Source organism: Crocodylus siamensis, chromosome 4 (assembly GCF_052110815.1).
Source record: "Crocodylus siamensis isolate JL-2025a chromosome 4, ASM5211081v1, whole genome shotgun sequence".
In the NCBI taxonomy this organism is placed as follows: domain Eukaryota; kingdom Metazoa; phylum Chordata; order Crocodylia; family Crocodylidae; genus Crocodylus; species Crocodylus siamensis.
This window is the reverse complement of record NC_143398.1, coordinates 103,599,445-103,671,533: the sequence shown is the minus strand read 5'-3', so window position 1 is coordinate 103,671,533 and position 72,089 is coordinate 103,599,445. Positions and strand designations below refer to the sequence as shown.

The 72,089-nt window shown below is 45.0% G+C and overlaps 2 long non-coding RNA genes across 2 annotated transcripts; one reads left to right on the top strand and one right to left on the bottom strand.

Annotated features, from left to right (window-relative positions):
* Positions 1–39,739: 39,739 nt before the first annotated feature.
* LOC149866267 (uncharacterized) lies at positions 39,740–55,662 on the bottom strand. Its single transcript, XR_016441584.1, has 3 exons — positions 55,594–55,662; positions 40,548–40,603; positions 39,740–40,227 (listed from the first exon to the last, which is right to left on the bottom strand). It is a non-coding gene; the product is annotated as an uncharacterized LOC149866267 (long non-coding RNA).
* Positions 49,719–64,361, top strand: LOC149866266 (uncharacterized). The gene is made up of 3 exons (XR_016441585.1): positions 49,719–49,911; positions 62,330–62,426; positions 63,140–64,361. It is a non-coding gene; the product is annotated as an uncharacterized LOC149866266 (long non-coding RNA).
* The last annotated feature ends 7,728 nt before the right edge of the window (positions 64,362–72,089 follow it).

Here is a 72,089-nt window from a genome sequence, read left to right as displayed (position 1 = left end):
CCCCCCCCCCTTGTCCACTGCACACAAGGGGGTGGGAGGCAGAGAAAAACTTTATTGAGCAGCCAGTGCCCCCTCAGCTAGGCAGGCACAGGCCTCTCACATGGAGAAATGCAGTGATGCTGGTGGTGATGATGTCCTCAGCTGTGGGAGACAGGGATGTGTAGCATAGGCAGAAGTACCCCTCCAGGTAGTGGTAAATTTTATGGAGAAGCATGGGCTTTCCCACCTCACTGTCGAAGCTCAGGGTTTCAAGCCAGTTTCTCAGATGCACCTGGGGCACCATGGCTAACAACATCAGCAGGGCATAGTGGGTCAGGCACACCTCAGTCCACGTGAACAGTTCATTGCAGCACACTCATAACACTCTCACTAGGGGTATGCATGGGTCATAGGCATGCGTGACATGGGGGGGAAGCCTTGGGATGCCTCTTCAGAGAGGACCCTGTGGGGAGGGCAGGGGTGCTACCAGCTCCATGTCCCAGTCAGTTGGGAGCTCCTCAGCCTCCCAAGCATGGGTGCTGTGGGCCTGGCAGCAAAGGAAGAGATGGCCTGGCCTGCAGGAAGAGAAGTGGGTCTGGAGCAGCCACAGCAGGTGCTGCCAGGGGTCAGGCCTGGCCTGGGAATGGGGCAGGAAAGGCTGACTGCCCCTGTGGCAAGCACCCAGTGACCCACCTGCCCCTGCAGAGTGAGTTGGGATGGAGGCTCAGCCTGTGGCCACCTGTGCCAGGGCCTGCCTAGCGAACTTACTATGGTCCCTGATCACCTGCCTGCACCTGAACCCTGAACTGAGGCCAGGCAGCACACAGCTCCCTGGTACAGTACACATTATCTCAGAAATGTTGCAAACTATCATGGGAGCCTCTTTCTCCTGGCTCTTCAGGTCCAGCAGCTGCATGCAAGGGAGAGACACCAGCTACATGTGGGGATGCACCTTCAGGATCCGCACTAGCCTTGGCTAGGGCCATCCATATGCACAAGCTTCAGGAGCAGCAGACCCAGAACCAGACCCTGCTGCTGGGACTGGCTGGATACCTGTCGGAGGAGTGGCTGATGGACTCAAAGGCCTGGCACATAGAGAATATTATGTGTAAGCAGAAGAGGATTCACACAGGAGTTGGAGAAGGACCAGGACAGGCTCCTGGCCCTTGAGGAGAAGCATATTGCCCTCCTTAAGATGATGGTGGAGGACCTTGAGCAGCATGCAGCTGTGGTGACCAGGGCAGTGGAGGCCATGGTAGAGGACCACTGGGTGCTGGACACCATCCTGGCCCTGGTGGTCACCTTCATTTTGCCCACTGCCCTGTCCCCAGCCCTAGCTTCACCTGCCCCCTGGCAGTTGCCTGCCACCCAGCCACAAGCCCCACAGTGGGCTTGGCTGAGGTGCAGTGGTGCCTCCAGTAGCCAGGTGCTCAGCTACCTGTTGCATGGGTCTGGCCCAGGCACCAGTTGATATGTGCCTGGTGGGGGTTCACCTGTCCAGTGTAGGGCTGCAAAAGCCAGAGGAGAAGTGGGTAGGTGGGGTCCCCAATGAGGAGGGGTGGGGCCATAACCTCACCTGGCTGGAAATCTGGCATCCCTGGCATGAAGCAAGGCAATAGTCATCCGGGTATTCCTGGTGAGAGACAGCCATATGGTGGTGGCCTGCCACTCCAGGTGCAGGTGGAGCAGATCAAGGAGGTCCTGGAAAGTCACCCAGGTTATCCAAAAGGACTCCAGCCACTGTTCATCATCCCAGGTGCTCTGGATGACATGCAGCCACCAGTCCTGGCTGGTTGGGCAGGCCCACAGGTGGTAGGGCTGAAGACCCAGGAGCTTGTGGATGGAACTGGTGGCATCATCCACATGAGCATCATTGGCATCCCTCCTGCTAGGGTCCAGGTGGCAGCCCAGGGGCTGGATGGCATCAGTGGCGGGGAGAGGGGAGATAAGACTCAGTGGTGAGACTGGCCACATGACTATGTAGCAAAAGAGGGCAGGCAGGCCCAAGACTGAGCTGGGCCTGAATTATAAGGCTAAGGAATGTCTCCTACATATTGGATTAAAATATACTTCTTAAAAAAATGATGGGTTCATTTTGCTTTAAAGATTCCAAGCAAAGTTTAGTTCCTTCAACCCACTGATAAATAGTATAATGTTCAGTTGCCTTTTCTTTACTGTTCTCAGATTAAGATTGTATCTCATTTCAAGATGGGATTTGTTTGCCTTCACCTTCAAGCCATTTGCTCTTGCTAAGTCTTTATATGGAAGGTTGAACCCTAGTGCACACGCATATATTTCATGTATCCATCATGAATCATTCCATATACCAACCATTTTACCAATGCAGTATACAGAGGCATCATCACCTTTATACTGTGTCAGCAATCTAACTTCCTTGCTATTTATGACCCCAGTGGTCTTTATATCTTTATGTTACTGAGAGGTTTAACCAGCAAAGACTTTTGCATTCTTATCTAAATGTTTCATAAAAACAGTAAATATGGTTAGAACAATTAAGAGAAATGGCCCTACTCACTGATATTTCATGTTCATAATGCCATTTTGCAATCTGTTATTGAGCCAGTCCTTAACTCATCCAAGATGGACCCTATTAATGCAATATCATGAAAGCCTTCTTTAATTAGAATGTTGTGATAGTAAACCCAAGTGTACCATATTCATTTTTGCCTTGTATTAATATTACTGCATCAGGACTTGGCCTGGGACCTCCTGGGTTATTAAGTCCAGGACATGGCTGTGGCAAACAGTTTTATTATATAATGCCATTCAGAAACTAAATTTGGTCTAAAACCCCACACAGTGGGGTTGTATAAAACATGCCTTCCATGGAAACATGCCTTCCATGGAAACCATGGAAAATAATTATATTTTTGCATCTTTGCTGATAGTCTCAGATTAACTTCTTTATTACTTCAAGTGGATCCAATTTCAGGCAAATGGCATAGAGTTTCCTGAGTCACCCTTTCTTAGTACTGGAACTTTGCTGGCAATCCCGCCAATCTTTCCCCATCTTCCCAAGATTTGTTGAAAATTAACATTAGTCATTAAGAGAGTTCCTTAGTTAATTTATTTAAGACTCTTGGGCATATTTTTTTTTCAGTCTGTTGATTTGAAACTATTTAATTTTAGCAAATACGGCCTTAAATCCTCCTTTCTGACAGATGCTAAAATTTTATTCCATTGACAGGATTATGTGCGATACATATGGGATACATGTTCATTTTGCATTCTAAATACAAACCAAATATCTATTAAACATTGCTTTTTAACAAAGAACCCTTCTTGCTCAGTATAACTGTTTTTCATGTTTGTAAATCATGACTTACTGGGTATGCAGGAAGATATTCTGGAGCAATTTCAAGTTTTGCTACCACTTCCAAAACTGAATTAGTTTTGTTTTGATTTATAATGCTTTAAGATTTTAAAATTAGCCCTTTTAATTTTCAAATATATATATATGGTTGATGCCATATTATGTTTGCACAGTGTAAATGAAATCTGATTGTGATTGCTGCTAAGTTTTAGATCAGAAATGAACTCTTCTGAATTCATCAGAATGAGGTACAATATTTACTTGCCTATTCTTAAGCACAGGACTTTCCTTATTAAGAAATTAACATCTATTATTTTTATAATGTGTAAGGAAAGTATTACTGGCCACCTGGGATACCTAGCAAATGTCCATTAGGTTGAACTCATCCATGGTACCACAGTATTTCTTCCTACACATTATGGAAAGATATTTAAGGAGGAATTCATCATGTTCTCTACTAAGATTCATTGATTTGTAACAGTTGCTAACCAGTATGACATCTGTATAGATTCATTGATATTATGATTGGAAGGGACTTCAGCAGTTCATCGAGTCTAACCCCCTGCCCTGGGCAAGAAAGAGCACTGGGTCAGATGACCCTAGCCAGGTGTTTGTCCAGTCTCCTCTTAAAGACCCCTAAGGTAGGGGAGAGCAACCCTGACCATAAAAAAGTTCTTTCTGATGTCTAACCTGAATCTGCTCTCTGTCAGTTTGTGGTCCTTATTTCTAGTTACTTCAAGGGGTGCCCTGGTAAACAGAGCATCACCTATCCCTTGCTGTCCTCCCTTGATGAATTTGTAAATGGCCACAAGATCACTTCTCAGCTTTCTCTTGCGGAGGCTGAAGAGATTCAGGACCCTCAATCTCTCCTCATAGGGCCTTACCTGCAAGCCCCTAACCATACAAGTGGCCCTGCTGTAGACTCTCTCAAAGTTATCCACATCCCTCTTGAAGTACAGCACCCAAAACTGGACACAGTACTCCAGCTGCAGCCTCACTAGTGCCGCATAGAGGGGAAGTATCACTTCCCTGGACCTGTTTGTGATGCACCTGCTAATGCATGATAAATTGTGGTTAGCTTTTACTGATCACTTCATCACATTGACAACTCATGTTTATAATGGAGTCAACTATGACTCCGAGATCCCTTTCTGCTAGTGCTGCTTTAGTTTTACTAGTTAATACTTTGATCCATAAACATGCAAGATCCTATGCTTCTGAGTAATTTTTTAATACGTAATAGTGTCTTTGATGTAAAATATCACCCACACTACTTTTTCCCATTCTAGTCCTATAGAACAAGTTGTAACCATCAATTTTAACCTTCCAGTTAAAATAAAGAAAGACCAACTGTGTGAGAGAGAAGGAGTCACTGTGCTCCAAAGCACACGGGCTACACAAAGGCTCAGTGACCCCAGGTCCTCAGCCCCAAGGAGCCTGGCAGAAATCTCCCTTACCCAGGTGTGTCGGGAGGGGAGGGGAAGAGAACTTCCAGGCCGGTATAAAGAAGAGCCTGGGACAGGAAAGCAGGAGAAGCGCAGAACTGGAAGGAGAAGGAGGAGGAGGAGCGAGCCAACACATGCTGCAGGGAACTCTGAAAGTGATGTGGAGAGCTGGTAGGAGACTCTTGCAGAAAGTAAGCCCCAAAGAGGGGAATTAGAGCCCAGACTACTGACCTGGCAGGGCACAGAACGGTTTGTTTACAAGCCGGGAGCTGGCGGAGCCCGACAGAGAGAATTGTACTGTAATTGTACTCGGGAGCCAGGAGCAGCAGGGAGAGGAGGGATCCAGGCACATGTGTGTCCCAAACGCACATGTGCCCCCTTACCAGATCCGGAGCAGAGGCGAACATAGCAGCAGCAGCAGAGGAGAATGCAGCAGCAGCAGCTGAACCCCCTTAGGTAAGTGGGGCAGAGGGACCGACACAGCTGAGCCAGATCCAGAGGGGAAGCCCCCCGGATCCCTCTTAACTGAGCCGGTAGGGAGTTGCCCTCCTGAGCCGCGCGAACAGACCACACAGGTGTTTTTGTCAGCGTTCGCGCTGGCGGGCAAGCAGGAAGGGCCAGGAGGCAGACTCCTACTAGCGTGGGGCGAAGGCACTGCACTCAGCCAGAAACAGGCAGTAACTCCTAAAATGGTGTCAACACGGAGTGCTGCCAGGGCCCCTGTCCGGGGGGCACAGCCTTCCCGGGGCTTGTCTGAGGCCTCCACCCAGACAGAGCCCACAGAGGGGCTGGCGTCCCCCCACACACTGGCCGGTGAGAGTTGCCCAACAAGGCCTGGAGGGGCAGGGATTGGGGACCCCTACACCTGTCCTGCAGGCGCCCGCCTTAGGGCCCTGGAGGCACGGTGAGGGAGCTCCAGGAGGAGGTTAGCAGGCTGAGGGGAATCAGGGAGGCAGAGGAAGAGATTGAAAGCTATTTTCTTTCCCTGCAGGGTTATGCACCCAAGTAAGAAGCACCTCAGGAAGTGCCCTCCACTGCTGAGTGGCAGATGGTCACCTCCCAAACCAGGGCTGCTCGTAACACAGCAGTACCAGTTCCTCCAGTCCGGCTAGAGAACAAGTACGAGGCCCTGGCAACTCTGGAGGAGAAGGAAGGAGAGGAGGAAACCGGGGAGGAGGCAACTCCATGCTCTCCACGTCCTGAGCAGGCTGAAGGAGATAAGCAGGCCAGGATGAGAAAGTGTCATGTGATTGTCATAGGTGACTCCATCCTGAGAGGTACAGAGGGCCCCATCTGTCGCCAGGACCCCTCGACACACAAGGTCTACTGCCTACCTGGAACAAAGATTCAGGATGTGAAGGGGATGATCCAAAATGTGATCCAGCCCACCAATTACTACCCCATGGTCCTAGTCCATGGGGGTACTAATGATGCAGCCAGGAGACGCCCTGATCACCTGATGGAGGACTACCACGCTCTGGGGGGGCGTACTGAAGAAGACGGGCACACAGGTGGTTTTCTCTTCTATCCTACCAGTGAGTGGACATGGAAGATGACATGAAACGTGCATCGCGGAGACCAACTGGCGGCTTCGGGAATGGTGTCTTGAGGCGGGCTTTGGCTTTCTCAACCATGACCAGCACATCATGACAAGAGACATGCTCGGACGGGATGGGCTCCACCTTTCCCCTAAAAGTAAGCGTGTGTTTTCTTCTAGGTTGGCAGATGTCCTCCCGTGGGCTTTAAACTAGGCTCGTTGCAGGAAGGGGAAGACGAGGGTGAAGGAATTATTGGACTGCCAGACCAAGCAACACCCACAAGTACAGCCCAGCCTAGACCGACGAACAAAACATATACACAGGTAAGTGACAGGGGCCAGGGCAATGCTGTGATTAGGGGGCCAGTACACACATCCACAGGAGGCCTCAAATGCCTCTACACAAACAATCGTAGTATGGGAAGCAAGCAGGAGGAACTCACCCTCCTGCTAGCTGACATTAACCCGGACATAGCGGGGATCACTGAAATGTGGTGGGACTCAACTCACCTTGCTGGGGTCATTTGACCCCAGCACTTTTTCCTGCCATGGCAGGGGGTCGGACTAGATGATCTACTCAGGTTTCTTCTGACCCTAGAAACTATGAAACTATAATACCCCCAACAGGGGGGCACTATAGATTTGTTAGTTCTGTGTAGCATGTAAAAGTGGCAGAAGCCAAAAAGATGGTGTCACAGATAGACTTAATGCGCTAAAAAGGAATCATGGCAACCTCAACAACCAGCTCAGAGAGAGAGGGAGAGCCACCAAAGAGGGACTGACCTCACAAAGGCCAATTTGTTTTGATCTTGGCTACAAACGGCAGGAACAATAACACAGGCCAGGACAGCCTTCTTTGTTTTCTTTTTTTTCCTGTCTTTTGTTGTTTGTTTTGATTTAAACTGAGGACACATGGCAAGACCAACTGGCTGGTCAGAACACAGTGGAACGGGCAAGGGTGTAGGGGTGGTGGAGCCCTCAGGAACATAGGACCCTGCAGGACAACAGTGAAACTACTAATTGGACTACACGTACAGGTAATGAACCAACTCCTTTAACATCAAGTTGTGGCAGGCGAAAAGTAGGCCTGTAGATCACCAATTAGAATTAGTAACGCCCTAATCGATTGGCAGGCGGTGTCCTATAGGTCTGCAAGTGACCGCAGTACTTGACACCAACCACAACATATTTCTTCTTGTGCATGAACAACTCCAACTCCTCTTATTACCCAGGTTCCTGTCACTGGTGGATAGACAATTAAAAATGTGGTTCCTGTTGTGTTTGGATTTCTCATATATATGATACCTTGGGACTTATATTTGAATGTTTATGAAATATTCCCCTGTTAACTCTCCCTCATGATTAATTCAAAGTAATCCTGACTACCTTAGCTAACCTGTCATCCAGGAAATTGGTTTCCCTATTACAGAAATAGAGGCCATAAGAATCATACTATCCCCTTTCTTCTTAGAAGGTGCCATAGTAGTTCACAAAACCAAGACCTTCTTTGCTATATCACTTACTTAACCAATGTCCACCTTCATTGTTTTCTGCCTTCCTTCTCTCATTTGAGGGACAAGAAAGATTTCCAAGTTCATTGTTTCATAGTTTCATATTTTCATAGTTTCATAGTTAGTAGGGTCAGAAAGGACCTGAGCAGACATCGAGTCTGACCCCCTGCCATGGCAGGAAAGAGTACTGGGGGTCAAACAACCCCAGCAGGGTGTTCATCTAGCCTCCTCTTAAAGACCCCCAGGGTAGGAGCCAGCACCACTTCTCTTGGAAGTTGGTTCCAGATCCTAGCCGCCCTGACAGTGAAGTAGCGCCTCCTGATACCTAGCTTAAATCTACCCTCTGCCAGCTTGTGACCGTTATTCCTGGTCACTCCTGGTAGTGCACAGGGGAACAGGGACTCCCCCAATACCTGCTGGTCCCCTCTGACTAACTTGTAACAGGCCACTAGATTCCCCCCTCAGCCTTCTCTTGTGGAGGCTGAACAGGTTCAGGTCCCTTAGCCTCTCCTCGTACAGCCTGCCCTGCTGTCCCCTGATCATGTGAGTGGCCCTCCTCTGGACCCTCTCCATACTGTCCACATCCCTCCTGAAGTGCAGCACCCAGAACTGTTGTGATAGTCCTTTTCTTTACCTGTCTTCCAAGATTCCCAGAGACTTCCACAATCTACGGAATGGTTCCTAATAAGAAACGCTGTTGATGTCAGAGCAGATAACTGCCAAAGGACACTCTCTTATCCTCAGAATCACACTAGGTATTGCCTTTGATGTTCTTAGACTTTACTCCTGGCAAGTAACAACCTGTCTTGCCATTTTTCTGTAGCTTGGAGAATGCTCTGTACCCCATCATGTGAAGTCCTGAATGAAAACATTTATATCACCTTGAGCCAGTTGTGGTTATTGTCTTGGTGGTTTCTTAGCTTTGTCTGTTTTGTGCGAAGCAGTGGGTCTTAGTTCTGGTCCTTGCAGGTCCTTTTCTCTTTTTCTTCTTGAAAATTGATCCATTTACCCATCTCATTCAACACCTATTAATAATACAACACTTCTAGCTGTGAAGATAGCCTGGTAGGAACAAAATTACCAGTTGCCTTTGTTTTTCTTTTCTTCCTTTGCCATTTGTTGCCTCCCCCTATGGGCACGTCCACACGAGCTCACGTGCATCTTGCAGTGTCTCAAAGCCTGGACTGCTGGGGCTGGGTGAAGGTAGAGGCATCGGGGTGGGGCCAGGTGGGGGCACAATCAGGGAGCCCTGCTGCCCCATACTGTGTGGAAGGGCTCTGCTATTTGGCCCCAGAGCCTCCACAGCCCCATCAGTGGGTTGCAAGAACCAGCAGGGGATGGGCCAGACAGGGCAGCAAGACAGGAGTCTGGGGGAGCAAGTGGGGTTGGGGCATGTGGGCCCTGCAGTGGGGGTGTAGGCCCTGTAGGGGTCACATGAGTCCTGTTAGGGGGAATTTAACCCCTGATGAGGGTCTGTATCCCCTGTGGGGGGCAGTCTGTGAGCTGTTCAGGGGAGCTGCACCCTGTGGGAGGCAGGGGACCCACCCCTCCTGAACACCTTCCCCTCATAATCCCCCCACCATGCATCCACACCTACCCACACAGCCCATGGCTCCCCACATCCCTCCACAGCCACCCATACCTTGGACCCAGCTGGAAATGACTTATCTCCTGGCTAACTGGGGCTAGGAAGACATGGTTTGACAGTTCAAAGCAGGCCACCACACTGGGAACATCTGGGCAATACCTGCCGAGATGGCTGGGCAGAGGGCACACATGGCAGTAGTGCCACACAAAGGCAAACTCTGCAGCCACAGCCCACTGGCAGCTGGCCCAGAGGGGCAAATGCCTCTACTGGCTGTGCAGTCCTCATCCACATATGGCAGGTGTACAGCAGATCACAGCCAGGCAGCAGCCCCCACTGCCAGGTGGCTGCAGTGGGTAGAGAGTGCAGGGAACTCTCAGGGATGCTTCAGCAGTCCAGCTGGCACAAGAGGGAGTGTCCCCAGGTACCAACTGGCCAGGCCTCAGAAGCTCCTGAGAGTCAGTAGCCCTGAACTACTTGCCAGGGCAGCTTTTTGTATTGCTAGGGCCAGGACAGGGCAGCTTTTTATACTGCTGGGGACAGCACAAGTGCTGGCCCTGGGCTCTAGTTCCCCATGGCTGCAGATCCAGGAGGAGCCAGGCAGAGTTCTTTTGCCCCAAGTGGCAGAATTTGGCCCACATCAAAGTGCAAGTCTGGGCACATGTACTGAGGCAAAAAGCCCTGGCTCAAATTCACACCACTTCTTTTTGAGCTGCTGCAGGTGCACATGCTTGCATGTGTGGACATGCCCTATAGGGCCTATTGTGGTATCAACCATATATGAACATCCAAGGAATCATCTGTGTTCCTGATGCTTTACAAGATGTACAGGTGTTCCTTAAGATCTTTAATCCTCTTCTCTATCAGGGCTCCCAGGTTGTACTTCATGCAAAAGAAGTCACCTCTCTTATCAGGCAGAAAGCAGAACACAGCAGTTCATCAATTGCATTTCAAGATAATTGGGTATGCCTACATGAGATGCTGACTGTGCAGTAGCTGAAAAATACTGTGCAGTCACGTGTCACAGCAGAGACAGTGTTAATATTAGACTAGTATTAGGCAACAGCGCAGTATTAGGCTACTGTGCAGTAGCGTCACCTAAAAGACATTTGCCAATGCTACAGTGCAGTAAGTCTGTTTACTGCACATTTATTTAGTACTTGCTAATATAAGTACTAAATAAATGCACATCAATGACTATGCAGTAATGTCTTATTTAGACACAGCGCTTGATGATTCTCTGCTTATACTTAGCCCTCTGGCAAAAATGGACTATAAAGAAAAGCCATAAACCAAAGTAGAAACTCTCGTCTTAGCTCTTCATTGTTCATTGCTGAAATGTTCATTGTTACGTGGCTTTTAATTATAAGGCAGACACATCCCTAGATTAAGGATTATCTACTAGCTCTTTAAATCACAAGCCAAGCACTAGATCAAGGCCACATGCACTAAACCAAATTCACAAGAATCAGACCTGCTCACATCATTCACAAGAAACATGAAGACAATAACTCAGTCACAAGATCAGCACTCTCTTTTCACGTTAATGTACACTAGAAGTTCCAGTTAGCCAGTCCCTGTTTCCTACCATGATTCTCTTCAACTCATTAATAAACTTTGTAATGGAAGTAATTATCAATCCTTATGTTTTCTTGTTGTTTTGTTGGATTTTTTTATTTTGGCTTTGTTTTTCTTGGCCTTTCTATTTCTCAGACTTCTGTTTCTCTGCAGAGAGCAGCCATTTTGTTCTTAGAGTGGCTAACTTCTGTTCAGAAACATGCACAGGATTTTCTCATGGACACTTCCCTTCTGTTGTTCTTGCTTTCTTCCAAAATCTAAAACCAAAACATTAAAAACATCTCTATTTTGGCCTGGTCGTAAGGAAACATAACTCCCCCAGTGATACTAGAATCTCTTTGCAAAATAAAAACACTGAACCAGCTCGTGTCTATTAAGGGAGAAATAAAAATATACTATATCAATTCATTAACAAGCAGAGAAAGAGCCTAAGGTCAGTAATAAGAGAAGCATATTGCTTTTAAAATAACAAATAACCGTGCTAATTAGTTGAAAGTAATTTTTCCTCTACTTACCTAGAAAGACAGGAAAAACATTCAGTAACAAATAGCAGCCTGTATGTTACAACATATCCAACACCTAGTGGAGCAGACATACCAAACCAGCATGACCTCGCAGGTGTCTAGTTTTGGCTGAGTTCAATTCCAGTATTTTTGGGTTGACAGCATGACCTGCATGTATTGGGCAGAGTACTCCTCTTGTAATCCCATCCTATCCTTTTCTTACCCTGTTTACTCTCTCCCTCAAATGACTGTGACCTTCTGCCAGATTTTCTTGAAGATTATGCTAATCTTTATTGGCAAGAGCAACAGTAGCTGGAGCAAAAAAGTGAAAGAGAATGCCACATGAGAATGAACAGCATGCAGAGCGTGAGAAGGAGCATCAGCAATAGCTGGAACCAGAGCAGCTGCGTCAGCAGGCAGTCCCCGGAGCAGTAAGTGGAGATATATAAATTGAAGCTTCCCAAAATGAATTCTAAATTAATTTTCCAGTACTTGGAGGAAGGCACAAGGGCTAAATGTTTTGCTGGTGTAAATGGATGAAGCTCTATTGTTTTAAGTTTGCCTATTTAATACAGCAGAAAGTTCTGTTCATCAACTTCATTTCTTCCTAAACAAATGTGTGTATGCAGTTGTGTGGACAAGCAGAGATAGTCCTCCCACCTCCATGTGCCTCTTATTTGAGGATGTATACACACTTAAACATAAACGAGTGTTCCAGTGACAAATAGGTCGAAACAACCTTTTTGAAACACTTTGACCTGACACCAAATGTCTCCAGCCTGAAATCTGGCTGAAAGCAAGCCAAGTCAGTGTTAGATTCACACTGAACTGATTATTTTATAGGATGGGATTAATCTTCTGACTGGATGGAAGAGGTTAATGCCAACAGTTTTAAAGATGCAGCCAAGGCATTGTAACCGGTGCTTCTTGACAGTAGACCTCTAGAAATGCATCTCAAGCCATATAGAACACTTCTATATTACAACATCTGTAGCATGGTACAGGGCCAGATTTAAAATGGTTGTGTCACAACTATTTATCAAGATGGAATATGGTTTAAGTGAGTTGAGAAACAAGCATGTTGTAACCAAGCCCCACATTATGTTTGTTTACGTAGGGAAGAAGAATCTTAAATTAGTACCAGGTGTTTAGAACCAGACCTGCTGCATAGCGAATGCACCAAGGAATTAGCAATTATGGCGGAGCCACCGTGAGGCCTTAGTTAAAGGCTGTGTTCTGTTTTGCACTTATACCAAAAGTTCAGCCTGTTTGTTTTATCGTAAAAAAAATCATGTTTTTCCTTTGAGCTTGTCCATATGCACATTCCACTGTGGGTACGTACGTATGTTGCTCAGACACATGAGCTTAGCAATTCTTTGCCTTAGCAGTACCTTTGTGGTGAACATATACCCTGTTCCTTTTTGTTTTCTGCATTCATTGCCTCTTGGACTATAGGTACCTCCTGCTGCTCAGTTCCCCTCAGGTGTCTTCTGGCCACTGCCACTTTTGCAGCCTGCAGTTATTTTTGGTCTTTACAACTTTTTACTTTGTACCACTATGTAGCCCGAATATACTCGAGTGTGTACTCCCCTCTCCAGTAGTAGGGAAGTGTCAGTAAGGCACATGTGCTGGAGATAGAAACTGGCGACTGATCATAGGTTACACCTTTGCTCCTATAGAGTCATGCCAGGACAATGGTAACTTAACTAATCCAAATTTATTGGGTTACAGAATAAAGAAAGGTAAGTAGCGATATAAATACATATCTATATATACACAATTCTAGATACATAAATAGGGCTATACACAAGCAGTTAGTGACGGAAACAGGTAAGTGATGAAACAAACAACTCTTTAACACCCTTGACATCAACCTCAAGGCACTCAGGATGGGTCCCACAAACCCTGGGGGGTAGGGCAGGGGATAACAGAAAAGGAACCCCATCTAGGACCTGGGTGGGAGTCACACCATCATAGAACTCAGCATTAACCAACTAGTAATCGGAACACTCCAAAATATAAGGCACAGCTCACAAAATATAAGGCACAGTGATTCTGTGGGCCCACCCCTCAGCAGGCAGCACAGCACACCAGAAACCCCTCTCTCTATAGCATGGGTCCCAAACCCATTCTAGAAGGGAGTAGGGAAATATACACGTGCCATGATCTCAATAGGGGCCCCAGCAAAGAGGGGTCTGCGCTGAAGCCCTCCCTGAGAATCTGCCCTGGGTGTTCCCTCCCCTGTTAGAAACCCTTTCCCCAGCAACTCACGACTCCTGGGTTGGGCAGGTGATCAGTGTCCCCTCGGACAAGTTGCCCCCAGTGGCTGCAGCCTCCACCTGGGTCTTCTCATGCAATCCCCAGGCCAGACCTGCTGTGTTGCAGAGCCTGCACCCTGCTCTGGGCCATATGCTAATCAGGAAGAGGGCCCAAACTACCCCAAGCAGCTCCCAGGGCCTGGGCCCACTGTGGGCTCACCATGCAGCACTGCCTGCACTACTTACCATGCTCCTCTGTGGCATGGCTGGCAGGGCGTGGCCACCTGCCACTTCCATCCCATGATGGAGTCTTCAGGCTCTTCAGAACAACTGCAAGTGCCTCCTGGGTAGCTCTTCCCCAAACCTTCTTCAGCCCCGATCTCCTCTGTATCCCTCACTGCAGCTGTCCTGCTTCCTGAGGACACTGCTTCTTTTATTCCCTCCAGAGGCTCTGCCTCCAGGGTGCTGTTGGACCTGTAACATGCAGGCTTCAGTCAGGTAAGATTTGTCTGACCTCCACAGCCCTGTGGGCAGGACTCAGCATGTCAGGGCAGACTGGGATTGTGTGGGAAAGCTTGTTGCCACCACTGGGACCTCCATGCCACCCTAGTGATGCACCTCTGCCAGCCTCTCAACAGCAAGAGGCACAGCTCTGCACCGTAACCCTCACTGCTGCTGGGTGAGCAAAGGTGGCATGGAGCTCCTGGCGATGATACCAAACTTCTCCACCCTGCTTTGCCCTGCCATCCCCCTGGGCTGCAGAGGCCCCTGGTTTTTCTCCTTTAAAATTACAAAAAACAGGTTTTATCATGTTTTTCCATGGCAAATGGAAAACCCAGATCCCTGATCACCATAAGTACAGGAGAGGAAGAAGGAGGAGTCTATGAGATACCTGTTCAGGGAACCGTATCACTCATTCCCCTGATCTCAAGGTATGTTCCTGCCTTTGCTTATGTGGCAGCACTGGGTTTTGGTTCCCCAACCAGTGGATTAATTCAAGGAGAGATTATTGGTCAAGATCCTGGTTCTCAACCGCAGTCTTGAACCTGTCCCTCCCCCTTCATAACTCAGTTGTACGGAAGCAGAAGTAATGTTCATATAATGGAGTAGAGAGACTCTTACTTTACGTTCTTTTTGTCCCTAAATGACCTAGTAGTTCCTTAAGCCACCCCATACATTGGGACCTACTGAAATTGCAGTGAGACAGGGTTTTTCGCAGCACATAGAGCCAATTTCACAGGAATTTCAAGGCAGCCCCGCCCCTCGCTGCTGATTGGCAGAGAAGCCCTGCAGGGGAGGAGGGACAAGTGGGTGGCTGCCATCTCGATTGCTGGCTGCCCTTCATGTTGCCATGCTCCTTAGCACTGATTGGCAGACAGGTCCCAGCAGGGGAAGGAGGGATGAAGGGGCAGCCACCCTCTTGTCTGCTGCCCTTCGTGCTGGCCCACCAGCTGGCACCTTCCTCTTTCAGCAACAAGGACCTCTGACTCCCACTCCCACTGGGAAGCCAGCATGTTTTTTGTTGTTGCTGATGATGATTTTGCAGATCCTGTAGACAATCCCAGATTTCTCAGTTTTTGTGAAATCTGTGCAACTGTGAATTAAGTCTCTACCCATAGATAGAAGGGGCTGCTGTGCTTTCTTAGTAGGATGACCCAGGCTCTTCAGATCCCAGGAGAAGGAACCTACTCAAAGGTTTGCAGACTGCCTCATTCCACAGAAGCATGAGGCATCCTTGTTTTGCAGGATCCAAAGTCCCTGTTTCTTTCTTTAGTCCCCTGGCACCAGTAGTAGTGCACACTCAGCAATGTCACTTCTCCATTTAAGAGGCTTTCATGGCCCCAGTCAGAATACTCTGGCAAGCTCCAACTACCTTAGATCCCACCACCTGGAAGGCTGATAAATAATTTCAATAACCTTCCAATGGTGCAAAACTTTAATCTTGCCCAACACTGTCTCTGGTTATGACATATCTATTTCAGAATATGGACTGTAGCTTAACTAAATTGAGATAAGCATGTTGTAACTAGGCCCCACAATATGTTTGATTTTGTAGAGTAGATGAATCTTAAATTAGTACCAGGTGTTGGTAATAGACCTGCTGCATAGAGAACACAACAGGGAATTAGCAATTACGGCAGAGGCTTTGTGAGGCCTTAGTTAAAGGTTGTGTTCTGTTTTGCATTAATAGTAAGAGTTCAGTCTGCTTGTAGCAAAAACACAGGGCTAAATTGTACTTGCCCACTTAATATCTAATGAATAGCTGCTGGCAAAGTTTGGGCTTACATGACCAGGGTCAAGGAAGCATTCTGCTTCACTCATAGTTCTCCCATGCTTTCAGTGGGGAGCTAGTACAGAGCCTGTAAGCTCCAGAGACACATACTGCTTTGCCTTCCAGAATCTCTCAGTTCCCCATTTCATTTCAATGGGAAGTACATAGACACCCCCGGAGATGGATCCTCAGTTACTTAGGAGGCACATCACTCTCCATTCATTTCAATGACAAATTCTAACTTCTGTTAAGATAAAACTGGCTGGTTGGAATTCCATTTCCCAGAAATACATGGGGCATACAGATCTTAGCAGGGCCTCTTATCTGACCTGAACAGATAAGCAATATGGTACATTCTGTAACTATCTTATAGTTTTTAGCAAAGACTTTATATTATTTTTCCTTTTCTGTATAACTGCCACGTGGCACTCACACATGTATGTAACCTTGAAGTCGACTGTTAATCAAAGTGAATGCTTTGTACTTTTCTCCACTGGCATTAAGCTACACGTGTGCATTCTGTAAATTTCATTTCTTATCTAGAAGTGTCATTTCTGCAGAAATGAAACTTATGTAGAAAGTCTGCCTAGCAATAATTATGTAAAAGAAAATTATCCTATCTCTATATATGATAGTTAGTGTCATAGAGGCAGTCCAACAAACATCTATAAAAGAAGCAAAAAAGCAGGAAACAGCAGAGACGACAACTGGAAAACTCTGTGGGCCTGATCACCCCGCAGACTGGTTCTCAGCCTCCCCGCCTGGGTGTATCCCAGTGAAGATAAAGGCCTCAGAAATCCGACAACTGACAACGATTCACCGTGTTACAGTATTGCTTTGTATTTCCCATTCATGAGCCGTTAACCAGTTCTGGGACTTAAGGAGTCGGCAGCCGCACCTAACTTTGGACTAGCTCCACTGTTGGAACGCAAGGGCTGGCTCTGGAACCTCGTGAGCCAACGGACACCCTATAGAATATCCCATTCATGAGCTGTTGACCAGTTCTGGGACTACGGAGTCGGCAGCTGCTGGCTCTGGAACCCCGTGAACCAACAGACCCCTTTAGTATCCTGCATACTGTAACTGAAGAAACATCGGAGACTCCACTTCTCAACTGCCTCTCATTGTAGCTTAGACAGCATACCTACGCTCGCTATACTTGTATTTACTGCAACTTCGTTCCAACCGGCCTCCCCTCTTACTTGTAAGAGGGTGAGGCCAGGTAAGTGAATAAAATCTTTTTATTTTACTCTATATCTACTCCGTAATAACTTTTATTACTAACATTCCATCTCAATGAGCCGTTGACCAGTTCTGGGACTTAAGGAGTCGGCAGCCGCACCTAGCTTTGGACTAGCTCCACTGTTGGAACGCAAGGGCTAGCTCTGGAATCTCGTGAACCAACGGACACCCTATAGATTAAGAGACACTAACAACTTACTCTAAGTCGTCTACTTGTGCCAACTCGGCGAACCTCGATGGCGGCTAAGAGCTACCTCAATTCCGCCCCACAAGCCACGCGCTCGCACAACTCCGCAAAGCCCGCGGCTCCCCTAAGCGGTGCCGGAGCCGCTAGCCCAGCATTTCGCCACACATTCTGTACAAATTAATATAGAAGGGCATGAGGTACATATGCTGCCTCCAAAGGGTCAACAAGCTGGAAAGATGAGCTGGTTGAAGCTCATTCATTTGTGAGAAACATAAAAAGAAAGGCAATGATATATTTTTTAGAAACTGGAGTGTCTTTAAACTGGATTACTCCCATAATAAGACACTATACACAGGCTTGGAGGCTCCTGTTTTGAATCTACATTTGTTGTCAGTGCTTCAAGCATGTAAGAGAAGTGGGACTATGTCTTGCTTCCTGTAGCTAGCATACCTAGCACACCAGAGCCCAACTTGACTTATAAAAACTTTGCCATAAACAAATGAGATATTAATTCCAAACAGCTTCTGCAATCAGTACAGATCAATGAAAGACTTATTCAGGGTTAGAGGGAAAATGGGATAACACTAATGCTAATGAAACCTATTGTAAGGAAATACTTCCCAACCAATATAATTGGGATTAAAGATCTGAGCATAGTCTGGATTCTTGGTACTTCTGTTAGTTCAGTGAGGAGAGTATATTATGGCATTTTGGATGACATGCCAGTTGACACCATGCCAAGGATAGAAATTAGGGGCTTGAAGAAGAGACTGTATGATGTTTAGTCTTTGAAAACCATATCAAAGGTATAGCATATTAAAGTACGTAATTTACCCCTGGAACTATTGGGCTTTTGGGTTTACCAGCATCTACGGGTTCATTTAAAAGTTGATTTTCCTGTAGAGAAAGAGGAAGAGTTGGTAGAAATAAATCATTGTCAATATGCCACACATCCCCTGCTTTCATTACTATATCCTTCTTCTCTCTGGCACTCGTGCAATTCAGCTTTCTCTCTCACATCTGTCCTAAGTGTTTCTGCTAAAATCATATTCCTTTCCTCCCACATGTCAATGCTCTATTGGTTTCCTGACTCTTACTATGTCCAGATCAAGCTGTTCATCTTTACCTAGGTCTTTGTTATGTTCTGCCAATAATAAATCTAATTTATTTCCTTCAACTCCTTCCTCACATCCTCTTTTCTTTATCTGGGAGTTTGCAGTGTTTGAGGCCCAGAAAAGAAAGCTTAGGAATGAAATTTTCTTTAAACTAAGGCGTAGCCTATATACTGAATTGTATGGTTTTACCGAAAGCATGATTCTGTACCACTTGAATTAAACCAGAGCAATGTTGTGTGTTGACTCTGATTTATCTAGTCTGACTTTTATACTGGATTAATCTGAAAATGTACAGGTGCAAGATAAAGACATGTAACCAGGTTCTATGAGGAGAGGCTATGGGACCTGAAACTGTTCAGCCTCCAAAAGAGAAGGCTGAGGGGGGATCTTGTGGCCTGTTATAAACTAGTCAGGGGGGGACCAGCAGGCATTGGGGGAATCCCTGTTCCCCCGAGCACCGCCAGGAGTGACCAGGAATAACGGTCACAAGCTGGCAGAGGGTAGGTTTAGGCTAGATATCAGGAGGCGCTACTTCACAGTCAGGGAAGTGGTGCAGGCTCCTACCCTGGGGTTTTTAAGAGGAGGCTATATGAACACCTTGCTGGGGTCGTTTGACCCCAGTACTCTTTCCTGCCATGGCAGGGGGTCGGACTAGATGATCTACTCAGGTTCCTTCTGACCCTAGAAACTATGAAACTATTAAACCAATTTTAAACTGATATGAGTATACAGTAGTGGCCAGGAAAGATGTTCTCTTGCGTATGAAATTTGTTGAGGTTTCTAAACAGTTTCTTATTCTGCACTGAGGTGGAACTGAGCCTTTGACATTTTGTAAAAAACAAGGAAGGCCTACCCTGCAATAGGTTACCTAACTGGGATGTGGGAGATACAGGTTCATGTCCTTGGTCTGAATCAAACAAAGCAGAGACTTTACCTCAGTGGGTCATTCTCTCTCTCATATAAAACAGATGTCACATGGTCATTAAATTCTTCATTCTCCTTCTTAGCTTCCAGATGCCAACTGAACTATGTGGGGTAAGTGAAATGCTTTCAATATACAACAGTTGTAAAAATGAATGGCATCAGCATGGAAGAAAGATAACTGGTAGCTACATCAATTTGGTGCATTTATGAACACCCTAGCCAGAATCAATTTCTTTTCTTTCCTCAAGCAGAATCCTTGAAAAGAACAAAGTTAAGGGTTTTCAATCCCTGATGAAGTAACCCCCCCATCTGCCCCTCCAATTAATATCAACTTATATCAGGTACTTCTAGAACTCTGAGGGTGACTATTAGGGCTGTGTGAAGCTTCGGGTGCTGATTCAATTCAGAGGAAATTCTACCCGATTCGGTGGCTGATTCTCCAAATCTGAATCGGAGGAATTTAAGGGCCTGAATCGATTCAAAGCTCTCTAAATTTTTAAAAAAGATTTGGAGAGCTTTGATGATACGGGCAGTCCCCAGTGGCTGCAGCAGGGAACTACAGGCAACTCCAAGCTGGTAAGTACTAGGGGCAGGGAAGGGGACCATGGAGGGGACCCCTGCCAGCTTCCCCAACCCCCCAGCTTCCCTAGCCCCTCTCCCCATGGCTGCCTCCACTAGCTCCAACTTGGTACTTTAAAGAAAAGCCCTGGTGCTCATCGGGTGCTGCCAGGCAGGTGGGGAGTGATCCCCACTGCCCCCCACTGCCCCACATTGCATGGCGGGCTATGCATGAGCCCCCTGACCCCCTCACTCCCTCAGCCCCACCATGGGTGCCCCGCCCAGGCTAGCTCCGGCCCTTTAAGAACCCCCCAAGAATAGCCCCGGGACTCACCACTCCTGCAGTGGCCTTGGGGCGCTCATGCAGAACCACCATGTGGTACAGGGCAATGGGGGACAGTGGGGGTTGTCCCCTGCTGGCAGGAACAGTGAATCCAGGGGGGATTTTTTTGGTGGGGGGGTTCTCAAAGAGCCAGAACTGGCTGGGATGGGGCACCCATGGAGTGGCTGGGGAAGTGAGGGGGGATCAGGGGGCTTGTGCAGAGCTCTCCATCCAGCGTGGGCCAGTGGGGGACAGCAGAGATTGCCCCCTACCTGGCAGCACCTGCTGAGCCAAGGCTTTTTTTTAACAAGTGCTGGCAGCTGGGGGTAGGTGGAGTAGCCATTGCCAGGCTTGGAGAGCAGGAAAGGGATGGGCCTGGCCTGACTGATTCAAAGATTCAAAGATTTGGCAGCAGAAGAATCTCTGAATCAGATTCGACCAATTCGAATTGGGACAGTGATTTGAATCACCGAATTGAATCACTGTCCCCCAAATTGGCTGAATCCGAGTCTGAAGCAAATACTAGATGCTTCACACAGGCTTAGTGTCTACACATTCATAAATGTGCCATAATTATGGCGCATTATATTTAGTACCTGTAATAACAGGTACTAACTTAATGCACTTTAATTGGCTTTACTGCGCATTAGCGCAGATGAATGCTTTTTATCCGACATTAATGCACATTAGACTAAGTCTACTGTACATTAGCACAATTTTTGCCAGTTGCACTAACGTGCAGTAGAATTAATCTAATGTGCATTAAGCATCTGGTATAGATGCATGCCAATAGGTTCAGGGCTGTAGTAGGAATTAGGAGCTTTCCACTGCCTTCATTTTTACCTGGCCTGCTGTAACTTCCTCTCAGTTTTTTATAGCCAAAAGAGGCTCTCCTGGTTGGCAGAAATACCTGGCATACAGAGGCTCTTTTTTCCCTTCTACACACCCTCAAAATCTCCATTTTCAGAGGATTAGCACAGAATCTGACCCTGGCTCTGTGCCCCCTGAAAGTTCCTGGTCAGATCATTTTTGTTTATAATCAGTGTCAAAGGTGCGTAAAAAGGATTAAACAGATCAGAAAGTCAGGCCCCTTAAGTACTACCTGAGTGCCATATACTCAGTGCAACAATTAAAAGTGAATTTGTTAGTTGTCTTCTAGGAAAATCCAGAGTATATATTTTTGCATAGGCCGACAAGGTTCTTGGGTAAATCTGATATCTTTTATTATACCAACTTAAATAGTTGGAAAAATTCTTCTTTGCAAGCTTTCATGTACAAATACCCTTTGTCAGGCTGAGGAAGCATCTGTATTTGATCTTCACTCTTCCTGGATGGAATAATTAAAAAACCCAAAAGCCAATGTGCATGGAAGAAAGCCAGTCAATGAAAATGTAAACTGAGGTAGTCAACGGGTGAGAGACAGGTTGGGGGGCAGAGGGGGAAGGAAAGAATATAGCTATTAAATAGTAGAGAGGTCACCTGGGGAGTCAGATGCTAGACAGGTTATAATGTGTCATAAATCCAATGTTTATATTTAGTCCATGATTTTTTGTGTCCAGTATGAATGCACACCAAAAATCTATCAAAGACAAGAATACCCAATTACACTCTCACTCCAGGATAATCACTCCCTCTCTGATCTCTCAGTTCTCCATAACAGGACCATCACCATTCCTGTATCTTACAGCTGCACCTCCAGAAATGTAATATATCTCATCCAGTGCACCAAACACCCTGGTGGAAAATATGTAAGAGAAACCAAACAAAAACTGCATACCAGAATGAACGCACCCTGAAAATCCATCAAAGACAATAATATCCAATTACCTGTGGGTGCCCACTTTTCACAAGACAATCACTCCCTCTCCAATCTCTCATTTCTAATCCTCAAAGGGAATTTACAAAACACCTTTCACAGACGAGCCAATAACGTCACCTTGACTGCCACTGAAGATTGCCTACTGCAGCATAAGGGTGACCTGAAAACAGATATAAGATTGAGATACCAGAAAGAGAGAGAGGAAAACCTAAAACACTTTGATATATATCAGACAGTTTTATGTTTTATATTTTTTTATGGACTTATCTAAACTGTGAATCCCTGGGAAGCATATAGTTGTTTGGCCTTTCCAACACTACGTCCTAAAATTCCTCCTCTCTGGAAAAGATGGAGGGAAGGCTTTAAGAGCAATTCTGAATGGTGAAACTGGTAAAGTTCTCCTCCACCAAAAGCCCTTTTTGCTGGTATCCATGATGGAAGTGGGGATCTGGCCTAATAATCAATGGTCATGAAAATCTAGGCTTGTTTTTGATACATGTATATTTAGGGACCTACTTAAATAATGGCAAGACAAAGGATTTTTTTGTGGCCTGCTCAAGGTGTTCGGAACTCATTTTGTGAGCATTTCACTGTGGCCCCACCCCCTGGTGCTGATTGGCATAGAGGACCTGCGGGAAGGAAGAAAAAGGGGGTGGCCGCCATCTTGATCGCTGGCTGCCCTTCATGTCACGTTGCCCCTTGGTGCTGATCAGCAGAGAGACCATGGTGGATGGGGGAGGGATGAGGGGCAGCTGCCATCTTGTTTGTTGCGCTTCATGCTACCATGCCAGCTGGTGCCTTCCTCTCCCGGCAGCAAGGACTCTTGGCTCCCACTGGGGAGCCAGCATTTTATTTTTATGTTGTTGATTTTGTGGACAATCCTGGATTTCATGGTTTCTGATAAATCCGTGAAACCATGAATTAAGTAGGTCCCTACTTACGTTAAAAGGCTCTGGGGCAAGAACTGTGCTTTTTGTTCAGTCACTGGCACAACAAGGTTCTGATCCATGACTGGATCCGTGTACCACATGCAGCATAAATATTTGTTGTTGTAACCTTTTTATTGGTGTCTTTATCATAACAGAACAAAATAAAATTGTACTTCATGATGGTGGGGCTCACTTATTTAGGGGCATGGGCTGTTTTAAACTGAGTATAGGGGGAATGCCCATGCTGCATTAGGATAAAAACATTGGTGAAAAAATCTTTAAGCTCTCCTTCCGCAATGCACCTTACTAACTTGTATTGTGTATATTCTGGGCAAACACAAGGATCTGGTCCAATGTATCATTTTAGTTATTTTATATATTAACTACAGATAGGCTGCTTGGTAACTACACCTAATCTCTACTTCTTACTAATGGAAAATATTCTCTTTTATGCATCTGTGGGTATGTCTACACGTTCATTAATGCACTTTTGCTACTGCACATTAAGTTTAAGTTTAGTACCTCTGGGCACCTATACACAAGCACAGAGGCTGCTCTGACACACTGGAATTCCATTGTGGTGGAGCAGACTTGATTATTCGAGTCTGCTGGTGCATGGCAATTGCCACACTGTAGCAGCCTCCTGCATCTCATGTATCAGCATTCCCGCATTTAAAAATGATAGTGGGGGCACTTGAATAACAAGCTTTAGTTCAAGCATCCTTGCTTCCATTTTTAAGTGCACAGATGCTGATACACAAGATGCGGCGGTGCTTTAATTACAGCAGCTCTTGGAGTTGCTCTAATGAAACTGTCACACTCCCAGCATGTGTAAAAGTTCCCTCCAATATGAGGTACTACATAAAGGCACATTAGGCTGCCCTAATGCGCAGCAGCAAAAGTGAATCCCTTTTTATTGAAGTTTAATGTGTAGTAGACTAATCCAGTGCACTGTTTTGATGTGACACTTTATGTGCACTGTTTTTATGTGACACTTTAATGTGCAGTAGAATAGTCTACTGAGCATTAAAGAGCACATGTAGATACACTCATAAATACCCAAAATAATTTCAATATAGCCAGCAGCAATGTCTAAAACCAGCAGACTTTGCATTTTTCCTTGTCTCCTTCCATTCCCTCTTTAGCCTACAATGAAATGTGGTTTGAGGAAGTCAGAAACTCACTTTTCTCTTTTGTCTGCATAGAGATTGCAGGTCTGTGTATATGGCTGAGCAGATAATTCAGGAACCTTGGATCCAGGTTTGCTGTGTATGTTAATGTGAACTGAATTTTTTTTTTGTTTGCTGCCGAGTCATTTAAGATCTTCACAACACTGTGGTGATTCTTTACATTCTTGGTGACAAGAAAATGTACCTGCTAGAGAAGTTTTTTCTTATGGAATCCTGGCTCAAACTGAAGTTGACTCCTAGTCCAACATGCACAGTTGTGCTTAGAAAGTCATGGCACAGATTATCATGAGGTGGAAGGATGAAGGAATAAGCCCAGTTCACATACTGTTGAAGCTGGAAAAGGGAGCCAGGAGCTGCTTTGCGTATGTGGTTCTCCTCAAGTAAAGTAGATGATGGGAAAAGTCATCCTGAGACAGCTAGAATGTTTTCTGCACTGCAGTGCTTCCTCTGAGGATGAAGGAGAGAAGGCTAAGGGCAGGGATCTCTCCATGTTTCTTCTCCAACATACTGATAGTAGTTTAGGATTTTTCAAAGCTGCACATGTTGAGTGCTATCTGCCAATAAACACAGCTCAGTGGGTGAGAAATCTGTCTGCCTCTTGCTGAGAATTAAAAAGAAAAAGACACCAAATGAACAGTTACTTCACATGTAGGTCATGCCTCTTGCTGGGGTATTTGCCCCGACCCAATCCCATTCCAGCTTGTCTCTCTCACTCAAGCCTTCCTTGTCCTCCCCCTCTTCCACCACTGCTGCACTACTGGTGGTCTATTGCATGTGGGACAGATGTTTTCCCCATACTATTATAAGATTATTTTTCAAGTGGCTTCTTAGAGCAGATGTTTCAGTGTGTGCACCCTCCTTTCCTTGGCTGAAAGTGCTGTGCACAAGGAGCAGATTGCATTGCTGCTCTCCTTTTGATCTAAAGAGAGAAAGAAAAAAAATCCCACATGAACAATGCTGGTTTTCGTTTTAGGCTGCTTGGCAATGGTGCACCTGGGCGTGTGTGTCTCCTGCTTCTTTTCTCCCTCATTACTAGTGCTGCTTGCAGATGTTTTTTTCTGGGCCTTTCTTCTTCAGCCCATTTTTTTCCCTCAGTGACCCAATCCCTTACTCCCACTGCTTTTAAACTTCCTTTCATCTGAGTCTCTGGCATTGCTGCTTCCACATCATTCTCTGGCCACTGCCAGCACCTCATCTTCATTACCTTCATCCTCAGTTTAGCATCTCCCAGTCTGTTGGGATGGATCATTCTCATATGTTTGGGTACAAGGCCTGAGCCCTTTTTGCCTTTCATTTTTGAGATGATGGCTTTGCTTTGCTGTCCCTCACTGCTGCATCCATGTCTTTTTTGGAACAGTTACTTCACCTGAGCACTGCTGTATCTGCACTTTAATTTTGTTCTTCAGCTTGAGTTCATGGCATTGGCAAGACTCCACTTTCCACCTCAGCGTATAATAAAGGCTGTTACCACTAGCACCTTTATTTATCTATCAAGACAATACAATAAAATGGATGGATGTAAAGAATTAATAGAAACATCCAGTACCTAGACTTGAAGCCCATGCTATATACTGAATTCCCATTGGTGAGGCTTAATCAACTTGAATGTAGTTTTTAGAATTAATAAACGCTGCCTTTAATTGATTTAATCTACCCTTTTGAATGTATAAAATGTCAGCCTTTGAGAATGGTATTTGTTAGAAAAGCCCCTGCCTTCAGCTGACATGAATCCAACCATTTGGAAGAAAAATCATTGTTTCACATATTTGTCTTGCCAAATGATCATTGTAGAGTCTGAGGGCCAGATCCTAACCTGGTATAAATCTCTCTTATCTCAACTCATTTCACTAGAGCCAGAACAATGTACACCAGCTGAGAATCTGGCTCTGAATATATTTTCAGTAAAAGGGCCTATTGTTATTCTTGTTTGGATGTGACCAGTACTGTCTGTAGCCATTAATCTTTATATTACCCCTCATAGAAAAGTCCTGAAGAATTTAAAAACAATTGATCACATCTTATACTATATGAGATGTATAGGATTCCAAGCAGAAATATAACTCTCTGTTAAATGTTATAGGCTGTCTTAAAATTTGCATGGAAGATTTATTATTCTCTGTTGTTACATAATTTTTTAGAGTAATTTCTTTAGCACTCTGGTAATTTAAGATCTATTAAGTTATACAACCTTCCTATAAACAGTTTCAACCACAAATATAACGTCATTTTTGGCTATTATACTTTATTTTATGCTAAAACATTTGTCATAAAAAGCCCTAAACACATACAAAGTCAAGCACATTTTACCACAGTGGCAGTATTTCCCATAGCAAGTGTACATGGAACACCCTAAAATACTATTGCAAAGCTATATGCACAGAAGCATCTCCTTAAAAGGTGCAAGTTGCCAAAGTCTCCTTGAAATCAATGGAGTTATGCCTATGTAGAGTAGCTGCAGAATTTGTCCACGTTTTTTAATCGGTGCTCATTTTTCTTGACTTTAACATTTATATATAACAGTTAGAAAATGACTTTCATAATGTTCTGCATAGAAAAATAGGAATTGTCTTTTGGGAACAGGCCTCCAGTGGTTGTAGCCATATATTCTGCATCAGTCAGTGGGCAGCCCTGGATGTTTCAGAGGAACCTTAAAATGAACAAATTTATACTAACATGTCTGCAGGCAAAGTTCCCTAATTCCAGACAGCTGGTTAGTTTGTCCTGAAGCATAAAGAGAAGCATTAAGAAAAGCCTGGAAGCGGGGAAATGGAGGACCTTTGATAACATTCTTCAAATACCTGAAGGACAATTATAGAGGATGGAAAGTGCCTTTTCTCTGTTGCCATAGGAGACAGGACTAGGCACAATGGCCTCAAGCTGCAGTAGTGGACATTTAGGTTGAGATTAAGGGGAACTTTCTGACTATGAGGATGATCAAGCTTCAACACAAGCTACCTAGAGAAACTGTGGAATCTCCAACCCTGGAAATTTTCAAGAGCAGGTTGGATAGACACTTGCCTGGGATGCTTTAGTCAAGGATGATCCTCTTGTGAGCCAGGGGCTGGACTAGATTGACCTCATGGGCTAAGTACAGACTGTCAAAAAGTCTGAGGCTGAATCAATTCAATCTTTCCTGATTAGTCTCAGATAAGCAGATTGAACCAATAAGCAAGTGAACAGACATTCACCTTTGATTCTGGAAATGCATCCACATGCTTGCAGTGGCCCAGGCCAGAAGCCAGAGGGCACTAGAACATGTCTCCCTGCCTGGCTGAAGCAGATAGCTTGGGCCAAGGCTAACTTGCCCGCCCTACGGGGCGGGGGTGGGGAGGTGCAAATCATCCTGAGATGCTGGGAAACTGTTAGTTAACTTGAATCTGGAGGGGATCTAGGACAGAAATTTAATAAACCAATTTAACCTAAATCGATTAAGTTTGATAATACATCCAGGTTTATTGTAAACTGGTTTCAGCCATTTTGAATATGGTTTATGTGCACATAAGTTCTGCTGTATTACAGATTTGAACTAGTTTCTGATCACTTATACCAGTTTATATGTAACTTCTGTCCCTAGCCCATGAGGTCCCTTCTATCCCTACTTTCTTATGATGCTATGATCCTATAAAAGTTGATACTTTCATTCATTCCTGTCCTAGATAGTGCAATTATGGATATTTTTAGTAACATGAGCATCTATTTTTTTTAGGATCCTACAAAAAGCTCTTTAGTAGAAGGGGTTTTTTCACTTAATATAAATGCACACATCAAGTGCTCTGGCTTCATGTATATTCACAAAACTGTACTATGCCGTCAGGAACTTACAGAACTCCTGACACTAACTTCTTGTGTTGGACAGTGAGTATAGGGAGCCAAGGCTCTGTCCATCCCCTTCCTGTGCCAGAGGAGGTAATCATTAACTCCAGATTGTATTCTACCAGTTAGGTGCCTAAATCCACTTGTGCACCTAAGTGCAATTCTATTCCATTGTGCTTGAGTTCCTGAAAAACTCTTAATGAAAATGGTAGGTAAGTCTTCCTCCTCCTTGCTGCTTTTGTTTGACTCACTTTTAAGGGTAAGATGATGCTGTGCTACAAAAGCAGAAGCATTAAATAGATTTTCAGGGATGTGAACAAGGTGGAACAGAATCACAAGTAAGTAACTAAGACTACTTGGATGCCTAATAAGTGGAATAGAATCTGGCTGCAAAAGTCAGTCTCAGTAGCGTGTACAGGGCTGCTAGGGGAATCCACTCCGTTGTGTGAGAGCTTAGGCCAAAACCAGAATCTAGGCCATACTGGTTATCAGTTGTCTGGACTTGAATATATTATCAGCATTTTTTATGAATTTGGTATGCCTGCCCAGAATTTTTAATAGATGCTGTGTCCAACTGCTTAAGTATGCTTTGCAGAACTAGGAATCTGAGTATGGGTCATTTTCATGATAAACTAGAAAAAAACCCAAATGTGACCATGCTAAATTTGTTAAGTAGTCCCAACAGGGATGGGAGTAATTTTGATATAGCACACAGCAAGATAAGAAATAAGAATGTGCATTTTCCAAATACCAGGAGCTAACACACAGTAAGGGGAATGAGATGTGATAGCTACTGGTTGTAAAAGATGAATGGCACAGGCCCAAAACTAATGAGACTGAACTTTTAAAGATAGTTTTTACAGGGGCTGGATTAGTGTTGGAGCCTGCAATCAGAATATTTAGACAATGTGGGAAAGTAATAAAAGGGAAAATGGGTTATGAAAATATAATTTGACACAGAAGACAGCAGATGGTAACGTGAGGTAACACAGCATATTAGTTAAGCTGCAGTTAGAAATTGCTTTAAACAATGATCTGGCATTAAAATAGACTAGATCTTTGCTGTTTTTCAGTTGGATGCTCATGTATTGGTATAGGTCTTATCAATATATTTGGAAAGAAGTTACACGCTTTTTGACAATTCACTTAGAAATGCTTCATTATTAACAGTATAGGCAGAAAGATAATGCTAGTACAACTTGAAGTTTTGAACCTCTCATGGAGCCTCATCTAAGGCCTACTGTAGTCACTGGAAGGGCCCATTCAAGTCAAGTAATTTTGGATCAGGACTTTGGCCATCTAGCGTGTGATTGGCTTGTATGTTTCTGTCTAGCTGAGGTCCTGAACCCACAACTTGTAGCATGTGGAGAGTCAAGAGCACATCGGTGGAGCCCCATGGATTTCAAATCCACATACTTGAAGTAAGTCATAGACTATTTTAAACATTTTTGACCTTCAGCATAATGCAAATTACTTCTATTGCTACTGCTGTTTCTCTCTGAAGCAGAAGCATGGTATCTGTTACCAACAGCACTCAGGCACCTATGGTGCTAGTAAATAATGTTCTTGAAAAGTATGGAAAAGGAAGAGGGATCTTTGTTGTTATCTGTAATCTTATATGTTCCCATGGGGTTTTCTGGTTTTTCTTTTTTCTACAGTTGTCTTGCTAGTCAACGTTTAGTGTTTCCATACAAAACTGTAACTGATATGAACATATATGATTGTTCTGGTTCAGAATTTCAAACAGGCTTATTTATCTGCTTAATTCTCATGCTGAACCAGAGACTAGCTCTTACACAGTTTGATTTTGCCATTCTCCCTGACAGCATATAATACAGAGTAAGGCACTTCTCAGATATTAACAAGATGGGTTGACTCAGCGAGTATACTGCAGAGCCAGGAGAAAGTGGTGAAGTCAGTGTCTTAGGGCGCTTGTAAATGACACGTGTTTTCCCATTTTGGCCACTGCAACTGGGTTTGAGTTTGCACAATCGGGATTTCCCGCCACTTTAAAAGTCTTTTCAGTGCTTTTGACTAACCCTACTCAGACAAATTTTATTTCCTGGTGCCCCGATTTAACATGCCTGATTGTGTCACGCATGCACAGAGCATATCAAAGCATCTCGAAGACTTGTAATTGCTTTCTTTTGCCACCAGGTGGTGCTGTGCCTTTTTTCTTTAGCCAGTAGGTAGCCAGGTGATTGTATTTTATGTGTTTTCCTTAACTCTGCCCTTCCTCCCTCCCACTACACTTCTGACCGTGCTTTTTTCAAACAAGCCCTCCAACCAATGAAGAAGAGAAAGAAGAACAAAGAAAGAAGAGAGCAAAGAAGAACAAAATAAATAGGTAGATAGATAATAGATAGCGTGCAGTTTTTAAAGATATAGTTTTAATATAGACAATTATAGATACTTATAGTTAGAGATAGTTATACATTGTTTTAATATTTTAATACTAATTCTCTAATACTAATTCCTATGAAGTATGAACTTTCATTTCTACCCAGGAGAACTTTTACAATCTTTTCTCCAATGCCTGATGAAGGGTGTTTGTGCCTGAAAGCTTGCAATTAAAGAAAATTTATTTGCAAAAATCTTGTTGGTTTAATAAAAGATATCATTTCTACTATGGGTCCTGATTGACTTAATACTAATTCTTTTTTGCTGATACTAATACTTTTTATTTTATTAACCCTGTATATTATTAATTATTTATAATTTTCCCTTAATTTAGTTATTGCTTTTGTTAACTTACTTTAATTCAGTTATTATTTAGTCATTACTTATGATTTAATTTAATTAATTAAAGTACTAGTTAGTTATGTCTTTTTATTTTATTTTTGAAGATGAAAAGAAATGTACCCCTTTTTTGTTAATAAAAGGTTTTTTTTATTGTTTAGTCTATATATATTTGTGGTGAGTTTTAATTCATAGGCAGATTGACATGGCTAATCAGGGCTGGGTTGACAGAGCTGATGACCATGCCCTCCTCAGCCAGCGTGGGGTTGCTTTGCTTGGTTAGGGCCGTTTATGGAGTCATGGAATTACTGGAAAGAGTTGCAGGCTGGACTGTTATTGGAGGTTGAATGCTTGTTTTCCCCACCAACCCAATGTGGAGCCGTGCTGGTGATCCTGAGGAGGGGAGGGGAGGGGCAGGTCAAACAGCATGTTTTCTGCCTGCCCATCCATTCCTACCTACCTCTCTCCCCCTGCTTCCACACCAGCCAGCCAGGAGCAACTTATTTCTTCATTTGTTTTGCTCCTACTATCAGCACGTGCTTGTGTTCCATCCAGCACTGGCACCCTCCACCCGCTGCCACTGCACCCACCATGATGATCAGCGTGGAGTACAGCGGCACCCCCAGAATGGTAATTTTGTAACTTTACAGTGTGTGGTAGATAGCCCTTCCTTAACCCTTCAATATTTCAAACCTTCCTATTTCTGTTAATTCCTGTTCTCATTCCAGAACCCACTCCCCCCTCCCACTTCACCCACCACCATGGTGTTCAGCACTGCCCAGCACAGCAGCATCAGCAGAACAGTAATTTTCCAACTTTCTAGAGTTTGGTACCTACCTACCTACTGCTTAACCCTTCAATATTTCCAACCTTCCCATTTCTTATAATTCACATTCCCATTCCAGAACCATGATGATTAGTCAAGGTGGGCATTGCCTGCCAGACTGTCCCCCCAGACTATGAAGCATCTCTGGTGATATATAGGTAATAGATCTCCAAATGACCTAGGGCTAGGTGTGGGGGAGGGGTTCTGCAGGTGCGAGCCAATGTTTCAACTTTTGTTGATTAAAAACCCCATTCTTTTTTCTTACCCTCCCTGCAGAACACTATGGACATCAAAGATTGAACATTTTCAATATTGATAGTATTGAAGCCACTCCCCCACAAAGTATATAAAAGTTCCAAAGTTGAAATTGTGTCAGTTGTTTTTTCTTTCACATATTGCATTTCAGGGGTGGGTGGGGTTGGTTGGGAGAAGTGCTGGACATGCCCACCCTTCTCAGCATGGAGATCCTCTGCTGTCTTTGCAGAAGACAGGAGGTCACACAAATCATTCACTTTTAACAATCCTATTGTTTATGAAAAGATGGGGGATTTATGGAGTCATGGCATTACTGGAAAGATGGGAGATCCTGCAAATCTTTCTTTACCCACAATCCCAAACCCAGGAGCACCTTGCTGTAAGCAATAGTCATACTGTCATTCCTCACCCTCTTCTCCCAACCACCCAGAACCTGACAGACAAGAAGCAGCAAGGGGTAATACTTGGCCAGGCATGCATGCAGGGAGCTTAAATGAGGGCAACTCTTCTGTGTAATGGTTGGCTTTTGGTTTTTCCATCATCCACCTCCAAAACACCCTCCCAATAAATCAATCAATCAATCAGTCAAAAGACTGTCCCCTCCCAAATCAATCAATGAAACAGGGGCAAGTAAAAATCAGCATTTACTATTTATTTTTTCACAATAAATTGAAATGCTATCTAGTTTGTTTGGGAAATCACAATACAGCTGAAACAGTATAGACATTTTTGTTTTAATAAACAATGCCATTGGTAGTCAAGTGGTGAATAATAATAATAATGATTGCAATGGTGCAACAGGTATCAAGACTGTATTTGATGTAACCAGTGACTTATCTACAAAACCTACAAGAAAAGAAGAGTAATATGACCTCAGTAGTTGAGGGGTGTGTGTGTGTGTGTGTGTGTTAATGCTGGGTGACAATAGGCCCCAGACCCCTGTCCCAGCTAGAGATGAAGGGAGGGAATTTTGCGTCACAGAAGATGGGTGATATCTTGGCCCCAACCCAGGGGCAAAAGGCACTGACTGTCATTGGTAGTCAAGTGGCCCCAGTGATCCCAGAGTGAGGGGCTCAGGGCATGAGACCTATTGTGAGGCCTGGGGAGCCCAGAATCTCACAGGGCCAGGGCCCAGATGGGCTGAAGGCTGGCATCAGCCACAGCAGGAGACTGCTGGAGCCAGAGAGGGCCCAGAGTGCTCAACTTGCCCGAGGCAGGGCCAGGGCCTAAGAGAGGCCACAGTCATGAAGAACCACCACCAGAGAGGAAGGGGGATCAGGGGCCTGCAGCCCAGAATGAAGATGGCCAAGCCAGGGCTATCTGAAGAGGAGGAGGGGCCAGAAGAGAAGGTGGCAAAGGGAACGACCCAGAGAATCTTGCTGGCTTGCTAGCAGGACCAGGGCCCAGACAGTCCAGAGAGCAGCATTGCTGGGAAGCAGACATCTACATTGACAGGAATATAGACCTGTATAAGTGTTTAAATGTCTCATGGTTTTGTGGTTTTTGTGGTATGTCTCAAAAGTTACAAAGTGTAAGGGAGAGAGGGAGGTAATGTGTAAGCTTCTGAAGAAAGCCTCCCTGCACAATGGTAGTCAAGTTTGAAGCAGTGTGGGTGTGTATGTGTGTGTGTGTAGAGGCCCCATCCCAGGGGGAACCATGGACCAAGGGAGGAAATTTTGTACCAGCCATCATTTGATGAAACATAGATGGTAACCAGGAAGGGGGAGGGTGGGATGTGTGTGTGTGTGTGTGTGAGGCGGGGCTGGAGTCTGGGGCCCTGGTGAGCCCAGAGTGAGGGGTTCAGTGTGAAAGACCTATTGTGAGGCCAGGCTGTCAAATGACTGTCATTGGTAATCAAGTGGTGAAGTAGTGTGTGTGTCTGTATGTGTGTGTGTGTGTGTGTGTGTGTTAAGAATCTGTAATCTCTTAATCTCTTGAGAATTGTCCCTGTTCAATACAAAAACCATCTTTTACCCCAATACCAAACCTGTATTTCATGTAACCAGTGACTTATCTACAAAACAAGAAAAGTAATATGACCTCAGTTGATGTGTGTGTGTGTGCGCGTTTGCGTGTTTGTGTAAATGCCGGGTGACAACAGACCCCAGACCCCTGTCCCAGCTAAGGATGGAGGGAGGGAATTTTCCCCTGCCAGAAGCAGAGTCATAGTTTGGCCCTGGGGCAACAGGCAGCCAGGGAGGGAGGGAGCCCAGGCTGCAGCTAGAATTCTTCTATTATTCTATTATTTGAATTTTTACTCAATAATTACTACTAATTACTATATGTGTAGCATGTTTTATTTCATAGGCAGATTGACATGCATGGCCAATTGGGGCTGGGTGAGGTGGGTTGTCTGGCTGAGTGTAGGACCGCCCCCTCCTCAGCCAGTGTGGGGATGCTTTGCTTGGGGGTGTTTATGGAGTCAAGGCATCACTGGAAAGAGTTGCAGATTGGAGGTCAAATGCTTGTTATAACCCCACCTCCCCTCCCCTTCTCCCCCCATCCCAATGTACAGAGATCATGGGGAACATGAGGATGCTGCCAGCATTTTTTGCAAGAAAAAAGACTAACCCTTGAGGCAACAGGCAGACAGGGAATTTTCAGGAATAGGGAGGGGTGATAAGGCAGCTTTACCCGTTTTCAGACCTATTACTATATATATTAATACTACCATTAACATTTATTATTATTGCTATTAACTCATTATAAGTCTATATGATATAATTCCATACTTAAGTCTATCTATATTATAAAAGTCAAGTAAAAGTATAATGCATACTATACTACATAGAATAATTTAAATGGGCCAGCAGTGTGGGGATCCAGTCAGGAAGGCCAACCTCACCTTGTCATGCATCCATAGATGCATCTCAAGCAGGTCTAAGGAGGTGATCCTCCCCCTCTATGCGACACTGGTCAGGCCACAGCTGGAGTACTGCATCCAGTTCTGGGCGCCGCACTTCAAGAGGGATGTGGACAACATGGAGAGGGTCCAGAGGAGGGCCACTTGCATGATCAGGGGTGCAGCAGGGCAGGCCCTACGAGGAGAAGCTAAGGGACCTGAACCTGTGCAGCCTTCACAAGAGAAGGCTGAGGGGGGATCTAGTGGCCTGTTACAAGATAGTCAGAGGGGACCAGCAGGCATTGGGGGAGTCCCTGTTGCCCTGTGCACTACCAGGAGTGACCAGGAATAATGGTCACAAGCTAGCAGAGGGTAGATTTAGGCTAGATATCAGGAGGCGCTACTTCACAGTCAGGGAGGCTAGGATCTGGAACCAACGTCCAAGAGAAGTGGTGTTGGCTCCTACCCTGGGGGTCTTTAAGAGGAGGCTAGATGAACACCTTGCTGGGGTCGTTTGACCCCAGTACTCTTTCCTACCATGGCAGGGGGTCAGACTTGATGATCTGCTCAGGTCCCTTCCAACCCTACCAACTATGAAACTATGAAACTAAGTATAATGCATATTGTAATATATAAAATAGTTTTAATAATATAATGCATACTATAGTATATGTAGCAGGGCACTGGGGTGCCTGCTACTTTGAAAACAGAGATAAGGACCCAGATGCAGGTTGCTGGGACAACTGGTTAATGAGGGAAGTGGCCACATCTGCATCTGGTCAGCTGACTGGAAGGGGCAGGGCCTGGTTCCTATATAAATCACACGCCTGAAGCCAAAGGGGAGTCAGCTGCCAGCCACCAAAGGGGAAGGAGCTCTGCCTAAGTAAGTAAAGAGGAGAGGCTGGACTGCATGAGCAGCCTGATACTGGGGGAGAGACGGAGCACCCTTGGGGTTGGAGGAGGCCTCATAGAGGACCCATAGCAGCGTGGAAACCCCAGGGAGGGGCAGTGAGTGCCCAGGGAGGCGCAGTGCGAGATGGGGCAGTGGGAAGCCCCAGAGAGGGGCAGTGAGACTACAGGGAGGCGCAGTGCGAGACAGGGTTGCAAGGAGTTTGGGTGCCAGTGAGGGCACAGCGCGAGACCAAAGAATGTCTATTCCATCTGTGAGGCTTGGGTGCACCGAGACACCCATTACGGAACAGGGCCAAGGTACAGCAGAAAACCGTGTCCAAGAGGACGGATAGGCAACCTCCCTATTATACGATAACATCAAAGATGTGGCGGGCAAGGCTTGAGGGTGCTTTGAGGCAAACTTGGCATGGTAATGGGGTACTAGGGGAGATCACGGTCACCCCTAAGACCCCGCTCCATTACAGTATATAACATAATTTAGTTGCTGAGCGGAGAGAATTGTCAAAGAAGTGTCATCACGCTCTTCCTCTCCTCTTCTCTTCTTCCTTTTGTCATACCCACTGGGATCAGCCAGTGGCTAGTGGTGCTGGGGACTGGAATCTATTAAGAATCAGAGGGAGGCAGGATAGAAAGAGCATCAGAATTTGTTTCCCTCATGACTGTCAACAAACCCCTTTTACAAGAAAGTTGAACCAAAAAATTCCACCCAAAACAACTTGGGTAAGGACAACCCTACCACTCTGCCAGGCTCTATGGGCCCCCCAAAAGTGCTTAGCGGTCACACAAATGGCAGATCACAGGTGTCACTTACCAATGCATAAAAGTGACTTTGGAGCTCATTGTGCTGTCCTCCTTCAAGTTGCACATCTCAAAGCTGTGGCACTCAAACCTTCACTGCACTGCACTTCATCAGCCTGCAGTCATCTCGAACCATAGATACACACTGCTGTCCCCCCAGAGGCAAGTCTCATCATTGGGCTGAGTCCTTCTCTGCCTCTGGTGTGCTGTTGCCTCAGCCACCTCAAGCCTCCCTCGATGATAAGTGAACATGCACCCTGACTTCTGCTCCCCCAATTTATAGTGGGCAAGATCCCCCCTACAGCCTTGTTTTGGTGTAAATACCCCCTCCCCCGACAGTCTGGCACTGGGCTGCAAAAGAGTGGGAAAAGAAGGTGGGAAAGTTTGCAAAGTCTGCCTCAGCATTTTAAAATGCACAAAAAGAAAGCAGGGAAAGTTTGCTTGCATCAGCTGCTGTGGGTGCTTTTACAAGGTCTCTGGCTTGGCAGAGTGCTTGAGTGGAAGCATGGCTTGTGAGGGGTGACACACCAGGCGGACTGTATGGAACCCCAGGCAGGCAAGGTTTTCAGGGTATTTCATAGATTTCATAGACATTAGGGCTGGAAGGGACCTCAGAAGATCATCGAGTCCGGCCCCCTGCCCAAAGTGCGGGAAGTCAGCTGGGGTCATAGGATCCCAGCAAGATAAGCATCCAATTTGCTCGTGAAGGTGTTCAATGTAGGTGCTTGAATCACCTCCAATGGCAGGTTATTCCAGACCTTGGGAGCTGAGACAGTAAAGAAATTCTTCCTTATGTCCAGCCTGAAACAGTCTCACAGTAGTTTATGACGGTTCGACCTTGTCATCCCTTGGGGTGCTTTGGTGAACAAACATTCCCCCAGATACTGGTGGTCACCCCTGACAAACTTTATGGGTGGCCATCAGATCACCCCTGAGCCTGTGCTTTTCCAGGCTAAAGAGCCCCATGGCTCTCAGCCTGTCATCATAAGGTTTGTTTTCCTGACCTCTGATCATGCACATGGCTCTTCTCTGGACTCTCTCAAGCTTCTCCACATCCTTTTTGAATTGTGGAGCCCAAAACTGGATGCAGTACTGCAGTTGCAGCCTCACCAAGGCCGAGTACAAGGGGAGAATGACATCCCGGGATTTGCTCGAGAAGCATCTATGGATGCACGCCAGCACTTTGGTCGTTTTACTAGCCGCAGCATCGCATTGGAGGCTCATGTTCATCTTGTGGTCAATGATGACCCCCACGTCTCTTTCTTCCATAGTGCTAGCCAGAGTAGCACTGCTGAGCCTATAAGGATGCTGAAGGTTTTTCTTCCCAAGGTGGAGAAGCTTGCATTTTTCGGTGTTAAACACCATCAGATTCTTGTCCACCCATTTGCTGAGCCTGTCCAGGTCAGCCTGGATCACCCGCCTTTCACCTGGTGTGGATGCTTTGCCCCAAAGTTTGGTGCCATTGGCAAACTTGGCCAGTCCGCTTCTGACTCCAATGTCCACATCATTAATGAAGATGTTGAACAATATGGGTCCAAGGACAGAGCCTTGGGGGACCCCACTGGTCACAGGACACCATGATGAGTGACTTCCATCTATTACTACCCCTGGGTCTGACCACAGAGCCAATTTCCCAGCCAGAGGATCGTGGTGGACCCAAGGCCACAATTGGCCAGTTTTGCCAAGGGGTGATCATGGGATACCAGATCAAAGGCTTTTTTGAAGTCAAGATATATGACATCAATCTCTTCTCCCTTGTCCAGGTGATAGGTCACTTGGTCATAGAAGGAAATGAGATTGGTCAAGCAAGACCTACCCGCAACAAATACATGCTGGCTATCCCTTAGGATGTTGGCGTCGGCCAGTCCATTAAGGATGGCCTCTTTAATAAACTTTTCTAAGATCTTCCCCAGGATAGAAGTCAGGCTAATGGGCCTGTAGTTAGCTGGATCCACTTTCCTCCCTTTCTTGAAGATCGGCACCACACTGGCCTTCTTCCAGTCTTCGGGCACTACACCAGAGCACCAGGAGTTTTCAAAGATCCATGCCAGGGGCTGGGTTGTGATGCTCGCCAGCTCCTTGAGTACCCTGGGGTGTAGATTGTCAGGGCTGGCTGACTTAAAGGTATCCAGCTTCTCAAGGTGTTCCTTCACGAGGTCAGCATGTATGGAGGGCAGGGGATCTCCCCAACCCGGCCCTTCCTGTCTCGTAGTGGGCATGGGCGTCCCATGGGACTGATGCAAGACCAATGCAAAGTACCCATTTAATAGGTTGGGGGGGGGTTGCCGAAATCTGGCAGAAATCTGATTTTGCAAAAATCTGACAGTCTCTGGTTATGCAGAATACAAGTGTGCATGCATGGCTTGTCAGGGAGGGGGGAGACACCACACCTGTGTCCAGTTTTGGCCCCCCCCCCACTACAGAAAGGATGTTCACAAGTTGGGGAGAGTCTAGCAGAGGGCAAGAAAAATGGTTTTGGGGCCTGGGGGACATGACTTGTGAGGAGAGGCTGAGGGAACTGACCTGATTGTGTCTGCAGAAGAGAAGACTCAGGGAGGATTTAATCCCTGAGGGGGTTTTGCAAAGAGGATGGGGCTGGAGATGACATAACAAGGAGAAATGGGCTTCAGTTCCAGCAAGGGAGGTTTAGGTGAGATATTAGGAAAAAACTTTCTCACAAGAAGAGTGGTGAAACACTGGAACAGATTACCTAGAGCAGAAGTGAAATCTCCATCCATGGAGGTTTTTAAAACTCAGCTACACAAAACCTTGGATAGGATGATGTAGCTGGAGCTGGTCCTGCTTTGAGCAGGGGCTTGGACTAGATATGTAACCTTCTCAGGTCCCTTCTAAACCAAATTTTCAGATTCTATGTTCAGCTTCCCATTGTCAGGGTGAGACAAGCAAGGAGCTGCGATTCTGCTTTGCAGAATCTGAAACAGTCTCTAGTTATGCACAATGCAAGTGTTCATGCGTGGCTTGTCAGGTAGTGGGGGAGACACCACTTACACTTTATGGGAATGTTAGAATGCTTCCCTCCTGCAAACTGACTGTAACTTGACAGAGTGGCTGCTTGTCACCCTCCCCCCGCCCTCCTTGGCAGGGCCCAAAAAGAGTGCGTGCACTCATTTGATATGTAGCCAGATGCAGAAAACCAGGATAGATAACATGATTTTTTTTTTATTATAATGAACACAATATTGTCAGCATTCGGTTACTTGGTCTTCTTTGCCTTCACCCCACCATCACCTGAACTGGCCCTAGCTCCCTGAATGACAGTGGTGGCCACCTGGCCCTGGTGGCAGTGTTATGGCCCTCCCCTGACTCCAATGCATTTTGGGGAGCAGGCTCAGCTGTACTGGCTACCTCTTGGACAGAGGCAAGCTGAGGGGAGCTATTTTTGCCATTCTGTACCTGCTTTTTAAAGCTGAAATTCAGCTACGACCTGCTTTGACGGTCAGATTCCACCATTTCAAACATCAAATCATGACTTTGTGGCCATTTCTACCAACTTCACCACCTTGTCTTCTATTCACTGCAAGATGGCATCCTCTGACTGCATGGACGTGCAGAGTTCATTTCACCAGGACTTGTTGCATGACAGTTTGGCTTGTGCTGACACTACCAAAGCCTCCATCAAGGTTTCTCAGGACTATCGCTGCCTCCAGTGCATATCACTGCAGCACTCTACTGTTGTGTGAGCTGGTGTCTGAGGTTGGGAGGGCACATCCCTGGCTGCCATTGGGCATGGTAGCTGTTAAACAAATGAGCAAAACTTTTCCTTTTTCTTCCATCAGGAGGAGGAAACTACACACCACCAACTAAACCCTGCCCCACCCCCCACCACCATCCTGAAGTAGAGAAAATGCATGCAGGCACAGAAAGGGAACCTGTCATTTGTACTGCCCAAAACAATGGCATATGCCCCTCATCCCCCACCCCTGAAAGAGGATGGTAACCCACCTCCAGCAACACATAAATATAAATCCCCCACCAGACTCAAAAACGCAACCAGCATGAACCCAATCAGCGCAGTGCCTGGCAGTGGCAACAGGCACATTACAGGATACTCACAAGTCACTGGTCATACATCTTCCTGTGTCTCAGCAACACAAAATGACGACTGGGTTCTGGGAAGAGAAACCGCATTCGTCGCATCAGTTTCTCTCCATTCCTCCTCCTCCTCCAACTCATCTGTGCTACTCCCTGGAGTCAGAGGATGGTGGGGGCATTAGCATTAAGGTGAATTGCTTTTCTTCATCCACCGGGAGCATGGAGCAGTCTGCTTACTATTCCAACATGCTCACAGTTTTACTCTCAGTAGGAGCTGCCTCTGTTGGCATGCTATTCTCCTCCTCTGCCTCCTCCATAAGCCCGGTGCCAAAACACTGGATACCTGGAGTGTTGCCTGCATCCTTGGAGAGAATGATGACAGCTGGTCATAGAGAGGAGTAATTGTTTGCCCTGCCCCAAAGTGAGAGTTCGCATCTTTGGCATGGTAGAACACAGATCTCAGGGCCTTGATCTTCCACTAGAACTGCATCCAGTCACAATTGTGCCCATGCACCTGCATTGCTTTTGCAATGGAGACACAAACAGACTTATTCCTCCTATTTTCCAGTCTGCCTATGATGCTTTGCTCTGACCAAATGTCAATTAAGATTTGCAGCCCTTCCCAGGTCCAGTTGGGTCCATGCGTATTGGAGGTATCAGCCTCCTACTCCATGACCACCATTATCGCTGGCCTTCACTTTCTGAGGCATAGTGAAGCAGCTAATGGTCAACAGCAAGTGAATCATAAAAGGTCCCTTGTGAAATTTGGAGGTCTGCTTTATACAAATGCTCCCAAAGTTCAAATGATTGTGAAGCTATCACCTGTGTCTGACCAGAACACTGAAAACTGAAGAAGCACCCCTTTACCAACAAAAGACTTGTTTATGGGCTTGAGCATGGGCATAGGCAACACATAGGGAGGGCATGGGGGGGCACGTGCCCCCCCCCCCCCGAGATTGGCCACTGCTGAAGTTGCTGCAGGCATCTGCAGGCTGTGTTGCTGTTTCTCCAGTTATATTAGCAGACACTGCCTACACACTAAAGCCCTGGCTTTGGACGTAATGTTACAGACCTGCAGAAGCTGCTTTTCAACTACAATCTGAGCAGCTTCAGGATAGCTGCCAAATGCACCTTTGGCCGACTGAAAGGACATTGGAGGATGCTTACATGCCAACTCAAGCAGGAGTCAGAAAATATAATGGCCTTTGTAGTAGCATCCTGTGTGCTCCACAACATCTGTGAGACCCACAGAGAGGTTTTCAGTAGAGGTGCACCAATACATCAGTTTGATATCAGATCAGTACCGATATGAAAAAAATTGTCTGTATCAGATATTGGCCCTATGGGGCTGATAATTTAGCCAATAAATGCCCATGCTGCGTGCAGCCATAGTGCAGCATGCAGCAGAGCTGGTAGTGTGGAGAGCTGCCCCCAGCTGGTAAGTCAGATGAGTGAGGGGAAAAGGGGTGTGGGTGAGCAGATCAACACCCCTCATGGTGAGGGATGGGGCAAGGGCAGGCACTGCCCAGCCAGGGCAGGGGGGGTGTGTGGGACAGAGGCATGGCTTGTGTGGTGGAGGTGGCTCCTGCCCCCGAAGGTGTGGGGGGCATGTGCCCCCAGATCTGCATGGCTCATGGTGGGTAGCTGCTGTGGGGTGGAGCCAGAGCTAGTGCTGTGCAGGGCCCTTTTCACTGGGGGCTGGGCTCAGAACAGGATCAAGCCGTGCTGGGAGGAGAAGCAGCCACCCCAAATTTCACTGCACTCCGCTCCCAGCCCTGAGCTGCTGCCCGCTGCCTGCCACCTGGCACAGCCCTCAACTGAACACTCCACTTCCACCCAAGCACCAGGAAAAGCCACACAGAGTGGTGGCATGGGGCTGGGAGCAGAGCTGTGGTGAAATTTGGGGTGGCTTAAGCCTCCTCCCAGCACTGCCAGAGCCTGCTCCAAGTCCAGACCCCAACAAGAAAAGCCCTGCACAGTGCTGGCTTCAGCTTCACCCTGCACATGCTGCCCACCCTGCACCATCCAGATCCAGGGGCACATGTCCTCTCCTCCCTGCCCTCACAGGGTGCAAGCAGCAGTGGGAGCTGCCCCCACCCCAAGAACCATGCCCGTGTCCCACCCCCCCGTTGCCCTAGGCAGTGCCTGCCCCTGCCCCCTCCCTCATCATGGGGGGAATTGATCTACCCCCCAAACCTATTCCCTCTCCCCACCCTTCCACCACATTGGACTTACCAGCTGGAGGCAGCTGTATCAGATTTCAGATCGATATTAGCTGATATGCCTCCTTAAATATCAGCTATCAATATCAGACCCCAAAATCTCTATCGGTGAACCCCTAGTTTTCAGGGAGTCATGGGCTAAAGAACTGTGACAGGCAGTGGCCAGACAGAGATGTGGCCAGGCAGCACAGGGACCAAGGGATATCCGCAAGGAGAAGGAGAAGCTGGTTGAGCCGCACTTATGCAACACTCCCTGGCAGCACATATTGCTGACAGCAACTAGCAGTCCTGTTTCTTTTCAATACAATAAATTCTTTAACAATTTACAACTAAACATCTGTGTCTGCTGCAGGGGTGGGCGGGGTAGTGGATGGGGAGTGGGGTGGGGAGGCCATGCTCAATGGTGGGATTAGCAAGAGATTCCCAGCAGGGCAGGGGGCAGAGGGCAGGGGCAGGGACAGTGGAGGCTGGTTTACATGCACCTCCTGCTGTAATTCATCAGGAAGGACAATACTGAGGGGTAGATTGGTATTCAGCTACCACCGCTGAAATCTGTTGCACCCCTAATGCCGGTGCACCCTTGACCTGCGAGCCTGGGTCGGCACGACCGGCTTGGCGCGAGGAAGGGGATTTATAACTGGACAGGTGGGTGATAACGGTGAGCAGGAGTTAGAGGATTTAAACACCGCGTATTGGTTACACAGAAAGTTTATTTTACTTACGCTACTGATGTGATGCAGCGTAGGCAGAGGAGTTGATTTATTCAGTTACAGCATGCAGATATCATGTTACCCAGCATTTACAGGGTGGGTAAGAGAGTTGCTTCCGAGCGATTCACACAAGCCTTGGCAGTCTGCAGATTACCAAGAGCTCTTGATAAGAAAGATAACAACAGAGATAGAGAGATAGATGGGCCGGCAAGACGGAGATACGCCAGAAAGATACGTAGGCGGAGAGATAATATTTGTTCACGATCTGTTCTTCTTGAGTGTATACACAGTTCTCTGCTTTGGGCGGAAGTTCTTTCAAAGTTATACTTGCCAACGGTGGTCAATTACTATACGCCAGGCATGAGTAATTAATGAGTTGGCACTTGTGCTTTCTTTGTTTGCTTAGGTTTCAGAAAAAGGGGGGTTATTTTTACTTGGGTGGTACTGGTCCTATTTGGTCACAGGATCGTGCGCATAGTATATTATTTAATTTTACAACTTCACTAAAGTAGTTTCATTTTTATCTGGTCACCATGGGTACCGATATCTTTTTTTGACGGCACGGTACCAAGCTGCAATTTGTTCAAGGTTAGTGTCTCTCTCTCTCGTGTGGGAACTCAAGTGATTTGAAATGAGGCACAGACAGGGGTGTGTATATGTAGCACTGTTAATACAGAGGGATAAATTACAATTACAGAGTTTGTTGTGTTAGCTTCTGACCTTTTGCCATCTGACCTTTTGCCATCGGCATCTGAAATCAAAGACTTTGATCTTTGACAAAATCTGTGGGGAATAACACACGAGACTTAACTCGCTCAAAAGGGTATGGCGTGTAAACACAAATGCACTGCACCACAATAACCCAGGAAATTTTTCAGGCACAGGAAATTAATGAGGATCAAATGACGTGTTGTATACAAAAGCCCTTAGGTTTGCTGGAGATCAAACGTACCTTGCCTGGAGCACTGTTTTAAAGGAGGATTGTTAAACAATCGGATGAAATACTTGACTGAGGTTGAAGCAGTTAGTCAGCTAGCAAGAGCTGACAGAGTTTACAGAGGAACTAGAACATGGTTGTTTGATTTGGAGATCACGATTTAAGTAATACTTCTTAATTGCACAACAGTTAGAGTTTGACCCTGACTGAGCAAGTAGATTGCAGCACTTCCAGTTGCTAAGTCCATGTGTTCAAAGTCACCTAAAGGGATCTCTCCCTGATTGGTAACAAATGTTATAAAATAACACTTTTTGTCACTTCAGTGACATTGATTTAATGAGAAATGTAAATGGCATTGCAGAAGGCTGCCTTTCAGCAGGACAGCCAAAACTTGTTGGGCCAATTCTCTTCAGATCCTTCCTCATACATCTGACTGCTTGCACTACTTGCTTGGATCCATAATGAGTTTTTATGGAAATATTTGCAGCTGCTCTTAATTAAAACAAATACTGTGATTCCAGCCATCAACACAAGGCAAACAACTGCTGCCTATGAGATATAAGCACTCTTGCATATAAAAAATGCAGGAGCTCTATAGTTCTTGGCACTTCCTATATGGCTGAGCTCAAGTGCTGAAGGATGGGGTGGAGGGGTGGGACATAGTGACTCATCTGCTTGTTCTGTAGCATCTCTGAGCATCCTGTACATTTTCCTAAGGGAACAATTATTAACAATTATGCAGTAACCAGATGGGAAAAACACTAATCTAAGCCATACCGTGGATTAAACCTTTCCCTTCCCCCACCCCTTCATATACTCTTGACTTGTCTGGTTGGCTCTACTCAGACTCTGCCCAAACTGCATTGGAGAGTGTAAGGGTATGCTCGTTTGATTATATCATGGGGTGAGCATGAGGGGACAAAGAGGGTCAGAATAGAATAAGCAGTGGGAAGAGATCTGGCTTTGCCCTTTCAACTTGCCTGCCAGATTAGCTGGTTGTGGACCTGATCCAAAGCTCTGTGAAGTAAATGAAAATATTTCTATTTATTTCAGTAAGCTTCAGATCAGGCACCAAGAACACAGAATGAGTAAGCTGCTCCACAAAAAGGGGTGAAGTAATTTATTCTCCTCTCAGAAAAAGAGGGAAGCATAGGAAGAATTGTCACAGTCCTCTCTCTGCTCTGCTCCTGGACCAGTGCAGCTATGTGCTGCCCCATATTCAAGATAGACTGTAAAGTTGCAACTGGTCACTAATTAGTCATGATATACAGCCTTCTTGGTAAATAATGCCACAAGAAATTGCTTGTTCTTAAGTGAATAAATGCAATGCTAAGTGCAGCTCTCTGTTCCAGCAGTTCTGAACATCAAAGGAGTAATCTAAGACCAAATCTTTTCATGGGATCTGTCATTTCAATAAAGAATTACAGACTTTTAATACCCACAACAACTATAACTTTTTGTGATTCTGGGAAAGTACTATTGCCCTAGTTCCTTAAAACAACATTTTATTTGCAATAATTTGAATGAAATGTGTTTCTCGATTCTTAAAAGAGTCTCTGTACATGAAAGTAATGGTGTTTAATTGCTATTTTTTTTCTGGGAAGAATAGTGGCAGATAAAGAACTCACAAGCAAATAAACATTCAGGCTACAGTCCAAACAAATTCACTGTTTTACAGGCTGTTTAAGTTCATTCCCCGGCAACCCTTTGCAAGCGTTCTCTCTAAAATTTAAAAAGTAACTTATTTTAAAGTGGCACGGTTATTCTACTTTGTAATTGAGTGCATTAGTGCAAGAATACCTGTAATATAGTTGAGCCCTAGGGGACAATTCGTAGCACAGAAGTTTAATTAACAAAATTTTTCTGGATTTTGCAACCAGTGATTTTTGTATTGGGATTAGCTGCTCTTACTGTAATGCTGTGAGTTCAGTTTGGTTCTTTATTTTTAATTTTACAGGTCCAAAGTCAGTCTCAAACTGCTGTTTCAATCCTTCCTCATAAATTTCTTTGTTGGAACTGACTACAAATATATTATTTTTTGGTCAAGATCAAAATACCCACCTTCCCCCAAAACTGATTTAAATAATTGTTATATTTAGACTACATTGACTATATCTTTGTTGTTTTGCAGCTGAATGCTTCGCTGGAACAGTAAGTTTACCATTTAAACAGGGACTAATTTACTCTGCTTTTCCTGAGCAGAGTGCTGTGCTACTGGTATATTGCATACAATACCTGAGCTGACTTGTTTAGAGTTAGTGGTAGCTCTACAAAGAATTGTATTGTGTTGTCTAAACATACACACTGAATAATGCTAAGCCTAGTCATTTATAAATCTAAGGCAAACATCTTTGAGGTTAACAATGTGCTTTCTAATTTCATTTTGAGTTTTCAGCTCCACAGAGGCTCTTTTACTGAAGCACAACATCAGCACGTGCTCACAAATTGATAAAACCCTATATATATAACATGCAACACTTAAAGTTAATTTGAGTTCTAGAAAAATTGCTTTACCTCTGAGTTTGTATAGCATCTAGCACTACTGAGCTCCATGATTAATAATCTAAGAAGATTTATGAAATCACTGTCAAAAAAGCAAGAACTGGGAAAAAGCATATACCTCATGGCTTGGATTTTCAAAGAGCCCTAAAGGTAGTAGTTGTCCAGTTTCCACAAAATGACATGGGGATTTGGGCATCTCAATCCTCTAAACCCTTTTGGAAGTTGCAGACATTCAACACAAGGGATTCAGGCAGGAAAAATACTAATAATCAAATAATGATTATGAAAACAAGATCACTGCTGTGGGAGGCTGGACTTGCTAAGCATGGGATCAAGCACCACACAGGTAGGAAGGAATCACTTTTACAACACAGAAGAAGGGTAATATCTACTTGTTTTAGTATCCTACAGTGCTTCAGAGTGCTGCATGGGAGCCTTAGCCATCAAGAGAAATAGGTTCCTTCTCCTATTCCTGTGTGGGGAGCCTGCACCGAGGTGCTAGAAATCCGTCTGCTGGAGCATGGAAACTGATGCGCTCTGGCAGCCTTCCACATCGCGTGTCACCGTTCCCATGCCTGTCTGTGCTGAAAAAATGGCGATGGGGCACTTTGGAATAAAACATGTCCAATGAGCTGTAGTTCGAAGTGCCTCACCCTCATTTGTTCAGCACAGGGATGCTGATACACGTGAAGCTTGAGCATTTTTAATTAGCATGGCTCGCTGATTGAAGAATATGTAAAAACGCCCCTTGTTTCCAGAACTTAACACAGAAAAGACTGCTTTCATATTTCCTGTGGTTTTTATTAATGAACTTGTTTACTTTGATGAATGCATTTGTTTACTTTAAAAATATTTTGCTTTACTAGAAACAAATCATTGGATTGTAGTCTTTATTATGTGAGCATCCTCATCTGATTTAGGGAAAAAGTCTGCTACAATTTGTCATTTCCTTTTAATAAATGCTGTCATGGTAGGCAACAGGTCCCTTGCCCAAATGTTGTATCATATGGCTATCCAAAATCATTTTATACATACAGGTTTAGTTAAAACTGCTTGCTATAAAAGCAAACAAACTGCTATGCTAACATGTAAGAACTGGAATATAACTTTATTTACACTGTAAATAAAGTAATGATTAAAAGTGACTGTCTGAAAGTTAGAGGTGTGATTTGCTATTATTATCTCTTTGTTGGAAACAGCATATTGGACTTGTCTGCTAGGTCACCAGCTTGCTCATGCTGAAAAGGTGGTTCTGTAGGAGCACCAGAGCTATAAGGCTCTCCCTTCTCCCCCGTACTTGTGCACAATACATTTGCTTCTTGAACATAGCAAGGGAAGCAGGCTGATGCTCTATCCCATTACTTTCTCATGATCTTTTGCTACAATCTTTTGCTGATTGCAGTGGTACAGCTTGTACTATAAAGTTGCTATTCAATGGGACAGGTTCTGTTGCTCTCACACAGTTGAGCTGCCTATGAAAAGAGCAGCCACTTGAAATTAGTGAGGACATCAGAATCTGGCCCATTGACTGAAGGCTAGAACATCCACCCTTTACTCCCACAAGCCATCCTAGCTCTTTCAAGAAGACTAATTTCACAGTGATTGTGGTTATCCCATTAATTACAGAGGAATTAATTCTAGATAGAAGAACTCTCCACCAGATAGATTAAAGGGTTCACAGTCAAGCTTGGTCACGTATCTCTTTGCAAGAGAAAGACCTTGCAGCATACGCACATGAAAAAAAATGTAAAGTGTTAGGGGTGATATAAATATCTGCATGTCACCAAAAAGGTTGTCTTGGTTATAGAAAAGAAGTCAATGAGCTATAAATTTATCTAAACATAATGCACAATGAAAGGAGAAAGAGATCTGTTTTCCTACTACTAACCTATTATGTAGGTTCAGGGAGCTGTTAATAAATGGTAATTGCATAGTCTTGTTGAGAATTTTAAGAAGCTTGATTGTAAATCTGGTCCACAAGGAGCACTGACAATTGATTAAATGCCATAGGAGCTCTAATCTGTGTCTAGGCTGGAGATCACTAAGAGTTGCAGCTGTGTTTTCATTTAATGCAATCTTGCAGGACAGCTGAGACAGCATATGGTGCCTTTCTCGAGGACTGTGACAACTTCCTCACTGCCCAAAGCAACCCAGGTGGAATTGTATTTAAGAGGCATGTAAGCCTCACCCTTATGCTGGGCTGCACCAAAAAAGCAAAAGGTAACTCAAAATATAGGATAACTATATTGTCAAAATAAAAAAACTAGGACACTTTTCTGGCAATGTGCTTTGGGGTTGTGAAATATTCATAAAAAGACAAGGGAACTTTAAATAAAAAGTGTGCTAATGTTTCTGCTGCCAGCTTCTGATGCCATGGGGTTATTTCTGAGTATGAGGTTGTTTTTTTTTCCCAGAAATGTAGTACCGTGAATGAGTTTATCATGTCACACTGAAGAAGTGTTAAGTACAACCTGGACAGACATTTTGCAATTTAACAAACAGTGCAACTGAAATGACAGATTGGGATACAGAGAAGTTCTTGGGTCAGTAAGACATCATTTGAAATACTGAGATCACCCTGATAAATTCAGGCCATATGGTCACTATCCATAAGTATATGAAGGTAAAAGTATCATATGTAGAGAACCAGTGTAACAGAAAGCTCATACCTGCCTGGCAACAGAAACACACTGTAAGGCACTCTTACTGCCTTCCACAGAGAAAACCCTGGCATGCACAATATACAATGTAAAAAAACGGAACCAGGCTGTGGAAAGAGTGAAATGTGTTCATTTGCCCATTTTGCAATTTCAGATTAACTTGGGTTCAACAACAACTTCCAGTTTCCAAGATACCCTTGATTTTGAGCATATTAAAAGCCATCCTCAATCACCGATTTCATCCAGAAACTGTACGAACAGAAAGAAATGTGTAAATTTCTGGGGGAAACAATGAAACATAGCAGCTTCTATGAGATCCACTTATCTACAGATAAACTCCAACAGAAGCAGCAGGTACCGATCTTGATTGATGGCATTTAAGGGCTAGTTGTATTGCTAAAGAAAACAGTGATTTGAACTGCATCTTTGACCACATGATTTTTCATATGTCTGTTTTTCTAACTTGCAGAAATCTGGGAGTTTGTCAGTTGTTAGAAGCAGACCAGTTTAACCAGTTGCATGTAATTTGGGAACTTTGGACTGCAGTGGGTAGGAAGAACAATGTCAAGCTTTCTCTCCTGGCTTTTGTGCATCAGCCCTTTTGTCTTCAGGCTTGGGAACTGGGCTGCTCCATTTAATCTCTAAATGTCATTTAACCCCAGGGGCTTTTTTGTTTGTTTTTTGCTTTTTAACTGTTGATTTGGGTATTTGGGGGCATTATGTAACTACAGATCTGTGCTCTGCCCCTGGTACTGCCAACTGGCCTGTAGAATATGGCTGCAGGCTAATTAATATGTGAAAGAAACATATGATAGTGCATAATTTTAGCCAGTGCATCAAGAATGAGCATTTTATAAAGAAAGCTCATAAAGGCTAGTGACACTGGGATTCACTATTCTGGTACGAGCATGAGATCATATGGAACAGTCTAAGTGAAATTATAGCAAAACTAAAAAGGGCTAGAAATAATCCGTAGCCTGCCTCTTCTGAGGAATTTGTTGATGTGTTCTGCAGCGTGGAGTCCCCCACAGAACACAATCCCACGGCCTAGCTAGCCACTGAGATCTCCTGGCTGGCAGATAGGCAACAGGGATGCATCGGGAACATTGGATCAAGCAGTCACTGGAACGGCACCCCTACCTACCAAAATCCTAGGGCGGCTCCTGTAAGAGACTAAGCTTTACACAGGTTCCAGAGGCCACATGCACAGAGCTGAATCTGGGTCTTAGGCCTTGATTCTGCAAACAATGAATCCCTGGTTAACTTTAGTGAGTAAGCCCACAATTTTCAGATGTATTAGTGTTTGAGGTTATTAGGCAGAGCTGCAATCCTGGGTGCTTTGTAAAAGCTCCCAGGACTTAAGGCTTTCTCCCAAAATTTTTTGTATTGGGCTTTCTCCCAATCTTGCATGGGCATTCATGATACCTGAGTATAATGTCAGAAATAAATAGTATGTATATGTTGCTGGTAGATGTTTAGGGTAGCCTTTTCCTATGATCTTAAAATGAGGGGAATTCAGGGGTTTCTTTTCCAAATAGATGGTGAGTCTGAGATTAATATTATGGTTTTAAAATTCCTCTATGGACACGTCTACATGTGACGCTACATCACTGTAGCAAAGCACTATGGTGACATAGTATCCACAGGTGTCTACACATGACTGGCAGCTACTTTGCTGTAGCAGTGTGCTCTCCCATTATAATGTGCCGTTATGGTGAAGTAGCTAATAACCGTGCACCGTGCATACAGTGCAGTATGGGCAGGTACTGCACTATGCTTTAGCACTTCCAAAAGGAAGTACTAAAAAATGGCACAGTAACAACATTGACATAGGGCAATGCGTAGACATGCCCTGTGCGTTGCTTTTTCTTTTTAAGTGTGGGAAATCAAGACTCTGAATTCAAGTTACAGGTTAAGTTTTCTCTTAGTTAATGCAAAATTTATCAAAGCAATTATAACTTGGATGACAAATGAGTTCTGAATATAAGCCGTACAATGGATAATTTGCATGTTTGGAGTAGTGTCAGGGTGCATCTGGGACTAGATCTGTGTTGCACAGGTGACAGTATAGCTTGTTTAGATGTTCCCCAGCTAGCTTCCAAGTTTAGATACTGGTAGTAGTATTACCTGTAGCATCACAGAGCTCAGGGTAGAGCTCTGTGAAGCTTCAGTAGTCGATTCGATTTGGAGGAGATTTAGCCAGATTCAACAACCGAACCTCCAAATCCAAACTGAATCAGGAGACATGTTAAAAGGTCTGAATTGATTTGGAAGCATCGAAATTGGTTTTAAAAGATTTGGAAAGATTCAGAGATTTGGAAAGCAGGCTTGCAGGAAACACAAACTGAGAAGAGATAGGCGAAGCGGGGAGGAAAGGCTGCTCTGATTGACATCTGTTGTTAGCCAGTGACTGTGTCTTTCTCTGAGTTCCTTTCCAATCACAGTGCTCTGGGGGAAGGACGTAGACACAACATATAACACTGTGTGTAAAGTGATGTGTGCCTTTTGTGAGGTCTCTCTCTTGGACCAGCAGCATCTGAAAGGCTCTGGCTTGCTATCTAGTCTCTTGGTAGCTAGTCTCTCTTCTTCTGTGTTTTCCCTGACAATGTGTCATCACTGTGCAGGGTAGCTCAACATATATTACTATCACACACACACATTTCACAGCATGCCAAACATTATGAAGCATGCTGGAAAGGCAGGTCCAGGTCTTCTGGCAGGGGAGGAAGCGGGGGCAGAGGGAGAACTGCAAGACCCACCCCCCCCCACACACAAATATAGACGCGCCCTCTTTCTTGGCAGCAACGAGTCTTCTGCTGCTAATGGGAGCAAGGAGGTGGGAGCAGTGTCTGCACCTACACCATGTCCATTAACACCAGTAACAACCACCAGCACCAGCATGACAGTCTCTACCCCAATTTCAGTTCTCAGTATAAGCTTTCCAGTGCCAGAGGAGGAGATGGATCTGGAGGCAGTGGAGCTGAGTGCCATAACTAAAGAAATTCTGGGGACCAAGGGGAAATCTCAGTTTGTGCTCCACACCCTTCAAAGTTCCCCTAGAGGCAGGTCTCTTCTGGAAGGCACTTTGGAGGAGGTTGTGGGGGCAGGTGGCTCAGCTCCTCCTGTTGTGCCTCTGCCTGGTGAGGAGGGGGATAAGGCAGGATCCCTACCCTCAACCCAGAAGCATGTGGGTAGTGTAGTGTGGGATCATTTTGAAGTGGCAGATGATCCCGGGCATGCTACCTGCCAGCACTGCCAAAAGCAGATCAGCTGAGGCAAGGACGAGAAATACTTCACCACCATGGTAATGCTGCTACATCTCAGGAGGCAGCACCCCCCTTCCCCTTGTTCCTTCTCAGCCTGGCACCAGTGGGAGCATGCCCAAATTCCCCCTCTTGCTCTAAATCCCTCATCCTCAAAAAGTAGAGGCAGGCCACCCTGAACCAGTTGGGGAAAGGCAGAGACAAAGGGGGGCATGTTCCCAAGGTGAATGCAGTCACTCAGAGCACTGGGGAGATGCTTGCTCTGGATGGTCAGCTCTTCTCCTTTGTTGAGTGTCCAGGATTTAGGTGGCTCATGGTGCTGGTGGACCACCTGCCCAGCAGGTGAGGGGTGATCTCTGCTGCCCCCCACTGCCCTGCGCTCTGTGTGGGGATCTTCCCCAGAAGCCCCAAGGCTGCTGCAGCAGCCGGTGAGTCTGGGGGGTGGGGTTGTTATTTTTTTAAAGGGCTGGGAGCTGGGGTGGGTGGGGCAGCCATGCGGGGGAGGGCGGGAGAGCAGGCAGGGGTGAGAGGACTTGTGGCAGAGCCCCCCATGTAGTGGGGGGCAGTGGAGATCTCCCCCCACCGGGCAATACCTAGTGAGTGGGGGCTTTTTTAAAAAAAATTGGGAGCTGGGCTGGGTGGGGCAGCCATTGGATGGGGCTAGGAGAGTGGCCAGGGATTGGGGTGCACTCATGAGGGCTGGGGGAGCAGGCAGGGGATGGTGCCTGGCAGGGCTCCCCCCATGGTCCCCTCCCCACTCCTTCAGCCTCACCCTGCCCCCTTCTTACCAGCATGGAGTGTAGGTCCAGTTCCCTGCTGCAGCGGGCAGGGACTACCCAAATTGCTGAAGCTCTCTGAATCGATTCGGACTTTTTAATTGTCCACTGATTCATTTTGGATTCAGAGGTTCAGCCACCGAATCTCCTCTGAATCAATCAGTGCCTGAAGCTTTGCACAGCCCTAATAGGTGGTAACAGGGTTGGCTGAGGCATGAGGGTGCTTCAGCATGGGGGTTGCCTGCTGGCTAGCCTTGCACTGGAGCATCCTTGTGCCCCAGTCATCCCCTCTGCAGCACGTGGAGCCAGGCTGGAACAGCCCCAGGCTGGAATACTGCTCTATAGACAACGCAGAATAGCCTCAGGTCTCTGCCAAACCAATTTAGCAGTCACTGAGTTCATCTATCTGTGTGATAAATGTGGACAACTAAACACTGGAGCTTATTGCACCAGAGCTTTTTTTTTTTTTTGCTCCTGAATATGCCATTTGAATGTGCACTCAAGAGCAGAAAACTCCTGAGCATATTGCTCTGAAGTTTATTCATGAGCAGCACATGGAGCCCAGTAGGAGCAGCTCTGGCCTCACAGGGGACCCAGGGGGTCAACTTGCCAGCACAGGGCTATTCTGACCAGGCTCCATGTGCTGTGAGTAGCTGGTTGGGGCACACAGGTGCTTCAGCACAGGGACTGCCTGCTGGCTAGCTCCATGCTTGCCTCAGCCAGCCCCTCTGGAAGCTGCTCTGGCCAGGCTCCATGTGCTGAGGAGGAGCTGGCTGAGCCCCAAGGGTACTTCAGCATGGGGCTAGCCAGCAGGCAGTTCCTGCACAGAAAAACCCTCATGCCCCAGCCAGACACTTTGCAGTACATGGTCAAAATAGCCCTGGGCTGGCAAGTTGACCACCTGGGTCCCCTGCCAGCCCAGAGCTGTTCCTACTGGGCTCCACATGCTATTCATGAATAAACTCCAGATCAATATGCTCAGGAGTTTTTTGCTCCTGAGCGCACATTCAAAAGGCATGCTCAGGAGCAAAATATTCTGGAGCAATAAGCGCCAGTGTTTATTTGTGCACATTTATCACATATATAGATGCACCCAGTGACTGCTAAATTGCACCCAAGAGAAAACTTCTGTAGGACTCACATAGCATTAGAAACATAGTTACACTCAAACCTTTAATGAATTTATTTTGTATTATTTACTCCTAGCTTATATTAATTTGCCTTGCTTACCAGCTACTCAACACATACTATACCCATATATAGATGTAAGGCAGTTCATGTAAAAAATTAAATAAAATAAATAAATAAAAACCAACCTGAAACTAAATCAAAATGTGAAGTGTGCACAACCCAACCATTTTTTAATTAAAAAATAAAATGACTTTGGAAAATCTATTTTCATTTTCCCACAGAACAGTCCTGATAATGACCTGAGCTAAGAGAAACTCACCCTGTCTGTTTAAGCTGCAGTACAGCTACAAGGAATTTAGATGAATTTAGATGTAGCAACAAGAGCTCAGTGCTACTTGGATGCCAGAGTATTTGTCTAGTGTCCCCAGGAAGGTTTGGCTACCATCCCTGAGCAAGACTGTGCAAAGCAGCAAGTATTTGATTAGGATTTAGCTTTGGCTGATTAAGAGGGACGGTGATTTGATTCAGTGATGCAAGTCACTATCCCAGTTTGATTCGGCCGATTCAGATTCGGAGATTTGGCGCTGATTCAGAGGTTTGGCCATAGACTATAATGGGGAAAACTTTTCACAGACAAGCCTATGAACTTCACTTCATCACACTCCTAGGTACAAAAACTAATGGACTCAATATAGACATTGGATTTATAACACACTATAACCTGCCTGAAATCTGACTCCCCGGATACCTCTCCACTTTAACCTGCTACATCTCCCTTCCCCTCCTGCCCCGCCCCCCCAAGCCTGTCTCTCACCCCCTGACACCTCAATTTACATTTTCACTGACTGGCTTTCTTGCATACATACCAGCCTCTCTGGTATCTTTACTATTCATTCCATCCAGGAAAAGCGCACACACCAGCTGCAGATATTTCCTCAGCCTGACAAAGTGTTTTTAAATCTGAAACAGTGCCACTGCAGGATACTACTTATGTTTAGCTGGACTACCCTGTAGTGACATTTATTAGTCTGCTACAACCTAATAAGGTCACATGTGTAGACGGTGATGTTTTACTGTGGAGCTAATTAATCAGTCCACAATAAACGTCTTGTGTAAATATGCCCACTTAGTGTGTTTAGACTGTGGCTTGGCAGCTGTGACTGAGTAGTGGCAAAGAAACTGTAAAAGACACAAATCATGTAGGGCTGTGCAAAACAGCACTGTTTCATTGCACTGTTCACAGCACTATTCCATTTCATTTTGTCAGAATTGGTTTGCTGTTTCAACACTGTTTCGATGCGCTTTGACGTTTTTCCCATAGACTATAATTGGGAATCATGCAAATGCCTATGCTGTTGTCATTTCTTGTCTGATTTGGATGACAATTGCAGGGATGGTAACCCCCTCTGAGGGCATGAAGCCTGCCAAGTGTCAAGGAGATAGCTGCAGGGGGGGTTGTGAAACTGAGCTTCAAACTGTTCAAAGCAAAACTAGTATCACTTTCCAGAAGCGGCAGCAGGCTGTCATCCTTCACGCAGATCTGCTCCCCCTGGGAGGAGCCTGACACAGCCCTCCAGGTGAGTGTGACCCCCTGGGTCTGCATGTGGGATGACAGCAGGCTGCTGCTGCCAGCTGGGGCCAGTGGCAGCACTGGGTTCTTCCCTGGCCCCAGCTCACAGCAACAGCATGCTGTCATCCACATGCTCCACGGCTGGTGTACAGACTTTTTTTTTTAAAAAAAGCCCCACACTCTCCAGCTGTGGCAGTGGCAATTGGGCCTCTGGGTGCTCATGGCAGAGCTCCTCCATGCAGTGCAGGGCAGCAGGGAGCAGCACGCTTCTCCCCGCCTCCCCACCTGGCACCTGCACAGCAGCTGCCCCATGGTGCAGGTGCAGGTGCAGTGTGGCTTGGCAGGGCACTGAGTGCTGTCCTAGAGCTGGGGTGGATGCACATGTCATTCAAGGCTCCTGGTTTGATTCCCCAGCTCTCTCATCATTCCCCCAGGTATTCCTGGGTGGTACAGCCCCCAGGTCTGTGCGTGGGGCTTCAGCAGGCTGCCACTGCCAGCTGGGGAAATAGCTCAGAGCTGCCACCATCCCCAGCTGGCAGTGGCAGCCTGCTGTCATCCCGCATCATCCTGGGGTCTGTGCCCCCGGAGAAGAGCTGGTGGAAAGATTTAGGAGCTGGGGAATTGAATCGGGAGCTAGATATCAATATCGAGGCAGTCCTTTCCCCTTCTCTCTCCTTAGTTTCTGTTTAGCTGCAAACAAGCCCAGCTTCAAAACTCAAAATGTTTTAAAACTTCCAAAAAGTTTTGAGTGCCATCTTTCCATTACAAAGCTGCTTTGAAGCCTTTCATTTCATTTTGATTTCACTGTTTCAAGCTCAAAACATGTCGAAACAGCTTCAAAATGAAATACCCACTGAAATTTTGCCTTGCCCTAAAATTCTCATCCCAGTAGGAAAATAAATTATTATGTTACCTGCCTTGATAATTTGGCCCCTTCGTCAGCCACTTTTGTCCAGGCATCTGCCTCTCTATCTGTTTGCCGCATACTAAGAGGGTTTCTACAACTTTTGTTCTTACAGGTAGGCCTACTGAAGTCAATTGGATTAGTCATATGAGTAAGGATTAATTGCCAAATAGGAGTTGTAAAATTGTTCAAATATTTGAAAACATGATGTGCAAACCCAGTGCTGCCTGTTTTTTGTTTTTTTTTTTAACTTAAAACCAAAAAGATGATTTTTATTGGACCTCATCCCAGCTCATCAGTAATATGGACTGCTCTGTGGAGGTACAAATGACAGCATGTGAAACTCAAAGTCCAGTCTTGCATTATTCATATATAATAACACATCTTAAGAACTTTCTTTTGCAATATAGAATGTTTTGAAGGTCAGACTGAAACTTGCACACTTTGCCCCCTTCGTTGTATTTTTTAAAAAAGGCAACTAATACAAGTGTAAACAAGTTGCAGAGATCAGATTTTGTTTCCAACAAATGTGGAAATAATCACAACATAACATGATGGAGTCCAACACCAGATAAGACTGCATGTGAATGTACTGAAGCCAAAGATGGTTGCTTTTAGCAGTAATTGTGAAGAAATTCAAAAGCAGCAAAAATGCTTTTGAGAAAAAAAGGTTATTTAACAATGATTATGTTAAATCAGCAACAGAGTTCTTAGTTGGGATTTATTTACAAAGCAAAGTTCTGTAACAGGTTATCTGTAGCATTAGATATGAATGCATAAGAGAATTTCAGCATCAGTACAGTGGTAGTCAAACCTAGCAAACAGGAAAAGGTTAATACCACCAGGTACATCTGCACATGTGCTTTAATGAGCAGTAGCCTATTTCACTGCACATTAAAGCGGTGTGTAAAAAACCATGGCTATTAGGCTAATGCACAGTAAAATATGCTGTGGTACATTAAGTCTCACCTAAAAAATGTGCGCTTGAACTACTGTGCATTAGTGCAGCCTAATGCACATTTATTTAGTACCTCACACTGGAGGTACTAAATTTAATGCACATTAGGAAAAGCGCATTTAATGCACGTGTAATGTACGCAGTGTTAAAACTGAAATTTATTCTTGTGTAGTATGTACAATAGAAGCTCATGTAACAGTCATACTGACTTCTTTGTGCAAAGTCAGACACCACTCAGATCATAAAGTAATGGAATGAGAAATCTCATGAAGACTCTATTTAAAATAGCCTTCTCCAAATCCAGATGATCAAAAGGAAGTATAACGTGTCTACTAAATGGAACACAAATAAAGTCTTAAAAATCAATGGGCTTTTTAATAGAGAAGGAAGTACTGAGGATGTAATATATCACACATAGATGAGTTCTTGTTTTCTGCAAAGAATACACGTACTGCAAGCAATCCTTTTAGCACCTAATGGGTGCATCTACACAAAAAGCTTAATGTGCAGAAGACTAATTCTAGTGCACAGTAGTGCAGTGGGGAAAACCCATGCTAATGAATTAATGCACAGTAGGCTTAGTCTAATGTGCGTTATTGTCATAAAAAGTGTTCATCTGCACTAATGTACAGTAACACCGATTACAGCACATTGTTAGTACTTGTCATTCTAGGTACTAAACTTATTGCACTGTAATTAGTAGTTTCAAAAGAAAAGAAGTAAAAGTAGTTTCAAAAAAACTAAATGGCAGAAACCAAGAACAGAAAAAATAATATAAGAAGGTTCAGCAGTTGCCCCTGCCACATGAAGAAGAGAATGTTTCTAAGTGATGGACAGTTTTTTAAAGGGGAAAAGCATACAAAGTTACCTTTTACAGTGCCTGCTGAACATCAGCCGGGGAGGGAAACCCAGTTAGATATAACAATTCTCTTCTTGTGTTTTGGAAACATTCTGTTTCTTCAAAACAGAAGTATGCAGACCCATTTAGCTACTGAAGATGGAAAGCCATAGCAGCAGCAAACAGAGGTTCTAGGTGATGCATGCACTTCAAGGGTTTATTAGACCATAGGGGAAGGAAATTTCTGAGGACGCAAAGTAGAACTGTGGTGATAAACCACTGAATTTCTGAGAGAGCTGTTCCTGGTAAAAAAAACTCAATAATCATCTTACCAGCTAGGGGCATTGCAGTCGCTTACCCTGTCCTCCATTCTACAGATACTTTGTATGTGTGTATTTTGACTGGAAGTCTGTGGTGGTGGCTGGATTTGGCTGACATTAGGAATGTGCAAAGCTTCAGTCCCTGATTCTATTTGGTGGAAATTTAGCCTGATTCAGTGGCCAAATCTCTGAATTCAAACTAAATCAGAGGACCCTTTAATTGAATCGGAGAGGTTCAGCAATTTGTATATAGAGACAGATTTAAATGTTTTTTTTTCTACATACCTCTAGGTAGCAGGGGCTCATGAATGCTGAGATGCTGGGGTGCAAGGAGTGTCCCACAGAAGCACAGGCGGCTCCCCAGCGTGCTTGGCAGCAGACCCAGAAGTGGACCAGAAGCACTTTTGACTGTACCAGGAAGCGCACAGTGGCCCCCCTCCATACCTCCCTCGCTCATCAACTGGTGCCTGCTGGACCTGAGGGGCACCTGGGGTCCCCCTATGGCCGATTGCCAAGCCAGGGAGATGCACGCGGGGGGGTGGCATATGCTCCCTGGCAGACCTAGAAGTGGACTGGAAGTACTTCCGGTCCGCTTGTGGGTTCGCTGCTGAGCATCTTCCATCCAATAATGCTGGTGCTGTTAATATATAGTCCTCTTGTAGATGTCTTTCTTTTAATTGATGACTCCTTTCTGTGGCAGTCAGCAGTCATACTTGTGTGATTTCAGGAATACTTCCATGGTAGGGAAGAGTCCTAAGCCTTTGGTAGTACCTGTGAATAGGTCCAACTTATTTGGAATACTGCCCCCACCCTGACCTTCACCACCAAAAAAATAGCAAAATAGTCAATAAATATTTTACTTCTTTGGTGGTATTCTGTCTTGTGGAACTTCTCAGTTGAAAGTCCTGTCTAATCACACAGAAATATGTAATCTGAGTTTAATCATTCCCAAATGGATCTTGAAAAAATATGTAAGTGTATGATTCTTACACACAGTTATTTCAATATTATTTGAAAGTTCCAGCCATTACTTTTAAGATGCAATCATGCAGTATGGTTCGGGGGTCATCTAGTCCAACCCTCTGCTCAAAGGAGTTTTAACATGTTGAACTCAGGAAAAAAAATGTCAAGTGCTTTACCCCAAGAAACTAGGCAAAGAAAGTAGATATCTTCTATATGTAAATTAAAATGGTAACAGCTGCTTCTCTGCAGTGTCCCTCAGAAAGAAAAGTCATCTTGGGTTGTTATACAGTCAGAATTGCTCGAGCAGAGCCATTTACATTTTTTTTCCACTGGCACAGAAGGGGAATGGATCGGTCTCTTAATGGGGACAGTAATCTTACTGAGCAAAAATTCAGTTGCCTTTCCAATGTATGTAGGAATGGTGTTTCCCAGATTTCTGGCTTGATGTACAAGGAACACTTCGACCTTCTATTGCCAACAGGGATTCTGCACCTGAGGCAAAAAAGGCAACTCTTGAGGTCTGATTTCAGCAGAAGAACTTGGTGGAGAAAGTGAGAATTTTGCATGCTGTCAAAGAAAAGGGAATGTATGAATCATTTTGAGAGCTGGCTGGATACAGCCGAGAGGCAATCAAATGTTCAGTTTTATTAATATGACTATTAGTTTTGCTAGATCATGCTGTTACTTAGTAGGTTCTACAGAAGAGACTTAATTATTCTTTTCTCATAAGACACTGCACATAACATTGAGAAGGATAGCTTTCCTCCTACTTATGTTTCTTCCTGCATCTTCCCTGTCATGGTGAACCTCTGTAATATACTGTGCTTATAGAAGTATATGCATACCAATTCTGCAATCATAAACAGGGATCAAACCTAGGGCCATGAGCAGCAGAATGGAGATTTATGTCATTTTGCTTAAAAAACAATGCTGTTTATGATGTGATAAAAGTAGGCTATGTAATCAGCAGGGATAAGGCCTAGAGATAATCACCAGAAGTATAACTAATGAGTTTTGCACATGGGGCAGCGGGGAAGGGGAAAAAGGGTTGTCCTCACACTTTGCACCAGTTGTTCTGCTCTGGCTCCTCTGCCTGGGTGATATGGGGCTTTTTATGCTGTAGCAAAGCCTGGGGTGGGGGGATAAAAGGGCAAGGAGTGCCCCCTGCACTCCAGGTGGGCAGTGGGGGCTGTGGTGAATTTTCGGGGGGCAGCAGTCCCGTCATAACCCACCATGCCCCTTCCCTTCCCCTTCTGCCACGTACCAGCTGCATGTAGTATTAACCATCATAAAGAAACCAATCCCCATTTGTAACACTGTTCCTAATGGAAAATTGGTTCTGGGTTATGACATTTCAGGATCCAATTGCTGTTTTCAGGAACCAATTGCATTGTATGTCTGAGGACTACCTGTATCCTATTATTAAAAAGGCTGAGAACTACTCTGATAGAGTTGTATACCTATGCAATCTAGTTTACTTGGAAACTTTTCTTGGTCAAAACTCTTAAATACACTGTATATCAAGAGTATGTTATAATAAATGTAGCAAAAGCCACTTCCAAAAACAAACTATCTTCATAGAACTAGGTTGTTGATACACCCTCTCTCACTATAAAATTTTGTTTTATACTGATATGGGTTTGCTCTGGTCCAGTTATAAATAGGTGAAAGGTTTAATCTTTCCTATATTCTTATTATATGCTGAAATTTATTTACAAACATATCCCTGAAACTACAATTTTCCAAAATAGCAACCTCAGGCAGCACCTATTAGAATTGAATGAAGGACAAGCCTGTATATGTAGGTTAGGTTGATTTTAAACTTGGCCTAGTTAACATGAAATGAAAAGTCTTCAGTTTCTCATTGTCAGATTCTGAACATTACCTTGGGGAAATGAAATGGGAAAACATTATTTACAAGAATTCACCAAAACCTTATTCAATTTTAGTATGCCACTGCACACCCAGTAATTGAGAAAAATTGTTATGAAGAATTTCATTAGGTAGGTGCTTTGAATAAAGTTGATTTGATTTTTTTCTTTTCCATAGAAAACTCTGACTATTTTTCATTAAAGAATGAAAACTTCGACTTTTTATTCTTCCAGCATTTGGTTTGTCAAAGAAGACTTGAAATGTTCCACAGAGGGTAAGTACTTTTTGCAAAAAAGAAATGTTTTCTCAAAAAAACCCCCCAGACAAATAGTTTTCAATCAAACAGTTCAACAGATAATTTTCAAGCAATCCTAACTTCAAGAATGATCAAATGAAATATGTGGAATGTTTGTAAAATTAAGGGGAGGAGCAAACTTTTGCATAAGAACAGAAAAAGAAATTAAGTAGGGCAGCTGTTTGGCTTGAGAAGAGAGAATGCCTGGGGAGCGTATTATGAATTGTCTATGTCTTGTTGATTTGTCCTAAAACTGGTCTCTCTAGACTCAAATAAGGAAAAGTTCAGCTCAGCAGGTTTTATTTGGAGCTGATTGAAAAATATTTGGAGCAAAATATCCTAATAAAAAATGGCCTTATTCCAAACCAAATTTTTGTCATGACGTTTTCAACAACAAAAATGAAAATTTAGAAGAAACAGAAAACAAATATCAGAAGTTGTTTTCCTATTTTTTTCTCTTTCTGGCTCCTACTCCCTTTTGCCACTGAATACAACAAAAAGGAAAGATGCCTGTTTGTTTGGCTTTTTTCTTTTTGACTCTGTAACCTTTAGAAACATCCTCAGCTGGGTAAAGGTACATGAGTAGAAAAAAAAAATTAAACGTAACCCTGCAACTTCTCCAAAGTTATGAAAGTTTGAAAAAAATATAGCAGTATATCTTTTTGTTCATCTTTCATTTTGTTTCATTCAAGGAAAAGAAAGTGGGGGTGGGCAAAAGAAGTACTAAAAGTTTCCCTGAAGAGGTGTGTTGAAGACTGAGAGATGGAAATATCACTGTCTTTAGCAAAAAATAAATAAAAATTCCAGGGTCATATATTTTTAAGGCTAGGTGGGACCACAATATCCTCTAGTCCAATGTCTTGTAGAAGTAAGTCAAAGAATTTTGCCAGTTGCATAAAGTCACATGTTCACATATTTTTCACCAACTCTGACTTTCTCCCATCATATTCTGAGGTTTGGTAGGATATAGAGGCAATTTGAAGAATGTTTCCTTTTCCCTGCCCTATAAATAAGAAATGAACACTTATAGAGCCCTGCTTTGCAAAGTACAATGTGTTTTAATTACTTGCTGCCTGTCATGGAAATTTTTTGAGTATGTGCTGCCAGTACAGAAGAGGTTAAACTGACATGCACGGTTTGAAGCTGTGAGTGGAAATTTCCAAGGCTCACCCAGTCCTTGCCCCCTGGGTGACCTGCGGAGCTGTCAATCATTGTTGACCTACTTTCCCCACAGACGCATGCTCAGACTGTGTCAGCTCCTGACTGAGAGCATGCTCAGTCAGAACCTGACATGAGGTAATCGGACTAGAAATTTCTCTGCAGAGAGCACATTGATTGGCTACCAAATTGATATAAAAGTTCTGTGAGCCCCTCCCTCGGGGGGGAGATCGCGTGGACGAGAGACAGAGGCTGCTGCTGCAGGGACTGTTCTCTGAGTCAGGCTTCAGGGCCTATTGATCTCCTCCTTTGGCTCCGTGGCTTAGTTCTTTGTATTACTCGTTGTATTGCGGTTTTGACTACGTTCATCTGGCTTCCTGACTTACCTTTCGAACTGACTAACGGCTTACAATTTCGGATCACCCTCTGGACTTTGTTTAACCCGGTTCTGAATCATCGACCTCGGCTTCCTTCACCAACTACGACTCTGCTCACCCCTCCAACTGACGTCTCCGCTGCTTCATCTTCTGGCTCCTGACCTCGGCTTTCTCATTCGACCACCCGATTTGTCCATTGCTGTGGACTGGCGTCACGCGGTTCATCATCACCGTGTTACAGTTCGTTTTTGTTGTTTGTGATCCCCATTTATGAGCTGTTGACCAGCCCTGGGACTAGGTCTTTGGACTGAACCTCGTGGGCCAACAGACCCCTTTGTTGTTAATTGTTTGTTTGTGTTCAAAACTGTAACTGAAGACCTTTCTGCCTACGCCTGAAGCGTAAGTCAAATAAATTCACCTGTTTTTTCTAAATCCGCTCCGAGTCCCTAACTCCAGACTCTACGCCGCTAATCCCACCTGTCCGTATCTAATTGCCACCCCGGCCCACCGTGACCTTGGGGCCCGATCCTTCGGTTTTCCCCGACACTGCCTAGCCCCCATCTTCATTCCAGCCTGGTTCTCTACCTGCACGCATTTAGAGCTATATCACCACATGCTATATGATAAGATTTCAGATCATCATCTGTGTCAAACTGGGGTTAGAAGCATAGAGGAGAAGCAATATGAATTTATCTTTTAATGGAAGGCTATGACAGTTGTATTGAGTTAAACCCATTGCTTCTAGGTAATTGGGCACCACCATTTTCCATGCAATGAAACAGCTAGGTATGTACTTAATGCATGTCTGTAGTTGCCTCAAAATCAGTGAAACTGTTCTTGGGCTTGAAGTTAGTGAATGTTTCCACTGAAGTCACTGAGCAAGTTGTAGAGTAACTAGCAGTGGTATATTGGCTGTGGCAGCACACAATTCAGTGAAGGCTACAAAATCTGCCAAAGAAGCTGAGTAAATACTTAAATGTTTAGCTTATGCTGGGTTGCATGCTACTGCAACCACACCAACATGGATATCAAAGCCTGCTAATTGAAAGCTGGCTTGAGTAACTGTGCACTACACTTCAGTCGGGCACGTCTACACATGCACCAGACTGCTCAGTTGTTACTGTGCAGTCATTTAGTATTTTCTTGAGCAGTAATTGGTGTTACTGTGCAGTCCCAATGCCACACAGGTTTTTTCCTATGCTACTGCTCAGTAGCATCAGCATTGTGATTCATGCCCATGGACTCTGTCACCATAGCAATCACTTACAACAATGTAGTTTGTCACTATGGTGACGTAGCATCTCATGTAGACATGTGACTACTGCTTTTGCAGTGTAGGTAAACTCTTACACAGTTATTTAAATACCTTGCTGACTTGAGGCCCTAGTCTATGTAAAGTCTCAGATAGAGGATTCTGGAAATCCCTGAAGACTTTAGTTCTGCTTTAATAGTGAAGTGATGCATAAATACATGCATTAAAATTCCAGTAACTTCTTATTAGGAGCAAAATTGTCACACTCTGTACAAGGAAGGATGCAAAAGGAGACAAGCACTGGCATAATTAGGGTGGAGTGACAGTGGCAGGTGCCTCAGATGCTGACTTGGTGGGGAGGGGTGGAAAAAACAGCTACTGCTGCACAATCATACCAGTATTTGGGCAACTGGAAGCCACTGCTGCCTCTGTATGTGGCAGCTGTCCTGGGCACCTGGGCACATTGTCATGCCTCTAGAAACAAATTGAGGAGAACAGGAAAGGAGAAAGTTTCATATATCCTGATGTAATTGTTGTAACTGCCTGGTTTGAGCCTAATGGCCATGGTTAGATTGAACAGCACTTTACATTTCTTATTCTTGTGGTAGCCCTTTGTTTGTTTGTTACTTAGCAACTTGCATTTCAGTTGCATTTTCAATTATAGACCTTATATATAATGAAAAGTTAGGTTTTATGTCTGCATAGTAGTATTTAGAATCAAGACAAACTGATATTCTTAATAGGCACTCAAGCATATTGCTTGACTTAACAGCTCTTTTTTTAGTTTGGAGTTTAGCTCAGTTATTTATAATATTACTGGGAGCAGCTGAGTCTCTATTTCTTCTGTTTTTAAATCCTATGTTGTATCTTAATTAACCTGCCTGTGTCCCATAGGGTTCAATAGGGACACCTGAGAATGGATGTATTTGTATCAGAGGGTAAAGTTTTCAGTGCTAAGTGGAATAGGTGTTTATACTCACTGAACCATGTTGTTTGGGAGGGAGGACAAAGACTGATAAAAATCACTGTTGAGATTCTTAGAATGACAACTGGACATTAGGAGTTTGAATTTGCCAGATTCTAACTTGAAGTCACCTCAAACCATCCTTTATTCTAAGACTTTCAGTTGGCCTGTCAGAACTCAACACTTGCAAACCAGGCCACAGAGGCATAACTAAGAATTTTGGTGCCCTCAGCAGAAAAGCCAGAGAGTGGTGGTGTGAGCATGAGAGAGTCTTACCAGACTACAGAGACTCAAAGATCCCAGCTGCTGCTGCCACTGCCTAGATAGCTCACATGCCAGATGCTGCTGCTGGTATGCAAGCTACTCAGGGGGCCTTATTCTGAAGCCCCCTCTAAATCAGCACATGGGACTGCCACACATCCCTTCTACAGTGCTGAGCTGAGGGGGGTGTCTGGCCAGGCCCCGGCAGGATGCTCTGACTAGGGAGGGGTTCCCCCCCCCATGCTCCTGACCAACCCAGCAGGGAGTTGATAACACAGTGTTTATCAGCCCACCAAGGTAACAAAAGCCTCTCTCATGAGTTCAAGCTCTTCTTAAACAACTTTTTCCAAGGAAGGAACAGAGGAACATTACCAGCTGACCTGTTGATTGGCTCCAAAAAGCTCTAAGTGGACACTGTCCTGTCTGTCTTTGTCCTGTCTGCCTTGCACAGACACCTCTCAGCATTAGCTAGCATACCACATGCTGGCTACAGTCTGTGGTGTGGGAGAGGGGAGGGGGAATCCCTGCTTGATCAGGGAGTGATGGAGGTAGGGATCAGGGGGAAGCCAGGTAGGTGCTGCTGTGTCTGCCCTCTCTGCTGCAGCTCCAGCAAGGGAGCAGAGGGAAGGGACCAACCCAGCTTTCTGGAGCAGAGAGCCCCGCCCAGGGCTGCAAAGTATCTGGGATGCTGGGGGACTCTGGTTTAAGTTAAACCAGGAAGGGTCTGGGACAGACTTTGCATAAACTGGTTTAAGTCAAATCAGTTTAGTCTGATACTACATTCAAGCAGATTTATCTCAAACCAGTTTCAGCCATTTTCAGACTGGTTTATATGTACTGAATATCTGTTCTGTTACAGGTTTAAATCAGTTTCTGATCACTTACACCGGTTTATGTGTAATGTCTGTCCCCAGCCTTGGTGTTTTGATAGCTATTCATGTGGTAAGGCTTTTGCAGTTTTGGCCCTGTACAGGTAGAGCACAACTACTACCTAGCTTTGGATAGGGCCAGTGCCCTTCAATTGGGTTCAAGTAAATGGGGTATCTGAGAACTGTTCAATGGGCCTGAGGCACAGTGTAGTAAATTCAGGATTCACAGAAAAGCAGATGGAAGCCCTGTCTGTAGAAGAGTGAAAGGACCTGGAATAAACTGGGCTACTTAAGTTTTGAGGAAAATGCTTGTATTCTGCCTTATACCTCCATTGTTAGCTTTTGGGGGCAGGAACAGTTGCATCTTTTTGGTCTGTATTTGTACAATGCCTAGCACATTGGGGTCTGGCTTCATCACAAGGCCTCCTTGGTATAACAGGAAGACAAATCAATCAGATGACTGATGTGTGTAGTTTAGTTGTTTGTTTTAATCCTTTTTCTATGGTTGCTTTCTGCCTATGCAGAAGTTTAAAAAAACCCTTTGTTTTGAAGATGCTGTTGTGAGTCACTGCAGTTCCCTAACTATCCCTGAAGGGAAGCTTATAGAAGAGATTAAACCAGCTTCACCTGTTGAGGAAACACATTCGCTTAACTGGAGTGCTGTAATCTAGAGATTCAGTTTGAAAGCAGAGTGAATTACAGGTTTCCCTGTCATGGAGAGACTGAAGGCATATCTATGTCACAGTGGCAGCATAGTTAAGTCAGGATGTTTGCATGAGAATATAAGAAATGCTATACTGGATCAAACCACTATTCCATCTAGTCCAGTATATGCTCTCTCACAGTAGGAGAGGATGGTAAAAGGAAGAGTAAATGTTCAGGGTCGGTCCAGACTAATCTGTATCCTGTCCCTCTTCCCTTTCATCTTACAGCATTTAGAAGACTGGTAAATCTTAATTTGAAGGCTGGAGCCCTGCTATCATGTGTAATACCCACTGATAGACCTAGCCTGCATGAATTTATCTAATTCTTTTTTGAAGCTGGTTACATTGTCAGCCTCTACAATCTACGTTGTCATGGGACAAAGAGTTAGTCACATAGCATAGTAAAAATAGTAAATAGTAAATCCCTATTTCCTTTCTCTTGTTATTTTATGGACTTCTATCATATCTGCCCTCATTCATCTTTTGCAAGTTCATCCTACTTACTCCCAACTGTATATGTCAACTCTGGAAATAGGCCAGAGAAGGCACTCCAGAATTAGCTCCAGTAGTTGCTCTCAAGCATGCCTGAACTGTGGTCTTAAGCAAGGCCACAGGCACTCCAAATGGTCTCACAAGTATATTTCTGGACTTGGTACATGTGAGTAGAAGTGAGCATGTAGGGCATGCTCAAAAACGAAACGTTCCTGATAGGACACACTATCAGGTGAGGTAAACCTATTCTGAGAGGTCACAGGTTCAGCTGACCTTGCACTGTGATACTTAGTGTTTTGTTTCTCTCTCCTTACTGGTTCCTATAAAAATTATCATAAAGGACTTTGATAATGGAAAATTGCCCCACAAGTTGGATCATTTGCTGATACTATGAAACTGTTCTTTTAAAACTACAATTGGTTTAAAATAAAATCTTGATATTAGAAGCAAACAAACTTTTTAATGTGTCCTTTTCCTAATGGAATCACTCTATTCCACAAGTGGTGGTTTATTTTTTAGCAAACATGGTATACAGATGTCCTATGAACATTTAGAAAAAGTTTGAGAATTTAGTTTTTATGTTCTTCCTACTTATTGTATTCATCATTTGCACAACAGTGCATATCAGGTCCCCAAATGGGAAAAGGGATTCATTGTACAAGGCATGCTACAGACATGCAGGAAGAGACAATGTTGTCCCAAAGAATTTACATTCTGAATGGACGAGAAAGGGAAAAAAGATCAGGTAAAATGGATTCAAGAAGTAGGCTAGGAACTGCAACACAGAGAGTGAGGTGAAAATTTGGTGTAGAACTCAGTGTGTATTTTGCCATGCTCTTCAGTCTAGGCAGTAGGCCTTTGCAAAGTGGCTAGTATACACTTTGGATTTGGATTCAGCCAATTTGGGGGAAAGTGATTCAATTTGGTAATTCGAATCACTTTCCTGAATCGATTCGGCTGAATCTGATTTAGAGATTCAATCTCTGCCAAATTGGTCGAATCTTCAACTCAAACAGGCCCCATCCCCCACCCACTTTCCCAGCCCCATAAATGGCTGCCCCCCCACCCCAGTGTCCATGCCTTTTTTTATTTATTTTTTTCCCTTTTTTTTTTTTCAAAGTCCCGCATTCACTGGCTCCTGCCAAGCCAGGGGGCAATCCCCACTGCACTGTGCTGAATGGGGGGGCTCTGCGATGAGCCCCCAGAAGCCCTGATGGTCACTGCAGCACCTGGTGAGTGTGGGGCTTTTTTGCTTTTTTTTTTTTTTTCCTTTTAGAGCTGGGAGCAGGGGCAGGCAGTCACTGATGGGACTGGGAAAGCGAGTGGGTGATGGGGGCTCCTGGCAGAGCCCCCCCACACAGCACAGGGCATTTGGGGGGGCATTGGGGATGCCCCCACCTGAAAGGAGCCAGTGAGTGCAGGCCTTTTTTTTTTTAAAGAGCCAGGACGCTGGGGCCAGGTGGAGCAGCCATTAACCCGGCTGGGAGAGCAGGCAGGAGTCGTGGGATGCTCAGGGGGGCTGGGGGAGCAGACAGGGGTTGAGGCTGGTGGGGGTTCCCCCATGGTCCCCTCTCCTCTAGCCTGCCCCCAACTTACCAGCATGGAGTCTGGATCAAGCTCCCTGTGGCGGCGAGCAAGGACTGCCTGAATCTCCAAATCTCTCCAAATCTTTTCTGAATCAATTCAGAGAGCTTCAAATTAATTCAGACCTTTTTATTGGTCTCCCAATTCAATTTGGATTTGGAGATTCAGCTGCCGAATTGAGCCGAATGTCCTTCGAATCAAATCAACACCCAAAGCTTTGCACAGCTCTAGTAGGCAGTATTTCACCTGAGGTGTCTTGCTCATGACTATGCAGGAAGTCTGTGCCAGAGGCAAGAATTAAACATAGGTCACTGAATCCTTAGTCCACGATTTTAACAATGACAACATCTTCCCCATCAAAGAAGATGACTTGGATTATTAGTTTTGACTTTGCATATGTTCCATGCTGTCTCAGGGCAACAAGGTGCCTGCTCCTTTAAGGGCAGAAACTGCCTAGAGAGAGGGCCCTAGCAGTCAGGCAGGAACCCCACAGGTGCAGGTTACTGTGGCAGCAGGCCTAAGGAGGGAATTAGCCTGCACCTGCAGCCTGTCAGCCGACTGGAAGAGGCAGGGCTCTGGGCCCATATAAACCCCAGGGCTGGGACTAGAGAGTCAGTTCCCTGCCAGCAGCCAAAGGGAAAGGAGCATCCAGGGGGAATTGCCCAGAGGCACTGCAGCTGCCTGATATGCTGCACTTAAAGCTAATGGGGATCCAGGAGCTCACCAGGTACCTTTGCCTACTAGACACTTAGTTTCAGGGAAGAAGTTTGACTCTTTTAAAGGGGCAGAGCACACCCTGAACTTTTTGTGTTACGTTACAGCCCAGGGGCTCATATTTTGAATGCTGTCTTATAACATTGGTGGATCGGGTTGAGGCTACTGGGGAAGGAAGAGGCCTCATTGGGAGCCTGCTACAGTGTGGTGACCCCAGTTCCAGAGTGGGCATGGTATTCGGGGTGACCAGACCCCTGCACCAGTGCGGGTGCAGTGATAGGGAAAGGGCAGAGCCCAGTGCCAGATGGTGCAGTGACAAGGGGGAGAGCAGACCCCAGTGCCAGAGGGTGTAGTTATAGAAGCTGGACTAAGCTGAGGCCTCAACTCAAAGAGACAACATCGGTATAACATCTGTGACGCTTGGGGCATGGTAAAGGGACAGTTTGGAGCCACGCATTTAGTCCATAAGACTGAAGGTGTCTTGAGAGGCATCCATTTGGGAGTGGGACCCAAAAAGGGTCCAAGACCCCACAGGGTTCACTGGGGTCCATCAGGACTGTGCCCAAAAATACAAAATAGAGGGTAGCCTCCCTATTTATTATAGTACAACAAGACATGGCAGGTGAGAAAGAGGGCACCCATTGGGCAGGATTAGCACAGTCAAAGAGCCCTAGGGGTATCATGGCCATCCCTGGGGACCCCATCCTGTGACATGCATAGAACTCTCCCTGTAGTAATGACTCCCTATGAATGAGAGCTTAAATGATTGGGTCCCCATATGCCCCCTCTTCTCTCTTAGAAGAACCACAATTCTAGTGTGGAGAGGTGAGTGTAACTCATCAGGTTCACAAAAAAATTTCATATCAATTTTTTTAATATTCTGAGATGGGAGTTTAAGGAAAGAATCCAACCCCCAAAAGGAAATAGTTTTCCCTCGATTTATGTAGGTTCTTCATATGTGAATTTGCTCTTATGCAATGACCATATTTAGACCCATAATTCATTATATGTGAGGTAAATTCATTCTTATGCGATCAGCATAGATGCCCCCCTTGCCCAAGCAGGTAAGTCTGTGGTGGGAGGGGAAAGAGATATGGCCCCACTCACCCCAGCCCCAGCTGCAGTGGCCCCAGGAGCAGCTGGCACCAGGTGCCTGCAGCCACTGGTCTGCACCATGTTCCTTCTGTTCCCCTGTGCCTGAGCTTATGCCAGCTCCTGGGCTGCAACATGCTGTGGTGGAAACAGCTGTTGTCAGCTGCTCCCAGGG